The sequence below is a fragment of the Mobula birostris genome, chromosome 23 (assembly GCF_030028105.1).
Source record: "Mobula birostris isolate sMobBir1 chromosome 23, sMobBir1.hap1, whole genome shotgun sequence".
Classification (NCBI taxonomy): Eukaryota; Metazoa; Chordata; class Chondrichthyes; order Myliobatiformes; family Myliobatidae; genus Mobula; species Mobula birostris.
Window position 1 is genome coordinate 54,171,207 of NC_092392.1, and position 72,089 is coordinate 54,243,295.

Here is a 72,089-nt window from a genome sequence, read left to right on the forward strand (position 1 = left end):
TGAATACCTCTCGTCTGGATGCTTTGACATCCTGAACAGTGCATAGCAAGATGCTCGATCTGCTGATTTGTAGCGGGCCACCAGACAAAGCTTCAAGCCAGCTCTTCCATTATGACCATGCCTAGATGATTGGCATGTATCTCCTCAAACACTTTTGCTCTCAGCTTGGATAGTACACAACTCTAAGTCCCCACATAAGGCAACCCCCATTAAGAGCAAGTTCATCCTGATGCTAGTAAAAGTGGCAGAGCTGGGATTTCTGTTCTATATTCCAGACATTTTGCGTTAGCAAGTAGACCTGAGACAGTGTAGGGGTCTTTTTTTTTTGTTTCCCTTTGGATCATCTCTGCCATAACCGGGAGACTTTCGATTTGCATTAGGGAGCACACATCAAGAGGCTGTTGTAAATTTGTCAGGTACTTCCTTTTCCAAGGGTGTCCTCCAAGAAACTCAGCTCATCTCTGCTTTCAATCCGCTGCTGTTAGTGGTACGCCATTCTGTGGATTGAAAATGGACAGCAATGGTTGATTATCGGTAATGAAGGTAAACTCTCCCCTAGAAAAGTACTGATTGAAACTTTTTACACCCCAAAGCAGGCTCAAGTCCTCCCTGTCAAGCTGTGCATAACTTTTCCTTGTAGCAGTAAGGGAACGTGATCCAAAGGCTATGGGATGTTCACCTCCATCACTCATAACATGTGACATGACTGCACCTACACCATAAGGCAAGGCATCACAGACAAGCTTCACTGGATGGTGTGGATCATAATGTGTGAGTATAGTGCCTGATATCACCACTTTTGGAAAGCCACCTCACAATGCTCTGCCCATTGCCATTTCTTCCTGATCTGGAGTAATGGGTCAAAGGGGTAGAGCACAGTTGCCAGGTTTTGCAGGAACCTGCTATAGAAATTGACAGAACCTAAAAAGGACCACAACTGTGACACGTCCCTTGGCCTTGGGATATCCAGCACGGCTGGAATTTTCTCAGCATACTCGTGTAATGCTTGTTCTGCAATAGCTTGCCCACAGTAAATGATACTTGGCTGAAAGAATTCACACTTGTTGCATAATCCTCTGAGGCCATAATCTTCTAATATTTTTAAACACTGTCCTGAGATTTTCGACATGTTCCTTGTCATCGTTACCAGTAACAATGACGTCATCCGGGTAATACTGAGAGCCTAGTCCATAGCTTTCTGCCAGAGTGTAGGTGCAGCTGCTTCTCCAAAAATAAGCCTACGATAGGGATAATAGTTTATGGTGAGACACAGTTTGTGGACTCTTCTTCCATCTTCATCATAAGTAGGTCCTCTTTGCTGATGTGTTTTCCTCTAGAAAGGTTTGAAAAGATATCCACTATCCTGGGCAGAAGACATCGATCTATTTTCATTACTGGGTTGATGGTGACCTTAAAATCACCACAGATCCTGACAGACCCATTCTTTTCGGCTACTGGGACCACTGGCATTGCCCATGGGCTCAACTGAAAACTTGGAAAGAAATCATTCAGCTTCTGTGCATTCTAGCTCACTGGCTACTTTATCACAAATGGTATAAGGATTGGGACGGAATTTGTAAAACTTGGATGTGGCATTTTCATTGAACACTATTTTACCTTTGATATGTTTGAGTTTTCCAATGCCATCCTTGAATCCTGCTGTGGCTTCATCCGATATCTTTAATTCGCTTTCAGTTTACTATAATACAGGGGATATGGCATGCAAATGCTGGATGGTTCTCCAGTCAAATTGTAGTTGTCTCAGCCATTCATGTCCCACAATGCCGGTCCTCCTGTTTTTACCACATACAAGCCCAATGTGGTTCGTTGGTTGCTGCATTTCACTGCTATGAACATCATTCCTACAGACGTTATCTTTCCTGCAGTATAAGTTTTTGGTTGCATATCTGCAGGCCTCATTTCACTATCTTTGAAATGCTGTTCAAACCCATTTTGTGGAAGGACTGAAACAGCTGAGCCAGAGTCCAGTTCTATTTCAATTAATTTGCCGTTCACTTCTGGTATAAGCCATGTTGCTTATTTCTTGTTAGTTTTCAAATTGTAAATTTCAAAGCTACTCAGTCCCTCTGTCACTCTCACCATTATCAGATTATTCATCAACAGCATGTACGTTAGTGCTCTTTTGGAAACTGCAGCTTGACTTGTTATATTTGTCTCTTCCCTGTGCAGTCTATTTACTTTTGTCTACCTAACATCTTCTTTGTATGTGTCCTACGTTGTTGCATTTTCTGCAAGTTTCATCTTTAAACCTGCTTTGGTCTGGTGTATGTGAACCCCTGGCACAATGGGATCACAATATGTTCAGACACACAGGTTTCTGTTTAGGTGTTACAATTCTGTTCTGGATCACTTTCATTCCTGACTACAACTTGACTGCCTCTCTGGCCACTGTTTCTATGGATAGACCGATTTCAATTGATCTTCCAAATATGAGCTGTGCTTCATTTCGAACCATTTTTGAATGCTTTCTTGCAAGATTTGATAAACTAAGCAATCTCTCAGTTCATCATTAAACCCATTACTGAGCAGACAATGCTCAGACAATCTCTTCAATTCAGCCATGTGCACTGAAATGGACTCCACTTCCTTTTCATTCCTCTTATGAAACTTAGAGTGTTCTGTGATCAACAATAGTTTTGGTTCTAAATGTTCCTGCATTACTTTCGTGATATTAGCAAAGTTCATTTCAGCGGATTTGTTTGGAGAGGGCAAACTTCTAAGCAAAGTGTATGCCTTTCCACCTAATGAATTCAGTAAAACTGGCACTGGCTTTTCATTGGCTATTTCATTTGCTGCAACATGCTGCTCAATTTGCACAGTATACAACATCCAGTTATTTCTTGTGCAATCGAATGTGTCTGTCTTTCCAATGCAGCTAGCTATTTCTGCTTTTTTAGTTATGATCATTATCACCCAGTACTCACTGTTTATGAACCCATGAATTTTGTGTGTTTTCTGCCTTATGTTTAACTCAACCGTCGCCCTTCTCTCCCGAAGAAACCACATGCTGTGCCTTTTTTTTACTTGTCCATTTCTCTCTCCTTGTGAAGAAATGTGTTGCACATTCTTTTGTACTCAAATGCCTTGACGTGCTTCAGGTGGATAGTCATCTCAAGTTCTTTTTAAAACTTACTCATCACCATGATTATGTATTACAACTCCAAAACAGAAAACTAATTGAAAGAAAAACGCAGAGCTGGAGGATAAAACGTGCACTTTGTTTTTACTTTAGTAAGATGCTCACTTATAGCGTGGTGGTGTGATAACCTATGCCATTCACATACTTTTACATATAACCAAGAATGAATTATTTTTAACAAAGAATGCTTAATCAAACAATATATTTACAATATTACTCAAATATTACTGAAATATTAAATACACAAGACTTCCAACTGATGCCCCTTCTCTCCATCCATATTTCTATGATATTTTTCTTGCATTCGGTGTTGGCTGTGCTCAGCTGCTTCCAAGGCATCAGCAGTTGTCGGTGCCTTGGAGGTTTATGGCTGGGAGTTTCTCCCTTTTGCTGCCTGCTATCGGGGACTCGGGAGTCGATCGACTCGGGGACTTTGAGACTTTTTTTTTACTGTGTCCATGGTCTGTTCTTTATCAAATTATGGTATTGTTTTGCACTGCTGTAACTATATGTTATAATTATGTGGTTCTGTCAATGTTAATCTTTGGTTTGTCCTGTTTTCTGTGATATGACTCTGGAGGAACACTGTATCATTTCTTAATGCATGTATGCATTTCTAAATGACAATAAAAGAGGACTGAGTGTTCTCATAATCTAAATCTAAATCTAAATTCTTCATCAGAACCAGGAATAATTTTTACCTGCAGTCCATAGAACAACTAAGGCAATTGGTTAAGTAAGAAAAATTTGTCGCAAATACATTTGTGAGTGGTGGAATCAGTGGGAGTGAGTGGAAATATGGGGAGAATAAAATGCAACGAGTGTAGATGGTAGCTTGATGGTTAAGATGCACCAGGCTCCACAATCATAAGACCATTAAGACATAGGAGCAGAATTAGGCCTTTTGGCCGATTGAGTCTGCTCTGCCATTTGATCATGACTGATTTATATTCCCTTTCAACCCCATTCTCCTCCCTTCTCCCCATAACATTTGACACTTTTGCTAATTAAGTAGGCTATCAACCTCTGCTTTAAATATACCCAAAAACTCAGCCTTCACAGCTGTGAAGGCTTCACAGCAATGAATTCCACAGATTCATCACCCTCTGGCTTAAGAAATTCCTCCTCATTTCTGTTCTAAAGGAACATACTACTATTCTGCGACTGCGCTGTTTGGTCCTAGACTCCCGCGCTATTGAAAACATCCTTTGCACATCCACTCTTTTGAGGCCTTTCAATATATGGTAAGCTTCAATGAGATCCCCACTCATTCTTCTAAACTCCAGGGAGTACAGACCCAGGGCCATCAAACACTCTTCACGTTGTTACATGCTCAAGAAGATCTGTTTTTTTTTGTGAGAATGATGTAATGGCCTTCTGGAGGTCACCTGATGTGATTTTCCCGCCGATGTGAGGTCACGTGATGACATGTGCCCCGTGACTATATAAGGGTCGACCCAGGTGAGGCAGTTAGTTTTTGAGTTTGTAGATTTCCAGGTAGATCGTGTTGTACCTCCGTTTCTGTTGCGTGTTTGCTTTTGTGACGCAGTTTCATTCTTAAAACGGAAGGTGCGTTCTCTTACAAGATATTGTATTTGGACTGGGAATTTGTGGCTGGAAGCGCCAATTTGCTCAATTCCGACAGTTTTGAAGGGAGAGTGAAGTGAAGGATCGAAAGAAGTTGGCATCGTTTGGCAGTTTAATAAAGAATCGACCTTATTGAGTCTTCGTTGGAGAGAACCTGCATTGAGATAACTCTTGCAATAGGGCAATGAGTTCATGCAAAAAGCTGCTCTCTCTGTAAAGGAATTTAAGGTCAGTCGATTTAAACTGTTTATTTTCGGCATCGTGAATCCTGTGGACAGAACCAGCGGTAAAGGTGCATCTGTGAAGAAATCCTTCTCCAGAGAAGTCTCTCCCAATTGAATGTGTAAAACTGTTGGACTTTCGAAGTTATCGTTTTAAGAACTACATCTGACTGTATCGCTTTAAGAACTGTTTGCGCATTTAACGCTTTAAGAACCAGAGCTGAGTGGCGAGTTGAAGAACAGCTGTGTACCTGTTAACCACCGATTAAAGTTTTCCTTATCGTTTATACGTGTTTAATAAATGTTTGGTTGTTTTTATATAACCTGTCTTGATTAATATTCATTGTTGCCGGTTACATAACATAATTTGTGGGGACTCGGCCAGGAAATGTTCTGATTTTGAGTTTAAGTGCTGGTAATTGCCATTTTGATTTGGAAAAGGGGAATACCCGATTTTTTTTTGGTTTGATTGGTGTGTGCTGTATTCGGCAACAATGGATATTGACGGTTTTTTGAAGGCGCCTGACTTGGGATTTTTAGAGACTGTGAGAAAACCTGTTGTATTGGAGATTGCTAAGAGTTTGGATATTAAAGGGATTACGAGAAATTCTACCAAGGCTTTCATACAAAGAAAAATTGCTGAACATTATATTAATTTGGAATTGTTTGATCAGGAGGTGTTAGATAAGTTTCCACTGAGTAATCTGGAAATGCAGTTGCATCTGGAACAGTTAAAGCTTGAAACATTTAAAATGGAAATGGCCGAAAGAGAGGCTAATAAAAAAAGGGAATTTGAAGAAAGAGAAGCCCTCAGAGAAAGGGAGTTTGCAGAAAGAGAAGCTGAAAACCAGAGGAAATTCGAGCTAGAGATGCAGAAATTAAAGTTCGGGAGTCATTCTTCTGGTTCTACGAAACAATTTCTTGCTAGTCGTGAGGTTGTTTTGGCTCCTCCATTTAATGAAGCTGATGTGGATGCATATTTCCAACATTTCGAAACAGTTGCTCTGAGTTTAAAGTGGCTGAAGGACCAATGGCCAGTGATGTTACAAGGTGTAATTAAAGGCAAGGCACAACAAGTTTATACAGCTTTAAATGCTGAGCAAGCACTGGATTATGATATTGTTAAACAGCAAATATTAAAGGCATACGAGATGGTTCCGGAAGCGTATAGAGAAAGATTTAGAAGTTTAAAGAGATCAGTGGAAAAAACTTATGTGGAATTTGCCTATGAGAAATCTGTATGTTTTGAGAGATGGATTTCCTCTAAAATTGTGAATGGGGAGTATAATAAATTGAAAGAGCTGATTTTGTAGGAGGAACTTAAAAGAAGCATTCCTGTTGAAGTGAGAACATACTTAAATGAACAGGACACTGCTACATTGCAGGAGATTGCTAAATTGGCTGATAAGTATGTTTTAATTCACAAGAATAAATTTTCTCCAGGTAAAACTTTTAAAAAGAAAACTAGCATGGAGAGTCAAGGTAAATCAGAAATTAAATTTGAAGTTATTGAGAAAAGTAAGGATGAAGGGAGACATGTGAAGGAAAGACATTTTGGTATTATTTGTAATTATTGTAAGAAACCTGGACATGTAGTGGCTAATTGCTTCCGATTGAAACGGAAAGAGAAAGAAGTGGTCCCAGATGCCTGTGTGCAGCATATTGGAAGACCTGTAAAACCACAGGGTTTAGAAAATATTAATGAAGATGTGTCAGAGTCTGACCAAGTTAAGAAGGGTTATGAGGCTTTTATAACAGAAGGATTTGTATCCTTGAAAGAAGGATCCAATGCAGTACCGATAAGGATACTTAGAGATACTGGAGCTTCACCATCACTAATATTTGACAGTGTGCTAAGGTTTAGTGATAAGTCTGACACCGATGCCAGTACACTTACATAGAGTAAATTTAAAGTCAGGATTAGTTACAGGGGTTGTTAAAGTAGGACTACAATTCAGTTTACCTGTGAATGATGTTTCTCTTTTGTTAGGGAATGATTTAGCAAGTGGACAAGTTTTTCCTGAAATGCATTTGACAATAAATTCAAATTCTGAGCAACCACAGAGGGATTTTAACGTAGGTTCTTCCTGTGTTGTAACAAGAGCTATGGCTAAAAAGACTGATGTAAAGGATGTGGTTGTTACCCATGACAGTTCAAATCAAGATTCGTATTTTGAGGATGTATCAGAAACTTTCTTACCTACCTTATTTGATCAGGATTTTGATGGTAAGTCTGATCCGGAAGATTTGTCTCTATCTCAGGAGGAGGTGATAGCAGAGCAGGGTAGGGATCATGAGATAGTTAAATTAAAAGAACAAGCTCTTCCAGATAGTGAAATTGGAAAAGTACCAGTTGGATATTATTTTGAAAAGCGGGTATTAATGAGAACGTGTAGATCGCCTACAATTCCTGCTAGTGAGGATTGGGAAGTTAATCATCAGTTTGTTGTTCCTAAAATTTACCGGAATGAGATTTTGACTATGGCTCATAGTATTCCTTTGAGTGGTCATTTAGGGGTAAAGAAAACTATGAACAAAGTTTCTAAACATTTTTATTGGCCTAGTTTAAGACAAGATGTGGCGACATTTTGTAGAACGTGTCATACATGTCAAATTGTTGGTAAACCTAATCAAGTTACTCCAGTGGCCCCACTGCAACCAATTCCAGTATTTGGTGAGCCGTTTTCAAAAATCATCGTAGACTGTGTAGGCCCTTTGCCAAAAACTAAAACTGGACATCAATATTTATTAACTATTATGTGCACAGCGTCTAGGTTTCCAGAAGCAGTACCTCTTAGGAATATAACAGCCAAAACTGTGACAAAGGCTCTTATAAAATTCTTCACTTATTTTGGGTTGCCTAAGGAAATACAATCAGATCAAGGAAGTAATTTTATGCCTGGGTTGTTTCAGCAGATAGTTTATAAACTGGGAGCAAAGCAGATTATTTCCTCAGCCTATCATCCAGAATCACAAGGAGCCTTGGAGAGGTTTCATTCTACATTAAAAACTATGATTAGGACATATTGTGTAGAAAATGAAAAGGACTGGGATGAAGGTATACATTTACTACTTTTTGCAGTAAGGGAGGAAGTACAGGAATCATTAGGTTTTAGTCCTTTTGAACTTGTGTTTGGACATAGAGTTCGAGGACCTTTGGCTTTGTGGAAAGAACAGTGGATTAATAAAGAAGTACACACTAGTTTGTTAGATTATGTTTTAAAATTTAAAGACAGATTGTACAAAGTTTGTAGTTTGGCCAAGGAAAAATTAAAGTTACCTCAAGAGAAGATGAAGACGTGGTATGATAAGGAAGCTAGGATGAGGTCATTTAAGCCTGGAGATAAGGTGTTGGTTCTTTTCCCAGTGCAAACAAACCCATTACAAGCCAAATTCCATGGTCCTTATGAGATTGAATCTAAAGTAAATGAGGTGGATTATGTGGTAAAAACTCCAGATAGGAGAAAGGCAACACAGCTGTGTCATATAAATATGATAAAACCGTATTATGAAAGAGAAGTTGCTACTATGACTGTTGTGATTAATAATGAGTCTGATCTTGATGAAAACTTACTAGAGGATTCATCTGAAACTCGTTTTAAACCCAACATTATTTCAGTCAGGTTGCCAAATTCAAAAATTCTGGAAAACATTGATAAAAAAGTAGCTATTTACAGCCAGAACAGAGAGAGCAGATGAAAAAGTTAATTTTTAAGTATAGAGATTTATTTCCAGACGTCCTTAGAAGAACCACCATGATGTAGATGTGGGAGATGCAAAACCCATAAAACAACATCCATATCGAATGAACAGGGAAAAATGTGAACTTGCTGAACAGGAAATTAAGTACATGTTAGAAAATGATATTATTAGACATTCTAATTCCAGTTGGAGTTCACCGTGTGTTATGGTGCCTAAGCCAGACAATAGTATTAGGTTTTGTACGGATTACAGAAAGGTGAATGCTGTGACAAAGACCAATACAGATCCAATCTCTAGAGTAGATGATTGTGTGAATAAAGTTGGACAAGCCAAATTCCTTACAAAAATTGATTTGTTAAAAGGTTATTGGTGTGTTCCATTGACGGATAGAGGTAGAGAGATTTCAGCATTTGTAACCCCATCTGGGTTATATGAATATAATGTTCTTCCATTTGGGATGAAGAATACTTTTCAGAGGATGATTAATAGCGTGATTCAGGGATTAAGAGATACGGATGCCTGTATTGATGATCTAGTTACAGGGACTAATACGTGGAAAGCACATATTGCGACGGTGGAGAAATTATTTGAGAGACTTTCAAAAGCTAACAACTATTAACTTAGCTAAGAGTGAATTTGGTCATGCCACAGTGACTTACCATGGTTATGTTGTGGGTCAGGGGAAATTAGCACCTGTTCAAGCAAAAGTTCAGGCAATTTTGGAAGTACCCACTCCCACTGGTAGAAAAACCCTCAGAAGATTCTTGGGTATGGTGGGATATTACAGAAAATTTTGTAAGGATTTTGCAAACATTGCTCTTCCATTAACTAAGCTCTTGAAGAAAAATGAGAAGTTTGTTTGGACAGAGTCTTGTCAGGAGGCATTTGATAAATTGAAAGCTATAATATGTAGTCAACCTGTACTTAAATCTCCTGACTTTGAAAAACCATTTTCGTTAGCTGTAGATGTAGTGATGAAGCTACAGGAGCAGTGTTGCTTCAAAAAGATGATGGTGATGAAGTTGATCGTCCAGTAGCTTATTTTTCTAAGAAATTTAATGCCCATCAAAGAAATTATTCAACGATAGAAAAAGAATTATTATCTCTTGTTTTAGCTTTGCAACATTTTGAAGTGTATGCTGGTTCTACACATAAACTGCTCACAGTTTATACCGATCACAATCCATTAGTGTTTTTAAGTAAGATGAAAAACAAAAATAGAAGGTTATTAAATTGGAGTTTAATGTTACAGGAGTACAATATTTTGATCATTCATATTAAGGGTAAAGACAATGTGATCGCTGATTGTCTAGATGTTAGATGTATAATGAAAATTTGTTTTTTTTTAGAGTGATATTTTATCATTTGTAATGCTCCTACTGTACATTAGTTTGTAAAGGGCTGAAAGATAAGATTGTATATATTGTGTGTTTTGTAAATTTTATACCTTTGTATTTTTTTGTATAAACTGTTAAAATTTTGTTCTTCAAGAGACCAAAATTTTTTTTGGAGGGAGGTGTTACATGCTCAAGCAGATCTGTTTTTTTGTGAGAATGATGTAATGGTCTTTTGGAGGTCACCTGATGTGATTTTCCCGCCGATGTGAGGTCACGTGATGACATGTGCCCCGTGACTATATAAGGGTCGACCCAGATGAGGCAGTTAGTTTTTGAGTTTGTAGATTTCCAGGTAGAACGTGTTGTATCGCCGTTTCTGTTGCGTGTTTGTTTTTGTGACGCAGTTTCATTCTTAAAACGGAAGGTGCGTTCTCTTACAAGATATTGTATTTGGACTGGGAATTTGTGGCTGGAAGCGCCAATTTGCTCAATTCCGACAGTTTTGAAGGGAGAGTGAAGAATTCATCGGTGAAGGATCGAGAGAAGTCGGCATCGTTTGGCAGTTTAATAAAGAATCGACCTTATTGAGTCTTTGTTGGAGAGAACCTGCATTGAGATAACTCTTGCAGTAGGGCAATGAGTTCATGCAAAAAGCTGCTCTCTCTGTAAAGGAATTTAAGGTCAGTCGATTTAAACTGTTTATTTTCGGCATCGTGAATCCTGTGGACAGAACCAGCAGTAAAGGTGCGTCGGTGAAGAAATCCTTCTCTAGGGAAGTTTCTCTCAATTGAATGTGTAAAACTGTTGGACTTTCGAAGTTATCACTTTAAGAAATACATCTGACTGTATCGCTTTAAGAACTGTTTTCGCATCTAACGCTTTAAGAACCAGAGCTGAGTGGCGAGTTGATGAACAGCTGCGTACCTGTTAATCTCCGGTTAAAGTTTTCCTTTGTTTTTTTTTCCTTATCGTTTATACGTGTTTAATAAATGTTTGGTTGTTTTTATATAACCTGTCTTGATTAATATTCATTGTTGCCAGTTACGTAGCAACATTAACCCCTTCATTTCAGGGATCATTCTCTAAAACATCCTCCAGACCCTCTCAGACGCCAGCACATCCTTTCTTAGATACGGATGACTCATTGCCAACATTTTGATGAACAATTTGAAGCAGTGTATCCATTTTTTCTTCACTGGTATTACTGTGCATCTTAAACATGGCCATTCGTCATGCATATTTTTAGCCATTTCCGAATTCCAGGTGCAACACTAAAACTGGTTGTTTCTCAAATGACACCCTGAATCTGCAGAGGGTAACAAACTGCAGAACATTAGCTGTAAAGTCCTGTAGAAAAAAACAGTTAACACACAGGGATAAATCCATTGTCAGTAATTATAGCTTCTTTTTTCATTTGAAGGTCAATCATATTAGCCTTTTCTGTTTCTTCGTTCGCTCTGATCAATGTAGAAGATGCACCTGCCATTAACACTTCAGAGTTTCATATATGGAAAATATAACCCCTCACAGTAAAATTCCATATCTCCTTTCAATCTTTATTTATTGCTCTTCGTTCTTAATACAGTATCTGGTAACAATAGCTGTATTCACAGAACCTTCTTATCACAATGTCACGATGAAGCAATTAAAGGTGCTTGGGCCTTGGGGCACTGTGCAGATTATCTCCAGTGGGCCAGATATGAATAAGCACAACCACCTTCCTTTGTTCAATTCCAGCCACTGAAGTGTTTTTCCTTTGATTTCCACCAGCTTGAATCTTAATATTGCCTTCAGTCAGCTGGTTCTTTGATATGACTCTCACATCGTCCCTGGTCTTGAGAGAGGCCACCACGCTCCTCTTGGGTACCAGTGTACAGATGCCTATTCGAAGCAGGAGGAAACCTCAGATCACAGAAGCAAGAAGATGAGTATGTCTGTAAATACTCCAGGCTGCTGAACAACATTGATCTTTAGTAATTGGCCAGGTATGCTGCCTAGACCAGATACCTTTCTTGGCTTCACCCTCTGAGGAATGTGCAGATGTCAGCTTCAGAAACTGAGATTACAGTGTCACCGAGAGATGTGAGGGTTCATGAGGGTCATAAGTATATCTGCTCATTGAGTTTGGACTACCATCAACAGCTACTCCTGGAGTTGATCGGAGATCTGGAGGTTGAAGACTGATGACTGGGGACTGGAGACCCAGAGACCTGTCCCTGTGTGAATGTCAGTGGGTGGGAGGGAGGATAGGGGCTTGTTTTGCCATTGTAATTTCATTACTTGTTGTGGTCTGCGTTGTTCTGCTGACCATTGTGGACATACTATGCTGGTGCCAGCATGTGTGGTGACACTTCTGGGCTGCTCCCAGTACATCCTTGGTTGTGTTGGACACATTTCACTGTATGTTTCGATGTGCATATAATAAATAAATCTAAACCTTTTGCAGCCATAAAATCATCACCAACATTATAATGCACAGCCAACTCCTGCTATTTATTTTTGAGATACTGGGAGGGAAATGATGAATTGGGAGGAAATGTCAGGACTTGTGGAGAAATTTGAAAAGAAAGTTACAAAAATTTTCAGTCTGTCAAGATTGCAAAAGTTATATTTTTTAAAAATACTGGTGGTTTGTGGGTGGGGACTTGAACAAGACTGGCATAAAGAATGTCCAACGTATCCACTATCTGGTACAAGGAAATTGGTAGGTGCTTGCATTTGTTTTGTTTTTCTCTAGTTGGGAGTCAAAGGAGAAAATGCTTCAGATTGCCAACTTGTATTTCAATAGGTATGACCTGGATGGCAAGGATTTTTCATTGATGGATGCCACCTTCTTGAAGCACCACCTCTTAGAGATGACCTCAGTTGTGGGGAGGGTTGTGCCCAGGATGGAGTTGGCAAAGTCTACGGTCTTCTGCAGCCTCTTGCAAAGCTGTGCATTGGAGCCTCCATACCAGGCAGAGATGCAGCCTGGTATGTACCGAATGCATATAGAAATTTGCAAGCCTTTGATAACATTGGACTGAAAGGGAGCCACCTCTTTTTCCCTTATTAGGGAGAGAGAGGGAGCCTGTAGTATGTCGAATTACCGGGTGAATGAGTGGTCTTTGGAGTACTACAAGTCTGTGCCTTTATTGATGTTTTGCTGCACACTTGAGTGCTCGGTGTGGGGCGCTGATGCTTTTTTTGCTGGTGGGGGAGGGGGATTATTGCTTTGCTGTTGCTTATGCATGGGAGGGGGAGCTGGAAGGGGGGCTTTGGGGTTCTAACATTTTAACTGTCATTCATTCTTTGGGACACTCTGTTTTCCTGGATGGTTGTGAAGAAAAAGAATTTCAGGATGTATATTGTATACATTTCTCTGACATTAAATGTACCTTTGAAAGGGTCTGTTACCGTGGTGTATCTCTCAATAAATAATAACTAAATACCAAACCTCACTTGAACTGAGCTGCTAGTGTGCCAATGCATTAAATGGATCTTAACAGAGAGGGTTTGCTGTAGATCTCTTTCATGACAACTGTCTTCTACTGGGCATGGGGTGGAGGATAATAAAGCAAGATTTAAGTTATTTATTCTTTTCCCTGAGGCCTTGCCCAGAGGTTTGAGGCATTCCTATTTGTGACACAGCTGGAGATGCACCTGAACAAGGTGCAGTTTCAGTGACATCATTGTAAGAAGCTGGAACAGGATTTTCTGGACGAGCTTCTCCTTTGCCTTGAAATTGGTCAAAATGATGTCAAAGCACTCAGGTTGTCTGTGTTACTACTTTGACTGAGACATCAAAGACCAGAGCTGTGGTTATAAAAAAAACTTTATTCATTTTTTAAAAAAATGTCTTTTCCATTTGTTTTTGGTCTTGAATGTGATTCTGGAACGGATGGAGCTTATGATTTGGAATTTGGACATCAGTTGGGTGTCTCGGGTACTCTGCAGTCTTCGAGGGGATTCCGGGAACCTTGAGGTGAGGAGTCTGTGTCCTGCAAGCAGATGCTTTGACTCCATTTTGATGATTAAAGCTTCCATTGTCCACCAATTGAAGCAACAGGGAAGACTGAAACATGGAGTTAGATGCGTACGGTGAGCGCTGACTGCGTGCTTTTTGATCACTGGTGGGATCGCTCTGCTACAGAGAGGGAAAGGCCTGCCGCTCAGACCAGAGAATGTTACCCACGTTTTCTGCACTTTGGACATAGAATTGGTGCTAAAGATTTTTTCCCCCAGTCTTATAGCTTTATATATTTTTGTGCTTTTACCCAATCTTTGTTATTGTTTTGTGTGTGCAGGGGAACCTTTGAACTGGCATGAGCAGATATGCTGAACAAATATTGTTGAACTCGGCTTGCATTATGATTTCATGTTCTTTAAGCAAAAAGTAACAGCAGGTGATTAAGTATTTCCAGTGGTCACCATTACATAGTTTACTTCAAGCACAGATCCTCCACTAGCTTCCTGTGGTTTAATTAGTTGCGCTTGTACTTTACATTTGAGGACAGCTTGAAACTGGTTTTTATCTGTATTACAGACTATTACCCCCATAGCTTGTGAATTCAAATTACTTTCTAACAATTTGCCCATTCTCACATTGCTGCTTGTGGGAGTTTGCTACCTGGAAATACACTCTAGTGTTTTTACTTTTCAAACGCGATTACTTTTCAAGTACATTATTAACAATGCCAAATAGGTACGGGCAGGGTCTGGAGGGGTGTGTACAGGTGAGAGTAAGGCTGCTGAAATGGATATAAAGCAAAATTGTGGCAATTACAGAGGATTACTCATGGCTGTTGGCACTACTGTCTCTGAAATTGTTGGTTGCTATTGTGTTGCTGTTACGGTATGGTCCTGCGTTTAGTGCTTGGCACCAAACCACAATCAATCCTGGCAGTAAAGTGATTCTGATTCTGAACACGAATTGGTGCCGGAGAGAGGTGACATTTTCCTGGCAGCTAACAGCAACATATCTGCATACTCAATGTGACCTTTAAAACCTAAAAACTACATTGGAACCATTGCAGTAAATCAGCGGTCCCCAACCACCGGGCCGCAAAGCATGTGCTACCGGGCCATGAGGAAACGATATGAGCCAGCTGCACCTTTCCTCATTCCCTGTCACGCACTATTGAGCTTGAACAGAGGGTTGCCAACTGTCCCGTATTTGCCGGGACATCCCGTATATTGGGCTAAATTGGCTTGTCCCATACAGCAGGGGTCCCCAACCTTTTTCGCACTGCGAACTGGTTTCACGGTTTCATATTGACAATATTCTTGCGGACCGGCCGACCAGGGGCGGGGAGGAGCTGGGGGGGGTAGGGTTGCCAATGGACAAGAGTAGCAGTTAAATAGGTTGGGTTTACCCCGAGAAAGACTACAACCACCATGAAGCCTTGCGCGGGCACCAGTGCGCATGCGTGTACGATTTTTTTCTACAAACCGTTTTTGGCAATTCTGTTCGGCCGGGGGGTGGGGGGGGCGTTGTTAATCACGACCGGAATATTGGTGATAAGTGGCTAATACACTCAATTTCCTTTCTAAAAGGGTTTATCTAACGAATTTAATATTAAGCACACAGCGCATATTTTCCTCGCAGTCAATTAAGGACAGGGGAGCTTGAAGTAAGTGTTGAACGAACTTCCTGTAGAAGTGGTAGAGGCAGGTTCGATATTATCATTTAATGAAAAATTGGATAGGTATATGGACAGGAAAGGAATGGAGGGTTATGGGCTGAGTGCAGGTCGGCGGGACTAGGTGAGAGTAGCGTTCAGCACAGACTAGAAGGGCAGAGATGGCCTGTTTCCGTGCTGTAACTGTTATATAGTTATATAAGTCAATAGCATCATAACATTTTAAGTAACGTTTGGATATTAAACACGCAACACATATTTTCCCTGTATGAACATATAAAATCATTGCAACACACCAATATCACTGAATCAGTGGGAGCCCTGGGCTTGTTTTCCTGCAACAAAGCAAAGAGCAGAGCTCCGTCAATATTCAAACCATATGAAGCTTGAATGTAAAATCTACTGCCAAGGAGGCTGCCTTTGGACGCGAACAAGGTGAAATGAGGAGAGGCAAATCATTAACAAGATTCTGCAGGTGCTGTAAATCCAGAGCAACACACACACAAGATGCTGGAGGAACTCAGCGGGCCAGGCAGCATTTCTGGTGAGGAATAAGCAGTCGACATTTTGAACTGAGACACATCATCGGGGCTGGAGAGGAAGGGTGAAAGAAGCCAGAGTAAGGGGGTAGGGGGAGGGGAAGAATTCTATAGATGCCAAAAATCTTGAGCAACAAGCAAGAAGGAAATCAGCAAGTCAGAAAGCATCTATGGAGAAGAATAAACATACAACATTTTGGGCTTGAAACATCAACTGTTTATTCTCCTCCATAGATTGTGCCTAAATTGCTAAGTTCCTCTAGCCTTTTGTGTACATTGAAATGAAGAGTTGTACTAGGACAGTGAGATGTAATAAAAATGTTAGTATGTTCACAAGAAAGGTGATGAGGCTGTGCTGAATATACTTGTGGCAGGCAAGAGTAAACAAAGCAGATTGGTATAGTTGAAAGATCAGGTACAGAGAGATCAAATGCAGCAAAAAAGATTCACATTAAAGGCACAACCAGGAGCAGGTGTCACTTATGAATGAGCCAACAATAACGTGCTAGAGCAGTAGAAGACAGAGGAAATTTGACCAGGGTGCTGCAGAGAAACAAATCTACAGTTGAAAAACCACAGTACCATAAAGGACAGACAGGACATTTTAAGGAGGGGCAACGAGTGAAAGTGTGCATCTTTTCATAGGGAAACCAAATTCAATGTCGGCAGCACATGAAGAAGACACCCAAATGTTAAGGAATTTGGTGACAGAAAGAATTAAAAAAGGATGGTACAGAATGATGAAAAGCTTAGTGTTGTGGAAACTGTGGGCCAAGGGCCTATATCCTCACATTTCAAGTTACAGACTTGCATATAAAGTGATCTTGAACATATAGGTATAGGTTTGAGGTATGGACGGTAACACAATTTAACAGAGAAGATCAGATGTGTCCCAGATCTCTGTTCTTCAGGTATTTGATGTCATGGATAGCAACTGTTTCAGGGGATGTTTACAAACTTGGCAGAAATGGGCTCTAGAGATATTATGGGTCAGCAGCAGTGGGAATATGGTATCAGAGACTAGGGCCATGGAAGATACACTTGCAGTGAAATTGAATATATGATCATTCTCTAAGTATGAAATGATGACATCACCAAATTGAAACAAGTCAGACATTTATCTAACTTCAGATTATGCAAAAAATCTACATACTTCTGGCAATTCTCATATGAAATTAAATTTGTTTGATCAATGATGTATTCCATATTAATAGTGAGCAGATGAGGGTGGCAAGATTTGAGTATTTTTAGTCCAGTTTCTTTCTTCACATTCTCAGTTTTAAGGAATCTTCACAAATTGTAGCATTGTACGGCAGTCAGAATTCTGGAAAACCTTGTGGAAGCATCAGTTATTTCCACATTTTACTCTGCATATCAAGCTCACTGAAAATTACTGTGCAAGAAGCCACACAACAAAGGAGACCTGCTTTGGGAGTACCAGGCATTTGCTTTTATTACAGGTAGACAATGGAAACAGGCTTTCAGCACCCCAGTCCATACCAACTCTCAAGCACCAATCTTTAACCTCACCTCAACCCATTTTATTCTCTCCACATGCCCAATAGTTCTACCACACACCCACACACTAGCAACAATTTATTTAATTTACCTTATGGCAAAATAAATTCAAATGCATTTAGTATAAAAATACTCATCCGCATCTTTTAACAGTTATTGTAAATGGAAAACATTTTTTCAGAAAGATTAAAAAACATCATTGAGATAAAAGCCTTAGCGAATTCAGGGAGCATAACTAGTCATCAGAAAAAGGCCTATATCAGTTCCCAAAAATTATCACATTCTCCCACTTATATTCCGGTACATAAAAACATTTTTATAAGATTAAGGCAAGTTAAGGCAAATTTAGTGGTCAATAACTGATCAGCACATTTTTGTGATGTGGTAGGGAATCAAAAGGCACAATGCAGAAAGCACCAGAAACCAGAACCTGGATGGCAAGGCAGCAGTACTGACTATGGTATCACCTTGCTATATCCAGTCCTGCGTTCGTGCACAATTTTGCATGCTTCCACACATGCACATAAAAGACCCTGGCTGCAACTCGAATCAGTCTTGAATGCCAACAGCATCTGCTGAATGCTTGAACCTAAGTCATTAAAAACATAATGCAGATGCTAGAAATTCAAAGCAGCTCACACTAAATGCTGGGGGAACTCTGGCATTGATGGAGAGGAATAGACTGATGGTTTTTGGCCGAGGCCCTTCATCAGGACTGGCATGGAAGGGGGAAAGAAGCCAGCATAAAAAGGTGTGGGGAGGGGAAGGAGAACAAGCTGCCCGGTGATAGATGAAACCAGATGAGGGGAAGGTGAGGGGGTGGGGGAGGTGGGGATGAAATATGAAGCAAGGAGGTGACAGGTTGAAACGGTAAAGGGCAGAAAAATTAATCTGGTGAGAGAAAGGTGGACGTGGGAGAACGAGAAGGAAGGAGGGCACCAGAGGGAGATGATGGGCAGGTGAGTAGGAAGAGGAAGGGGGGAGCAGAATGACAATGAAAGAAGTGGAAGGGGAGAAATTTCTAAGGGGCCTGGATTTCCACTATTCTAAATGCCTAATTTCTTAGCCTGTCGATGAAAATGATTGAAGTGGGGGGAGGGGGGGTAGTAGAGTAGGGATAAGAGAAGAAACCCAACATATGCAAGGGTGAGAGGAGGGGTAGCAAATTTAAATGAATATGAAATGCTGTCATAGAGGTGTGTATATGATATCTATGTATAATAAAAAGATGGGATTAATTGGACAAGTACTTTGTGGCCAGTATGGACACTATGAGTCAAATTGCTAGTTACTGCATTTAGAATGATGGCCATAGACCTATCCTACCCTGCCTCTGCTATTGTCTCAGCATCTCCCCTCCTACACCCTTCCCCGCTTCCTCTGGTTCTTAAAATTCACATTTTTACTTTTTTTGGCTTTCAGATATTCTTCAGTACATTGAATGTCAGTGTTTTCAGATGCTCTGCTCTCTTCCTGGATCTCGGCTCTGTATTTTTCCATCAACACTGTCACGTAGTCAACAAATTCCTCCACGTCACGGATTCCATCCGAGCTGCTGCAGATGTAGTTTGCCACGTCCCGAACTTGCGCTGCTGCATTATTTGAAACACCTCCAACGAAGGCATTCTTCAGGCACTCGCGATCAGAGACAGCATTTCCTTTTGTGGGAAACCAAAGATTTGTCAGTGTTGGTATCTGCACCACACTGTCCTGTGAATTGAACATTTTAATCATAGCATAGTCTTCTTTGAGAGGACACATTCCTAGCATGGATCATCTTTCTCATTACATTTCTCTAGCCTCCAGATACACTTCTCTGGGAGCTGAGGTAGGTACTATATGTCTATGCAACACACACAAAATGCTGGAGGAACTCAGCAGGCCAGGCAGCATCTATGGAAAAAAGTACAGACGACGTTTTGGGCCGAAATCCTTATCCAGTCCTGCTGAGTTCCTCCAGCATTTTGTGTGTGTTGATCAGATTTCCAGCGCAGATTTTCTCTTGTTACCGTATGTCTATTTTTGATTGAGATTCCACCAGCATGAGCTTTCTTTCCTCCTCTCATATCCTCTGCACCCCATGCCCCAACTCCAAGGTCACTGGGTATATTGGCAATGCCTTCTAATGGAGCACGTGCTGCAGACACAGGTAATTGATTTTACTTATTTTTATACAGCAACACAGGACAGATGGGCCCTTCCAGCCACAGCGCCCCAGCAACCCCTGACAAACCCAACTAGCCCAAACCTCATCATGGAACGATTTACAATGACTAGTTAGCCTACCAGGTACGTCTTTGGTCTGTGGGAGGAAACTGGATGGGAGGATGTACAGAGATCCCGTATTCCAGAATTCAAATCCAAACTCCGGAATGCCCCAAGCTGTAATAGTGTCATGCTAACAGCTACTCTACCATGGCACCCAGCTCAGCCAATCCAAAGCTGATGCTAATGCTCTACTCAATCTGTCTCCTACCCTTCCTCAATTTCCATCAGCATTTCTCCTGCACCTTCTTACCCAGCCTCCCATGAAATATGTTGCACCCTTCCAAACTTATTAACTATTGGGACTTCATTACTGTCTCCCCTGGAAGGATCAAGCTCCTGTCTAATACAAATACAATATGGCTTTTTAATACTTCAAGTGTGAATGTGATTCATTCAAAATCCCAATACTTATTCCTCAAGCACAATTTCCAGTGACAATCTAGCACACTTGTACGACTTTTACTAAAGACAGTGAGCTCAGTCATGTGGTAAAATCTGCTCAGTTCAAACATGCCCCAAGTAACCTCAGTAGACTTTAATACATCAATAGCTTGGAAAACGTTACAACCTATAATATAACCTGTGATACTATGACATTGATAAACCAGTTGGTATTTATACGAGGACAAAAACTTTCAACAAACCTATTAGCTTTTCTTTTGAGTCTAAAACTTGGTAAGATAAATAAGAGAACAAGTTAAGATGGTATATTTGTAGGAAAAACTATTGTGACATTTTACTTAATGCCAGGAGACTGCAAAATGAATTAAGCTGCCCTTATGGACAACATCCACTAAAAGCAGACACACAGGAGCGACATAGGACACTTGGCTGACCAGGGCCACAGGAAACTGCTACTCAACATCAGTAAAACTAAAGAATGGATTGCTGTTTCCAGGAAGCGGGAGGAAGGTCTGCCTGCACCAGTTTTCATTGGGAGATCAGTAGCTTTAAATTCCTGGGCACTAACAAAATTGGACGACCTGTCCTGGGCCCAGCACATAGATGCAATCACAAGGAAGGACTGCTGATCTTTTCTTTCTAGGATCAAGTAAGTCTGGCACATCACCAGAAAGTCCAAACTCCATTAGATACAGAGTTGAAAGTATTCTGACTGGCTCCATCATGGCCTATTACAGCAATATGAATGTGCAGTGATGCAGAAAGCTGCAGAGAGGAGTGGACTCAGCCCTAATCACAGGTATATCACTACTCACCAATCTAAGAGGCACTGCCTCAAACAGACAGCATCTATCAAAGAATCCCATGATCTGGGCAAATCCATCTTTTTGCAGCTCCCATCGGGCCAGAGGTTCAGTACTCTGAAATTCCACACCGCCAAGTTCAAGAATTCCCTTCAATCATTTGGTTCTTGAACCAAATGGCAGGTTCGTAATCACAACCTCAGTATAGTAACGCCATTGCACCATTACGGAGTTTTGTTCTGATTGTGATTACTTTGCATAGTTTATAGAATAACTTATGTTCAACTTGAGGTTTTTCTTCTGAATGTTGTGTATCTAGTGCTATGTGTCCATGATGCTGATGCAAGTAAGTTTCTCTGTGCATCTGTGCATTCATGTACTTGGGCGTATGATAATAAACTCAATATGACTTAATCAAGCACTAACAGGGATGTTTTACTCCCATTATAAAATGCCTTTGTGATACTTCACATGGCGTCTTGATCTCCTTACCCAAGAAAGGATTAAACTGCCATGGAACAAATGCATTAAACATTCACTGGACTGATTCCAGGAAAGGCTGTAGAATTTTATGAGAGAGATTGTGTTGACTTGACCTGTAATCTCTGGAGTTCAGAAGAAAGAGACAGGAACTCAATGAAGGATGCTTTAACTGGCTGTGGGTTACAGTAGGGTGGTCTTAAAAAATGGGGGGGGGGGGGGGGCGGGTCACAGTCCCAAGAAACAGAGTAAGACATCCAGAACCGAGATGGAACAGAAATTTCTTCACTTTGATGCTGAATCGAATGAATTCACATCACAGAAGACAATGGAGACTCACGTACTAAATATATTTACAAAAGTAGGTGGAACGATTTCTGAACAGAAAAAGGTGGGGACTGAATATATATCATCGAGACTGGGAAACAGCTGTAATCACATTGAATGACAAAGCAGGCTCTATGTGTTAAATGACAATCTCCTGCTATTTTTTAACATTTAATCGAGATAGACAAACCATTTACACTGGCTTTACAGTGTTTTAGGAAAGAAACACTTACCGAAGTAAGCCACATTCTCCCAACCAATGCCCATTTTCTTTATCCATTCTCCCACTGTCTTTTCCTTCAATTGTTTAGAATCAGCAATCAGTTCTACCTGTCATCCACAGAACAAAGAACTACATCACATCTCATGAAACAAGGTAAGTTGCTCTTAATGTGTAGGGAAGTGGTGAATATGTGGGGGAATGAAAGGAAATGTGGGGAAAATAAAATAAAACTAGTATAAATGGTTGTCACCATGGACCAAGGAGTCTGTTTTCAATAAGGACAACTAACCAACAGTTCGATGAGCACTGCAACTTGAAGCAGTGCATCCATTTATTAGCGTAGCCAAACATTTTGGACATGGCCATTTTTCTTGCATTTTCTCACCTAATTCCAGGCACAACATTAAAAGTGATCACGTTTCTGAATTGACACCCTGAATCTGCATAGGTTTACAATTTGGGGAAAGTGAACTTTAAAGACCTGTAGAACACACAAATACAAAGTTGTCATTTTCACTGGGAGACCACAGTCAGTGCAGATAGGAATTAACATCTCCTCACTGAAAACCAACACCTTGAGGACGTGTACTTAGCCCATTGCTCTACTCTCTCTATACTCATGGCTGTGTGGCTAGGAACAGCTCAAATGCCATTGTAAATTTCCTAATGACACAACTGTTGTTGGCAGAATCACAGATGATGAGGAGACATACAGGAGAGAGAAGGATCAGCTGGTTGAGTTGTGTCACAACAACCTTGTACTTGATATCAATAAGACCAAGGAATTGATTATGGATTTGAGAAAGGGGAAGTTGGGAGAACACATAGCGGTCTTCACTGAAGGATCAGCAATGGAAAGGGTGAGCAGATTCAGGTTCCTGTCAACATCTATCCTGGACCCAACGTATTGATGCAATTACAAAGGCATGCCAGCTGCTATGCTTCTTTGGGAGGTTGGGGATTTTTGAGATGTCACCGAAGACTCCAGCAAATTTGTACAGATGTATTGCGACTGGCTGCATCACTATCTCCTATGGAGGCACCAAAGCACAGGATCAGAAAAAGATGCAGAGGATTGGAAACTCTGCCAGTCCAACATGAGCACTAACCTCCCCACCACTGGAGACATCTTGGAAAGGCAATGCCTTATGGCAGCATCCATCATGAAGAACACTCATAATTTGGGACTTACCCTCTTCTCATTACTACCATCGGAAGGGAGGTACAGGATGCAGAAGACCTTACACTATCAGAATTCTGGACACTATATGGCTGTCATTTTGCACTGTTTAGTTTTTTATATATGCTTATTGCAACTTATAGTAATCTTTAATGGATTGCACTACACTGCTTCCACAAAACAACAAATTTCACTATATGCAGTGATAATAAACTTAATTTTGATTCAGCATTACAGCTTTTTGTTCATGTGGGAACCAATATATAACAAACCCCTTTATCCTTTTTCTTTCATTCTACTGAATTACATTTTGAGTCCATAATCAAAATTTTAATTTATCAAATGTACAAAGTAAAAAGATCCCCCGAGTATTCTAACTCTTCCACTCAATTGGTTACAATTGCTTTACCCACAGATCCCTCCTATCACAAGATAAATACTCCCAGATTGTGTACATGAGCAAAACCTGTTTCTATTTGCGGTCAAATGCCTTCTGGAATCTTATCCATTAAGCATCAGAGTTTTTCATAGAACAGTCCAATTAAAAAAAACTTACACATATGCCACTTTGCTTCATTTTTTTGATTTGTGGCATGTTTTTCAACTCATATCCACGAACTTGGCATTCACGCTTGAGCTCTGAGTCCAGAGAACAAACTACAAGTTTTACTTCATTCACTTTGCCAAAGTAACCATGCCTATCCAGAAAAGAAAAATAATATTCAGCTTACTAACAAAAACTTGGGTAGACAACCGGCAGAAATATTAAATATTATTAAGAGAACGTGATTCCTAATTCATAAGACCATAAGACAAGGGAGCAGAATTAGGCCATTTGGCCCACCAAGTCTGCTCTGCCATTCAGTCACGGCTGATGCTTTTTTCCCCTCCTTCTCCCCACTCTCCAGCCTTCTCCCCATAACCTTTGATACTGTGTCCTATCAAAAACCCATCAAGCTCTACCTTCAATACATCCAATGACCTGGCTTCCACAGGTGCCTGTAGTAACAAATTCCACAAATACACCACCCTCTGTATTTGTGGAATTTGTTACCAATTCTGGCTAAAGAAATTTCTCCACACCCCTGTTTTAAATAGACACCCCTCTATTTTAAGGCTGTGCCCTCTTGTACTAGACTCCCCTACCATGGGAAACATCCTTTCCACATCTAATCTGTCTAGGCCTTTCAACATTCGAAACGTTTCAACGAGATCCCCCCTCGTCCTTCTAAATTCCAGCGTGTACAGACCCAGAGCCATCAAATGTTCCTCGTATGATAACCCTTTCATTCCTGGAATCATCCTTGTGAACCTCCTCTGAACCCCCTCCAAAGCCAGCACATCTTTTCTTAGATGAGGAGCCCAAAACCGTTCACAATACTCAAGACAAGACCTCACCAGTGCCTTACAAAGCCTCAGCATCACATCACTGCTCTTGTATTCTAGACCTCTTGAACTGAATGCTAACATTGCATTTGCCTTCCTCACCACCAGCTCTACCGGCAAGTTAACCATTAGCGTGTCTGCATAAGGACTTCCAAGTCCCTTCTCAGATTGTTGGATTTTCTTCCCATTTAGAAAATAGTCTGCACACTTACTTCTACTACCAAAGTGCATGACCAGCATTGCCCAACATTTTATTTCATTTACCACTTTCTTGCCCATTTTCCTAATCTAAGTCCTTCTGCATCCTACCTATTTCCTCAACACTACCTGCCCCTCCACCAAGCTTCATACCATCTGCACCTTGGCAATAAAGTCATCTATTTTATCATGTAAATCACTGATATACAGCATAAGTAAAAAGAAGTGGCCCCAACACTGACCCCTGTGGAACACTACTAGTCACTGGCAGCTAATTAGACAAGGATCTTTCCGCTCCCACTTGCTGCCTTGTAACAATCAGCCAATTCTCTTACCGTGCTAGTATTTTCCTGTAATACCATGGGCTCTTAACTTGGTAAGCAGCCTCATGTGTGGCAACTTGTCAAAGGCCTTCTGAAAGTCCAAATATACAACATCCACTGCATTCCTTTACCTATCCTACATGTAATCTCCTCAAAGAATTCCAACAGGTTCATCAGGTAAGATTCTCCCTTAAGGAAACCATGCTGACTTTGTCCCATCTTGTCCTGTGTCACCCAGTTCTCCATAACCTCATCCTTAACAACTGACTCCAACATCTTCCCAATCACTGAGGTCAGGCTACCTGGTCTATAATTTCCTTTCTGCTACCTTCCTTCTTTCTTAAAGAGTGGAGTGATATTTTCAATTTTCCAGTCCTCTGGCACCATGCCTGAGTTCAATGCTTTTTGAAATATCACTACTAATGCCTAAACAATCTCTAATGCTACCTCTTTCAGAATCCTAGGGTGAAGTTCATCTGATCCGGATGACTTATGTACACTTAAGTCTGTCGGCTTTTTGAGCACCTTCTCCCTTGTAATAGTAACTGCACTCACTTTTCTTCCCTCACACCCTTCAACATCTGGCACACTGCTAGTGTCTTCTATAGTAAAAACTGATGTAAGATATTCATTCAGTTCATCTGCCATCTCCTTGTTGCTGTTATTACTTCTTCGGCCTCATTTTCTGGCAGTCCTACATCCACTCTCAGCTCTCTTTTCTTTTACATACTTGAAAAAGCTTTTACTTTCCACTTTAATATTGATTGCCAGCTTGCATTAATATTTCATATTTTCCCTCCTAACAATTCTTTATTTGCTCTCTGTAGGTTTTTAAAAGCTTCCCAATCCTCTATCTTCTTATTATTCTTTTCTTTGTTGTATGCCCTCTGTCTTGCTTTTACATTAGCTTTGAATTTCTTTGCCGGCCATGGTTGTACTATTACACCACTTGAGTATTTCTTTGTTTTTGGAGTACATCTATCCTGCACCTCCCTCATTTTTCCCAGAAAATCACACCATTGCTGCTCTGCTGTCATCCCTGCCAGCATATTCTTCCAATTTACTTTGGCCAACTCCTCACTCATACCACTGTAATTTCCTTTACTCCACCGAAATACTACTATGTCAGACTTTACTTTATCCCTATCAAATTTCAAGTCGAACTCTCACTGCCTCCGAACGGTTCTTTTACCTTAAGCTCCCTAATCACCCTCAGCTCATTACATAACACCCAGTCCAGTATCGTTGATACCCTAGTAGGCTCAACAACAAACTGCTCGAAAAAGCCATCTCGTAAGCATTCAACAAACTCACTCTCTTGAGATCCAATACCAACCTGCATGACTAAATCTCCCACAACAATCATAACATTGCCCTTTTTTCATGCTTTTTCTATTTTCCATTGTAACCTGTGGTCCACATCTCAGCCACTGTTGGGAGGCCTGTATATAACTGCCATCAGGGTCCTTTTACCCTTGCAGTTTTTTAACTCAACCCACAAGGATTCAACATCTTCCAATCCTATGTCAGATCTTTCTACTGATTTGATGCCATTCTTTACCAGCAGAGCCACGCCACATCCCGCCCAACTTCCCATCCCTCCGATACAATGTGTAACTTCTCTATCTACAAACAGAAGATTGCTCCTTCCCCAAAGGCATCTCAAAGCAGTTCAGTAACATCTGTAACAGGAATTAAATACTTCACTTAACTACTTAAAATATTCATAGTGCACAAAGATGCAGTGTACTGCTGCTGTATGTGTTAAATTTACCTTCTCATTCTTTGCTCAGCAACGGGCCAGTCGAGGTCTACATCAATATCCACACAGTGCTCTGGCTTCATCACATAGTACGCCATTTTACCACCCTGGGTAGAAAGAAGGGGGAAATGTTATCACAAAATCAATGTTGTAAAGCATTTTCCTAAAGTAACTGTCTTTTTCTTGTTACACTTAGCCAGCCGGTGGTCTAGTGTCATCAGCACTGGACTTTATGGCAAATCGTCCAGAGTTTGAATACGGCTGGCTCCTTGCACGCTTTCTATCTGTGCTGGGTTGAGCATCAAGCGATCTAGTAAAAAAACAGTCAATTGCTATGGGAACGGCAAAAATGCCGCCTGATAAGCCACAATGCACAAAAAGGAACAACAACTTGCTGTGTTAAGACAAAATTCTTCACAGCAAATTCCCTTAAAAAGAAAATCACTTCAAAATCCATCTTAGGAAGTAAATTTCCCTTGATTAGTGAAAGGGACTTTTCAGTGATCTCATGTCTTTCATTCCGCCTTCTGCAAGCTAGTTTTATGCTGATTTCCAAAGGCCTTTGTCTCAGCTATCCACATCCCTCCAGACCAAGGGTTCTCAACCTGGGGTTCACAGACCCCTTGCTTAATGGCATTGGTCCATAGCATAAAAAAGGCCGGGAACCCCTGCTCCAGACCCCGCACGACTCAGAATTTTGAACAATTAATCATGTAGCGGGAATGAAATTTTCCCTTGCAAAGGAAAAGTGTAGCAGCTCATTTCTACACATCAAGCTTCCACAAGTTGAAATGTGATAGTGACCAAATTGTTGGAGGGAAAGCAACTTTAAGATCAGAGATTACAGGAGTAGCAGCCGGTAATATTAAGCATCAGGTTCAAATAATCTTTAGCAGTAAGGAACACACAATACTTCACTTTGAAATTACAAGAACAGGCGAGTAAACCACAAAATTCTCTGCAAAAAGAGCAGGCTCACAGCTGGAGCCTGATCGGCATTTTGGAATTTTCGAAACTTTTGTTCTCACTTCAATAGAGGTACTGAGTTAAGTAATATGACACCCAACAATACTGTAATCAGCCAATAGCCCTAGAACATCCCTGACTCTTGCGCCATTATAAACCACACTGAGAAACAGACAAATATCTGTTAACTAGGCTACATTGAAAGCCCCAGCACATGTTCAGGAGAGGGTCATCACCCTCCATCTTGCCACTCAACAGACTGTTGTAGGCATACTTGTTTTGTCAATCAATGCCTGTCATCTACAGAGCCATCCATCTACAATATAGTAAAGAAAAGCTCTATTAGGTATCTGAATTCTCAACTGAAATATTTCAGAGATAGTTAATTGAGATATGCTCCTCATGTAAATACACAGTACTATAGGAACACCTCCAAAAATATTGAAATAAAGAATGTTATTGGTGTGTTTAATGAGCATTAAACATTAATGCCCATTGAGTTTAAAGCTTTACCATATCTCAGCATATCTGCAGGTTGTGCTGAATAATATTCTTTTATTTTAAATCTTTTTTATTAATTATTATTGAAAATCAACAACAGAGAAAAATACATCAAAATAATCAAGACAACATATCCATATGTAGAATAAGAGTTAAACTATCAACCAAACTGAACAGTACATCAATAATAATAAAAAAACAAAATGTTAAAGCTTTTTTTTGGAAAAAAGAAAGAAAGAAAAAAGAGCCCCTACTAACTAAAACAAAAAAAAAACTATTAACAAAAAAAACAGGGAAAAAAACCATTTGGAGCACAAACCCGGAGCTATACGCCATACAAGTTTCCATAAAAAAAAGACATCAATCCACCAACCAAATCCATATATCCAAGCATCGGAAAAGGACCACCTTTATTAACTCAAATCAAATGATAATAACGGGCAAAAGAACCCCACCTTTTCTCAAAGTCAAATCTAAGATCAAAAGTTCGACTTCTAACTTTTTCCAAACTAAGACATAACATCACCTGAGAGAACCATTGTATCAAAGTGGGAGCAGAGGCATCTTTCCATTTCAATAAAATAGCCCTTCTAGCCAATAATGTGACAAATGCAATTATGTATTGGTCTGATGAAGAAATACCATGAATATGTTGAGGAATTATACCAAACAAAACTGTCAATTTATTAGGTTGTAAATTGATTTTTAAAGCTTTAGAAATGGTAGAAAAAATAGATTTCTAAAATTGTTTCAATACAGAACACCACCAAAACATATGTGTCAATGTAGCTATCTCAGTTTTGCATCTATCACACTGACTATTTACATTAGGAAATATTTTACACAATCTCTCCTTTGTCAAATAATAACGATGTACAATTTTAAATTGAATTAGAGAATGACTGGCACAAATCAAAGAAGAGTTAATCAGCTTCAAAATTCACAACCAATCCTCTGTTATCAAGGTCATGTTAAGCTCTCTTTCCCAATCTTGCTTAACCTTAAGTAAAGGATAATTATACTGTTGTAATAGTAAATTATAAATTTTCCCAATAAAACCTTTCACTAAAGGATTCATTTTTAAAATAATGTCTAACAGGTCAGAATCTTGTATATATGGAAAATTACTTAAATATTCTTGTAAAGATATTGCAAGAAATGTGAGTGCGAGGGAGAATATTTAGTTACTAATTTCTCAAAAGACATCAATCAAATTTCTTGAAACAGATCCATGAAGGAATAAACTCCTTTATTCCTCCAAAGAAAAAAGGTAGGATGACTAAGTCAAGGTTTAAATAAATAGTATCCATAAATTAAACTAAAAAGCTTAAATTTTTTAAGATTAAAAAACTTACAAAACTGGTACCAGATTCGTAATGATTGATTAATCATAGGATTTATATTTAGAATAGAAATTTTGGCTAATTGTACAGGTAAAGGAGCTCCTAATAACGAAGTGAAATGAAATTGTTTCACAATTTTCAATTCCAGATCAATCCAAGGTGTTGTTCCTTTTTATCAGTCCAATATAACCAAGAACACACATAACATATATTAACCGCCCAATAATACATTCTTAAATTAGGCAAAGTAAGACCTCCATCCTTTCTTAATTTTTGTAAATGACATTTTCCAATTCTTGGTCTTTTATTACTCCAAACAAAAGATGAAATAATAGAGTCAACCTGATTAAAAAACTTCTTAGTTAGAAAAATAGGAATATTTTGAAGTACATATAAAAATTTTGGTAAAATCATCATTTTAACTGCATGAATTCGACCTGCTAACGAAAGTGTAAGTGGATTCCATCTAGAAAAAAATTGCTTCATAAAATCCACTAAGGGAACTAAATTAGCTCTATAAAGGTCTCCATAATTTTTAGTGATGATAATACCTAAATATTTAAACGAATCTGTAACTTTTAAAGGAATGTCATCATATATAGAAGCAGAATCATTTAAAGGAAATAATTCACTTTTATGCAGGTTTAATTTATATCCTGAAAACAATCCAAATTCATTTAATAATTTCAATAAACTAGGAATAGATTCTTCGGGATTCGAAACATAAACCAAAAGATCATCCGCATAAAGGGAGATCTTATGAATAGTCCCATTTATAGAAATTCCTTGAATATTTTTAGCTTCACAAAGTGCAATAGCCTCAGGTTCCAACATCTTTTTCTTTTATATTCTTTTATATTTACAGCTCGTCTCCACATAGCTCACTTGAAATCATGGATGCAAGCTGATTTTTTTCCCTTAACATCTTCACTTCCAGTTTCAAGGTAAAGGAGAGGAGAGTCCAGACAGCACATCACACCGAAGCTGCACCTTTTCCAAGTGCACATCCAACTATATCACAAACAGAAAGCATTCAAACCTTTGAGCAGTACAACAGCGTGGAGGATAACAAAGCTGTACTTCAATATCCTTTGTCTTGTGCCCAAAGAAAATCAGTTGCCATGAAATAGTTCAAAGGTCAAATTGTTCCTAGTAAAGTTCATTCATGGATATTTTATACATGTCACAAACCTGGTGCAATCCTTTCCTAAGTAATTCTGTAGTAGTAAAATAAAACGATCCATTTTCACAGAGCTCTCCAGGCCAGTCTCTTCTTCGTGGTTTCTTATTTGGATCAAAGTTCAAAGGTCTTGTCATCTCATTTCCTGCAAGATAACCAAGTTAGCAGTTTGAAGGAATTTCTCCTTTGACTGTACTTCAATAGGGGGAAAAAAAACAAAACAAAGTAATTAATGCAGGCATACATGCACATCCTTACACTATCTAACTACTAATGTGAGACACAAGACATTCTTTCTTCCAATACTGTTCAGCCTACACACACAACTCCCTGGTACTTTTACATCTGTAAAGATGAACTCCTAGTGAATGATGAAGAGAAACTCAATCTCTCAATCTTTCTTGTCCACCCGCACTGCCCTTCTTCTGTAACTGCACCATTCCTTGCATTATTGCCTCAACTGGTTTAATATTGCTACATGTATCAACTGTCACTTTAAAACGCCGAGAGAATGAGACTGACTTTTGGATTTCTACTGACCGCAAAATTGCTTGGTTACTATGGTGAGAGAGGTGGGGTTATTTGATGGACAATGAATGTTTACAGCTTCTCATGGTTTGTTTTGAATAAGCAAGGTCAGATTTTACAGACACACATAGGGAGACACATGCTCAGAGTCAAGACGGATTCGGTCAATGGAAGACACCAGTAAGCCAGTTGCTGGTTTAAACTTTCAGTAACCCAAAAGGGGTGAGTTGAGATTGATCCAGAGTATTGATAAATGACTCTCATAAGTTGCTGCATCTGGAAGCAGTTGCAGAGAGGAGAGAGAAAGGTTTGAAACAGAAGAAACCTAGTGACAAAAAGGTCGCTGTTTGGACTCTCTCCAGGCAGCCCATGAGGGGTGAGTTTGATTGCATTTGAATATGAAAGTGTGATTGTCACATAGTTAATCCACAGGAGTGGGTGCCCTGGTGAGGGGAAAACCTTTGTGAATACCACATGTGTGTTTACCCTTGTCTGGGTGTGGTAGTTCACTGAAAAAGGCACCCCTGTGGCAAATCACTGTTGGAGTTATTTCGTATGTCGTGGAACTGGATAAGTGGCTATCACGTTGAGTGGTTGGGGTAACCTTGTGGAATCTACCGGTGTGTCTACCCTTGCCTGGGTGGTAGTTTTCCCTGGAAGAGGGTCCCCTTTGTGATAGGCTACTGTTGGTGATAATCCATACATGGATTCAGTTTGAGTATCCTGTGGCCACCACTTTGGGATGACCCGTAGCTGAATTCAGGTTTGGTACCACTTGTGTTGAAAGGATATTCGTTGAAGATCACTGTTGGTGATACTTCGTGTGTGGAGTGGAACAACTTCGGAGATAAAACCTATTGCTATTGTTATTTTGTATTGCCGTCGTGGAATCTGTGGAATATCGACGTAATTGCCTTCTCAAAACATTCGCCTTTGGATTACAAATATCTCGCATTAATTAACCTGAGGATTGAACTGAACTTTCTTACATACCATCGTAAGACTGTAACTCTTGCCACCTGAGCTTGAATAAGTTTGGGAACTTTATCTATACACCTATCTATGCATAACACTGCTAACTTTTGATCACCTGGTTAAGTTACTGTATTTAGTAGTTACTAATAACGATAATGGATTTTAACGTCAAAACCAGACTCCAGGTGTGTTCTATTGCTGCTGATACTTTTACAGGGTTGCGTGTACGTGACACAAGGCACAATGAAAAATTTTGTTTTGCATGTTATCCATACAGATCATTCCACAAGAACAATATATAAAGGAGTACAAAGAAAAGTCTAATAACAGTGGGATGAAAGATGTGGAAGTCTGGTGGAATGTGATTTCAGGCTTTTCTTTGTATCTTCTGTCTGACAGGAGAGAAGGGAGAATGTCTGGGGTGGGAGAGGTCCTAGATTATTTTGGAATGGTCTGTCTGAAAGGCATGCAAAACAAAGGTTTGCCACTGTATCTCAGTACATCTGACAATGATAAATCAATTGTTCTTCTCTGGAATCTTCCATCAATTTTCTTCATGCATTCCTCCACAAGTTCTTAGCTTCCCAAATTCATCCTCTTCCTACTAATATCCTGAGAACAAACACATGCAGCAGTTAGCTCTGCAGCTCCTGGAGTCGCAACTACCTTAGTTCAACATTCTTCCTTTCAGTTCTCAGAAAAGGTTCCATTTCATTTCCTCAGCGTCACCACCTTCTCCACAATAACTGCTTCCACACCGGTGCTCCTGTTGTTTTCTATTATTCTTCACCGAGGATTCTGTACCCCTGAAGCCGGACGAATCTTTAACTGACACCATACCATTTCAATCATGTCTGCTCTCACTTTCAGAAATCTTCAAATAGACATTAAGATGAAGACCTAGAAGTGAAATGGCATCTCCAGTGGGAATGTGTTCAAGCAAGCAAGGTATAAATGTCACAGACAAGATAAGGATAATAGATGAGAAACCAGAGAAAGAGAAGATTCACCCCAGCTCTACCTATCGACTCTTAGGTTTAGACCCAAGGGGCATGAGTGCAGCTCCAATAAACCGCAGGAGACCACACTCTATCTTAGATGTAGCAGTTCACTTAAGTAGTATCCCACTCATCAATCCCTCTTTCTACCACTGATGGGCTATGGTTTTCAAGCATAATCCTCTTAAAAGTGCACTGCAAGTAATTGCCTATTCTACTCAAGTGATGTAAAGAAAAAACTAAAAAATTGATTCCTCCTTGGTATATACAAAAACGTGTAACACAAAATGGAAGTTTGTAAGACAAAATGCTGTGAGGGAATGTGGGAATGTTTTGAGAAAGTAAAAGACCACAGCAAGTGCTTTGAGAACTAACATAAATACTAGTCTACAGCTCAGAGTTGCTGATAAAAAATACGTTTGCCTGGGAAGGAAAAATTATTGTGCAGTACCACCAGGTATCGGTCCATGGGGAAGTACTAGGGAAAGGGGTTTTTGAAGGGTATTAAAAAAAAGGGACAATTTCTTTGTGCAAGGGAGAACCTTCTCTTAGGTTGGGTCAAGAATATTGCTAAGAGACAGAGACAGATAAAAAGACATCAAGAAGGGGAGGGTGTATAGCTTGGCTCAGTGACTGATTTACAAGTATTACCTTGTTTCTTTTACTAACTCATTAATCATTTTTCTTTCTGTATTTTATTCTTTATATTGCTCTAATAAAGTAATTGCTTATAACTTTGAATATGCATACAGTACCTCTTTGCTTATGGTCACCTCTTGCTGCTGAATCAGAAAGAAGAACAAAGGATGAATTTCAGAATATTTTCAATGCAGATAGCACACCCAAATCTATAAACACCATCAGCAAAGTAAAACTTAGACCAACAAAAAAACATCCTGAGGTACATTTTTGGTTTAACACCACCCCACCCCACCCCTGGGAAAGCAACATTTTAATGTATCTGAACAGTTTTATTGTTTTAGATCACTAATTGCAGTGATTTTGTGATTTCCGTTCAACACTAACACTTAATTACCCAATTCACTCCTGACAAAAACATATTTATGCACCCATTTGCTTACAGAACTTCATCTGCTAATTTGCCCTTCCTTTCTACAAGTACACTGCAGCAAGATGATAAGGTGTTTCTTTACAGTCCCTCAAGACAGTTTACTTGTCTTTAATTAGAGATTACTAAAATTGTAACTTTGCCAGTGATATTTGCGTCCCATGAAGCACTAAGAATAAAGTTACCCGTTAAGCCTGTGGACCAGAGTGACCATGGCATCAAATTGCTACCTGGTAAGAGGGCAAATGGCATTCAATTCAGACTAGTGTGAGGTGTTTCATTTTGGGAAGTCAATCCAGGGTAGGACTTTCACAGTGGACAATAGGACCCTGGGGAATTTGAAAATAATGGCACCCAGGTGTACAAGTACTAAGCCCCCTAAAAGTGGCTTCATGGGTGGACAGTGGTGAAGTGAGCTATTACACGCTGGAGTTAATCAGTAAGGGCAGAGAATAAGAGATGGGATGTTACGTTCCAGTTACTCAAGACATTGGTGAGGTTTCACCTGGAGTATACTATACCATTTTCATTACCTTGTTATAGAAATGACATTATTAAGCTGGAAAAAAAAGGCAAAGGTTTACAAGTGTTGTTAGGCCTGAGTTTTACTGAGTATGGACACTCTCAGACTTTATTCCCTGAAGTGTAAGAGACTGAGTGGTCACTTTCTAGAGGGACATTTTTTTATCCACCCACCACCCAAAATGTTAAAGAAAAACCAATCAACCTGCACTTTTCTATCTGTAACTATAAGCATGAACATACTAATCAAGAGAAAGCACAACCTGTTTGGCAGGACCCTGTTAGCTGGTTGGGATGGTCATGTCATGTGAGTGAATGATCAAGAATAACAACTCTCAGTCTCCTTCTGCCAGTCTCTTAAATTTACATACAGAGAACATAGAAATTTACAGCACGTTACAGGCCCTTTGGCCCACGATGTTGTGCTGCCTAGAATTTCCCGAGCGCATAGCCCTTTATTATCCTAAGCTCCATGTATCTATCTGAGAGTCTCTTAAAAGACCCTATTGTATCCACCCACTTCCATTGCCGCCACCGACAGTGCATTCCACACACCCACCACCCTCTGTGTGTGAAAAGCTTACCCCTGACATCTCCTCGGTACCTATTTCCAAGCACTTTAAAACTGTGCCCCCTCGTGTTAGTCAATTCAGCCCTAAGAAAAAGCCTCTGACTATCCACACGATCAATACCCCTCATCACCTTACACACCTCTATCAATTCACCTCTCATCCTCCGTTGCTCCAAGGAGAAAAGGCCAAGTACATTCAATCTACTCTCTTAATGTATGCCCTCCAATCCAGGCAACATCCTTGTAAGTCTCCTCTGCACTCTCTCTTTAGTATCCACATCCTTCCGGTAGTGAGGTGACCAGAACAGAGCACAGTACTCCATGTGGGGTCTGACCAAGGTCTTGTATAGCTGTAACATTACCTCACGACTCTTGAACTCAATCCTACGGTTGATGAAGGCCAGCACACCATATGCCTTAAACCTGCACTGCAGCTTTGAGTGTCCTATCAACACGGAACCCAAGATCTCTCAGATCCTCCACACCGCCAAGTGTCTTACCATTTATATTATATTCTGCCTTCAAGTTGGACCTACCAAAATGAACCATTTCACACTTATCTGGGTTGAATTCCATCTGCCACTTCTCAGCCCAGTTCTGCATCGTATCGATGTCCCGCTGTAAACTCAGTCAACCCTCCAAGTCTATCCACAACACCCACAGCCCCCAAAATTTAAACAAACCTCCTCAAAAGATATTGGCAGGTCAGCTTTTTTGAATAATGCCCCTAAACTGTGGAACTTAATATCTGAAACTATAAGGAATGCACTCAGTTGACACTTTTAAACACCAGCTCAAAGCCAATTTAATCTTGCTTTTAACTAAAACCATTTTATCTTTTATTTTCATGTTTGCACTTTAGCCCATTGTAAAGCACTTTGAACTACGGTGCTCGTATGAAAAGTACTCTAGAAATACGTTACTATTATTATGAAACAGCTGAGATAGGACCCAGTAGATTCCAAAGTCGTACTGGTTTGAGTTGAAACTCTCGAAACCTTACAGAGTCCAGCCACACAGCACAGCAGGGCCACTGCTGAGATAGGCAGAAAATGTTGGCCATCCATTTTCACACAGGAGACCTAAATCTGCTGGCACCATTGGTGAAAAATGCCAGAGGGTCCACCAAGTATGTTTCAGTGCATTCCAACCCAATGCCAAATACTCAGCATTTCTTGACCACATTCACCTAATTTCGAATTCATTAATATTGGCAAGTTCAGTTTATATTAACTAATGCATTTTGGCAGAAAGTTAATTGAAAGCTCACTCTGTGGTGGAAGGGTTAAAAATATGCCTGCAGGTAAAACAGAGCTGTCAGTTGTCAAAAAAGTAATGAAATCAAGAGGCCTTGAAGCGTACAACTGCAAGGACATCATCGGTTCTCAAACCACGGAACTGTAGGGACATGCAGTGTGGGAATAGTACATGCAGTACTTGTTTCTTTTTCCCCCAGAGGAACTAACTCTGCCATCCCATTGTAATGAAACTGATCATTTGATGTGCAGTTTAAAATGGAGCTGATAATTATGGTTAAGTGTTCGTTCATTGACTACTGTATGTAAGGACAAGCTTATAAATGAGCTCATTGGACCTTTCCCTGGACTGGGATCACCATCATTTAAGATCTCTGAGCCAGCCATCGGCCGGTTCTATGGAATCACCGGCAGGCAACACGGTGTGAGGCTCATTACTTAGTTAACATTCCAAGGTTAAGTTGAATTATCATTTAACCATACATGAATATAGCCAACAAAACAGCATCCCTCTGGGACCTAGGTGCAAAATACATTACTAACAGCACACTGTAAATGGCACATATGTTTAAGATTTTAGAAACCCATAAAAAACACACACACAGGAAAAAATAATATCGCCCAAATCCGAGTGGCATAACTGTAGATTGCGGCTAATCCAGCTTGTTCTTCCACCGCGTGAACACTGGAGGGCAGCACCAACAAAAGGGACCAGGCCCCAACCCAGCACGATTCCAGCAAAGGCCTCTGCTCTCTCCCCTGGAGGTCTGTGACAGACCGCTACGTTCACAGCAATCCCTTGGCCAAGACCAAGTCCTTGCCACTGCAAGGAAACATAGCTCCCTCACCATCAGTCTCACCAATGAATGGACTGGAAATATTCTATGCTACCAATGTCTAACAGGGCCTTGCAATCCCAATAAAAACGTCCAAGATAATCACTAGGTGGAAAGTCACTCCAGTGACTTGTTACTTTGTTAATACCTTGCAACTATTTTAATATTTGTAATGTCCATCATTGATCTGAGTCCTCGAAATCTACTGGGAAAGATCCCACTACATTTTGCTGTATACAGCAAGATGTACAGGCAGTATTTTGTGGATTCCAAAGCCAAGATTCACCAGCTGCGGGCGTACCCTTTTTGCAAAAACAGCAACTATTAGGGCAGGCATTGGACGTTCATAGCAGAGGTTATAGAGTTTACAGTGTTGGCGTGTGGCCAAGTGGTTAAGGCGTTTATCTAGTGATTTGAAGGTCGCTAGTTTGAGCCTTGGCTGAGGCAGCATGTTGTACCCTTGAGCAAGGCACTTAACCACACATTGCTCTGTGACGACACCGGTGCCAAGTTATATGGGTCCTAATGCCCTTCCCTTGGACAACATCAGTGGCGTGGAGAGGGGAGACTTGCAGCATGGGCAGCTGCTGGTCTTCCATACAACCTTGCCCAGGCCTGCGCCCTGGAAACCTTCCAAGGCGCAAATCCATGGTCTCACGAGACTAACGGATGCCTGCTTATAGAGTTCATGGAGTGTGAACATACCTTCACAACCAGAAGAGATAGGAGAATAGGTTAAACCTAAATTTTTCACAATAAATCCCTGACAAAGCAAGACCAAAGCGAAGGAAAGAACTTGAATACAAATAAAATTACCATGAGAAAATGTTTCATGCTCTGTTGAAGGCCAGGAGCTGACAAAAATTTGAAGGCGTTCTGACTGAGACCATGTTTGCTCATTGGAAACAACTTGGCAGTGCCTCACAGGCAGAGGCCAGTAAAGTACGAGCTCAGCCAGGTACCAGGACGGGCACTAGGAAAGGAGTGGACCTTGCTAATTAATAAAATCAGGCTTGCCAATGGCTTTCTTTATCACCCTATCAACCTGTGCATCCACTTTCAAAGAGCTATGGACCTGTGATAAAGTTTAAGGGAATGGGGGATTCTCCGATCCCTGTAAACAATGAATTCAGTACTATGTCTTTGACTGCAGTGTGTTTGAATAATGTCTCACAGCTGCCTTCTTTGGAGCAAGATGATTAACGTTCACCCAGATCTACATAGGTGTCTCTGGGCTTTTCACACCTTTTGATTTTGACAAAAAGCAATACCTGATGGAAATTAATTTCTTAGTTAAAGCATAAATTTGACGGACGTTCCTATCTTCGTAATTAAGTTGTGGCTCCAGCAAACCAGGTTAGGACATCCTTTTCTTTAATTAAAATGGCTGGGGTGTCTAACAAATTGATTGTTCTCTGTATCAATAGTCCGTTGACTTGGCCGGAATGGTTAACAAAACTGATTGTTCTCTGTATCAATAGTCCATTGACTTGGCCTGAATGGTTAACAAAACTGATTGTTCTCTGTATCAATAGTCCATTGACTTGGCTGGAATGGTTAACAAAACTAATTGTTCTCTGTATCAATAGTCCATTAACTTGGCCTGATTAGTTATCAAACCGATTGTTCTTTTGTATCAGTGGCCTTATAACTTCTGACATTTCTGACATCGGGCAGTGAACTTGTAGAACCGCCGGGGAGATGAGAAAGGTTCTTTCCCTGATGTCGGGTCCAAGTTCACTCACCTGCTGAGCTCAAAGAAATAAACGGGTGGAAAGATAAGTAATGATCTTTTTGTGCTGTCGTTATTTGATCTAGCAAAGTTACGTTTACACCTGGGCCCCAAGATTCTTCTGTACGTCAATATTATTAAGGATCCTAATATTAACTATACACTGCCCTTTTAGATATGATCTCCCAAAATGCAATACCTCACACATGGCTGGATACTTCAACTCTGTCCATATCTACAACTGATCTATATCCTTCTGTATTCTTTGGCAATCTTCCACACTAACCACAATGCCAATCTTTGTATCATCTGCAAAACTTTGTCTATAATGTTCCTGTTCTATTCCAGCAAGTGTATCAAATGATTGAACCAAAAAAAGACCTGACTAAAGGTAGCAGAAAATATATGACAAATTTAAGTATTTGTAACCTCATACCGTTCGTGTTGTTTCTCCAGCCAAATCCCTGAAACCTGCTTAGATACATTCCATTACATTGTGTGGTCAGAAGGATTTGGTAAAAGAGTTGGGCAAGACTAAAGGGCCAGAATCCAAGACCCTTCGGGTCCTGGGGTGGACAGACAATTCAGCAGAATTGGCATGTTGCTACATGAGGACCATCTCAGTGCTGGGATTGAGAGATGAAAGCTTAGGCAGAAAAGTTACCATGTTCAATTATTAATTACATGGAGACAACAAGCTTCCCCAAAAAAAGAGGCTCCTGTAATTGGGATCTCCCACATAATGCCACTGCCCTAAGACAGCAGTGTGCTTAAAACAGAAAATTGGTTTTATTAATTACACTAGGATGACAGAGCTAGTCCTGGTGACACTTTTCTTATCCCACTATTGTATGTTCCTGGTTTGAGGCCACATTGTGTCCTTGCACAGTTGCATGCTTCAAAGCCTATACAAGAGAGAATGCAGACGCTGGAAATCCGAGCAACCAACACACACACACACACACACACACACACACACACACACACAAAATGCTGGAGGAACTCAGCAGGCCAGGCAGCATCTATAGAATTAAGTACAGTTGAGATTTTGTGCCAAAACCCTTCAGCAGGACTGGAGAAAAAAAAGCTGAGGAGTAGATTTGAAAGGTGGGTGGAGGGGAGAGAGAAACGCCAGGCAATAGTTGAAACTTGGAGTGGGGGAGATGAAGCAAAGAGCTAGAAGGTTGATTGGTGAAAGAGACAGAAGGCCACGGAAGAAAGAAGAAAGGGAGGAGAGAGAAGCACCACCAGAGGGAGGCGATGGGCAGGCAAGGAGAAAACATGAGAGAGGGACCAGGGGATGGGAAATGGTGGGGGGCAGGGGTAGTGGAAGCATCACTGGAAGTTTGAGAAATCGACATTCATGCCATCAGGTTGGAGGCTACCCAAAGGGAATATAAGGTGTTGTTCCTCCCACCGAAGTGTGGCCTTATCCCGACAGTGGAGGCGGCCACAGATGGATGGACATATTGGAATGGGAAGTGGAATTAAAATGGGTGGCCACTGGAAGATCCCACTTGTTCCGGCGGAGTGTAGATGCTCGGTGAAGTGGTCTCCCAATGTACTTCAGGTCTCACCGATATACAAGAGGCCACACCGGGAGCACCGAACATAGTATATGACCCCAACAGACTGACAGGTGAAGTCCCTGTCTGCCAGTGGCCACCCATTTTAATTCCACTTCCCATTCCCATTCCTTCATGTCTATCCATGGCCTCCTCCATAAGGTGGAGCAGCTACACCTTATATTCCATTTGGGTAGCCTCCAACCTGATGGCATGAATACCATCAATTTCTCAAACTTCCAGTAATGCCTCTAGCCCCCCCCCCCACCTTCCATTTCCCAAACCCTCATCCCTCCCTCGTGTTATCTCCTTCCCCGCCCATTGCCTCCCTCTGGTGATCCTCCCCACCCCCCACCCTTAATGTACCTTTTTCCATAGATGCTACCTGGCCTGCTGAATTCCTCCAGCATTTTGTGTGTGTGTTGCTTGAAAGCCACATGATTTACTCTTTTTTTTAAATGAGCTTGCTTGTTCAGCATAGATGCTCTTTGTTGACAGTTCCATTTTAACTGCAGACATGTTTTTAAACCTCTACACTGTATCCATTACAACTTCCTGAAATGAGAGAATACAGGCTACAGTTGTGAAAAGAATGTTTGTTAACAATGAAAGAGTGATCACAGGGACAAGGACATGTTGCCTGACCTTGCAGTGCTAGTTTTCAAAAGTTCAACAAATGAGTAGGCATGCGCAATCTGCTAGCATTTTGGGATTACAAGTGAGGCAGGGCAGCAATGAATGGATTGTCGAATGCTTCCTCTATGAGTTTAAGGCAAAGAGGGAACACAGAAGTCACTTAACTGAGGTTATGGGCATCTTCCATAGAATCAGAAAAACACGCTGAATCATGGAATCAAATTTCTCAGCATACATAATTATCAGGAAGCTCATTTGCAATTTTAATTAACAAACTCTCTAAACTTACATTTTTTTTGGTTTAACGTCATTTTAAGAAAGTACAGCCTTAAATACACAAACTGTAGATTACAAAATCCATATTTTACTGTTGAGCTAATAATAAACTGTTCTACCTTCTGGTATCTCCTGCCACAGGAAAAGAGGACGTCTTATAACAGAAAACACCGAATCGTATCCCTTTTTCTTCATCATCTCTATGACTTCGATGAGATGGCGTGGATGGAGACAGGGAGAAGTGCACTGTATATGAGCGATCACATCAACCTCTGTCATGGAAGTTAACACGAGAATGGTTATTCTTTGTGAAGTGCAAGGAGCAATGAGGACTGCAAGCTGATCATCAGTTTGGCACGTGAAGCTTGCAGGTCACATTGCACTGGAGCTTTGAGTGAACAGTATTGCTGTATGAATAACACAGTAAATCAGCATACAGAGCACTACTTACCAATTGTACCAAGAGAAATACAGAGAGAGATTTTGTGCTGTGAAGAAATCAAATCTAAGACCCATGCATAATACAAACAACAAATCCAACAAGAAGGTCACTTGAGTCATCTTTACAATACAGGAACTTTGAATGTAGAACTGCCAAGTATTATGTGCTAAATTTATAATCAGCAATATTATCAATTACTGTACCTTTGTGGTGTTCAAGGAATTCGCAGATAGTGTCTAAAGAACTTGCAGTATCAGTTGATACTTCTGCACTTCTACGGTGCACTTGAGCTCCATACTTTCTTGCTGCTTTTTCAATCTCATCATGGTCTGTGGAAACCCATACACTATTTAGCAAAAAGAAACAAGAGGTTAGTTGAAGAACATTTCATTATCAACTACCATGATGCTACAGTTTTAGAGATTTGTACTGCATCTCAGGTCCATGCAAAGCTACCCAAAATTAAATACTCCACACAAAAAAAATTGCACTCCTACCCCCAGTCACCCCTAAACTTTAGACACTGATTCCTAAAACTCCCCTTGGGACACCTGTAATTCATTATCTAAGGATGTTCATGGAACTAGGACATAATTTGAAAACAGTGTCAGAGGTAGACAAGGAGGTGAGAAAAATATAGGATACTAACCTTTATCAATCAGGCCACTGAGTAGAGAAGTTGGAATGTTATGTTGCTGTTGTACAAGTCGTTGGTGAGGCTAAATTTGGTGCATTGTGTACAGTTTGGTTACCCTATTATACAAAGGGCATGGTTAAACTGAAAGATGCAGAGAAGTCTTTTAAGCATGCTGCCACGACGAGGGGGCCTGAGTTATGGAGAGAAGCTGGCTAGGTCTTTATACCTTGGAACATAGGGGAATGAGGGGCGATCTTATAAAAGTGTTTTAGATTATGAGAGGCATTGATAAAGTGGATGGCAGGTCTTTTTCCCCAGGGTAAGCAAGTTCAAAACTAAGGGGCATAAATTTAGAATAAAAGGAAAAAGTTTTGGAAAGGATGCAATGGGGTAATTTCTTCATGCAGCAGGCAGTGACTGTATAAAACGAGCTACCAGAAGTAAAATTAAGAGTGATACGATAGTATCATTAAGTATTTTAATAGGTACAGAGAGGGACTGAGCTGAGAAGGATATGAGCAGAATGCAGGAAACTGGGACTAACTGGGTGAGCACAGGGGTTAGAATTGATAGGATGGGCCAAAGGGCCTGTATCTTGCTGTATTAGCCCATAAGATACAGAAACGGAATCAGCCCATTGAGTCTGCTTTGCCCATTTCATGACTGATTCAACCTTCCCCTCAGCCCCAATTTCCTCCCTTCACCCTGGATCCATTCATGCCCTGGCCAACCAAGAATCTACCAACCTCTGCCTTAAATATATCCAATGACGTGGCCTCCACAGGTGCCTGTGGCAAAGAATTCCACAGATTCACCACTCCCTGGTTAGAAAAAGTCCTCCTCAACTCCATTCTAAAAAACGCCCCGCTATTCTGACACTCTGGTCTTAAACTCTCCCACCATAGGAAACATTCTCTCCATGTCCACTGTATCAAGGCCTTTCACCATTCAATAGGTTTCAATGTCACCCCTCATTATTCTGAATTCCATTGAATATAGGCCAGAGCCATCAAACACTCTTCATACAACAAGCCATTCAATCCTTTGAACCCTCTCTAATTTCAGCACATTCTTTCTAAGACAAAGGGCCCAAATCTGCTGACAATGCTCTAAGTGAGGCTTCACCAATGCTTTATAAAGTGTCAACATTACATCTTGTTTTTATATTCTAGTCCTCTCGCAATGAATGCTAACATTGCATTTGTCTTCTTCACCACAGACTCAACTTGCAAATTAACCTTTAGGGAATCCTGCACAAGGACTCCCAAGTCCCTTTGTACCTCAGTTTTTTTGTGTTTTCTCTTCATTTAGAAAATAGTCTAACCTTTCAGTTCTTCTACCAAAGTGCATGACCATACACTTCCCAACACTGTTCCATCTGTAACTTTGCCGGTTCTCCTAACCTGTCTCAGTCCTTCTGTAGCCTCACTACTTCCTCAAAAGTACCTCCTCCTCCACCTATCTTCATATCGTATGCAAATTTTGCAACAAAGCTTTCAATTCCATCATCCAAATCATTGACATATAACGTAAAAAGAATCAGTCCCAACACAGACCCCTGTGGAACACTAGTCACCGGCAGACGACCAGGACAGGATCAGTAATGATCTTTCAAGAATCACTAGATTCTGGAATGGTTCCAGAGGACTGGAAAGTTACAAGTTAGTTTGACCTCAGTGGTTGGGAAGATGTTATCATTAAGGATGATGTCCCATGGTACGTCGAGGCACATGATAAAATAGGCCGTAATCAGCATAGTTTTCTCAAAGGTAAATCTTTTCATGGGAGAATCGGTTGGTGTTGTATACAGTACTTGGATTTTCACAAAGCTTTTGACAATGTGCTACATATGAGGCTGTTTAACAAGCTACCAGCCGTTGATATTATAGTAAAGATTCTAGCATGTATAAACTTGTGGTTGATTGGCAGGAAGCAACGAATAGTAATAAAAGGAAACTTTTCTGCTGGTTGCCCTGTGACTTGTGGTGTTCGACAGGGGTCTGTGTTGGGACCGATTCCTTTTACGATCCCTCCAGCATCGTTTTCCAGCGGTCCGATATCCACTCTCGCCTCTCTTTTACACTTTGTGTACTTGAAAAATTCTCTGGTATTCTCTTTAGTGTTATTGACTAGCTTCCTTTCGTATTGTTCTATGGTCGTCCCGGCTTCGCTCACCTGTCGAAATGCCCGCAATCCACAGCGGCCATCAGCACCCAAGCCAGGAGCGGCCGGCCGAGGAGCAGCTTGATGTTCTTCAGCCGGATCCCCTTGCTCCCTCCCCGGGCCAGCACCAGGGCGGCGAAGTGTCGCTTGCCAGCCGGTGTCACCGGGCCGCCCGGCTCCGGCAGTCTCTTGCGGGGCCGTAACTGTCTCGGCTGCCAGATCCGCCAGTCCGGACCCTGGCGGGGCTGCCACGGCCGTGCTTCCTCCTGCAGGCGCTCTGAGCTCATCCTCGGCTCCAGGTTTTACCCCTCTCGCCGGCACAAGAGGCAACCGTCAGCCGGGAAAGGCCGGAGCGACGATCACTCTCACTCTCGCCCTCGGCCGAGCCCAGCGGGGAGCAACGCCCGCCGGAAGCAGCGGGAGCACAGAACAGGATAAGATCGGCAGAGCGTCCACCGGCAAACATAGCTCCTCAGATCGGCGGAAGGAGGATCCGTCCCCGGTCCAGGCCTCCTCCGGCGCCCATTGGCTGAACAGCCAATTAACTGACTCGTACTTAGTCCAATCCCGGCCTCAGCCCGGTCCCAGTCCCTCCCGCCCCTCCGCTCCTACGTCATCGGTCTCCTCCCCAATGAATCCGCCCTCTCAGCTGTCCCAAGTTTTCATTGCGCTCTTCCGAACGAAGAGATTCAGGAGCAGTATCCCCTTAGACTTCCATATACGTGGAGAAATGAGCTGTATTTTTATGCGACCGCAGTGCAATGCACTAATATAGAAAGATGTACATCACATGAAATTCCTTATCAGAATCAGGATCAAGTCAGGGTTAATTTCACAGGCATCTGTGGAGAAAAATATTATTTTCCGGCAGAAGTGAATTGCAATACATAATAAAACACTATAAATTATAATAAGAAATATATTATAGTGTTTTATTATGTGTATATATATTCAAAAAGAGAGGGAAAATTAAACTGAGCTGGTGATCATGGGTCTATTGTCCATTCAGAAATATGATGGTGGAGAGGAAGAAGCTGTTGCTGACATTTTGAGGGCGTGTCTTCGGGTTTCTCTCCCTCGCCCCTTCCCCCTGATGGCAGCAATGAGAAGGGGCATGCCCTGGGTGATGGATGCCGCCCTTCTGAGGCATCGCCTTTCGAAGGCGTGTGTCCAAGATGCTGGGGAGGCCAGTGCCCACGATGGAGCTGGCTGAATTTATAACTTGCTGCAGCTTTTCCCGATCCTGTGCAGTGGCCTCTCCATACCAGACGGTGATGCAACCAGTTCGAATGCTCTCCACATCTGTAGACATTTGCAAATTTTGCGATCTTACAATGTATGACCTGGTAAAAGGTGCGTGAGGTGACAGATAAACCGGACGCACTTGCTCCGCAGTTTTTTAAAAAAAATCTGTTATCTTATTCACCTTTGTAGCTACGGAAGTCTAATGAAACTATCACACGTTTATTAAGCTTACTAGTTTCATTGAGTTCTCACAATAAACAGGTGCTCACGTAAAGTTGTCTTCTTAATCCCGACTACCATATCTCAAAAGTATTCACAAAATTACTAGTTTTAGCTAAATCAGATATAACGAAATGCTATCCACTCACGCTGCCATTTCCTCTAAACGTTTACAGAAGCTATTAGGGCCAAATCTTCACCTTCTAAAGCCCATGTCAGATGTTTAGGTACTAAATTAATTATGTACAAATATGATTACCGATGTTTCCAAAAATCGGTTCCATTACTTTCCAAAAGTTCTGAGTAGCAATGCAGTTAAATAGGCCGTTTGGTTCTTTTCCTTCAAATTCAGGACTTCATTGGGTGTTAGTTTGTAATCATGTTGCAGAGACTCGCTCTTGATCTTTTATGATTTTTATATATTTATTTAGTTTTGCAGTTTTCACATTTCTGCTGTTGCAGAATCTTCAGATGATTGGAGACCTACCTGGTGAAGCACCCAGTTGCAATGGTCACATATTCAATCACACAGGTAGCACGGGCACGGTCGGAAGATGGCGGCGCGCCCAGACACAGCAGCCTCCCTGGGTTTAATCAACAGTGAGATTCCTTCTCCCGTTCATCTTTTCTATGATCCGAAAAACACTGCTGATCATTAAGACCACTAAAATCTGCAGGTCTAGCTCAATAGTGATCAGGATGATGACGGTATTCTGCAGTTATGACCCAACGTGCGGAGCAGACCCTCGCTCCTCGGATACTACGGACACTCGGAGAAGCAGACATTGAAGGTGTTAGCGAGGATGCAGAAGCGCAGTAGGCATGCCGGTAAAAGAATTGAATTGAACTGAATTGACTTTATTTCTTACATCCTTCACACACATGAGGAGTAAAAATATTTACGTTACGTCTCCGTCTGAATGTGCAATTTATAGTAATTTGTAATAAATAGTATGTACAACACAACAGTCAATATAGCTTAGAAATACAATTGTGTCAGCGTGAATTAATCCGTCTGAAGGCCTGCTGGAAGAAGCTGACCCGGAGCCTGCTTGTCCTGGCTTTAATTCTGCGGTAGCATTTCCCGGAGTGAGACTTAAATTTGTTCATTCGTTCCCCCCCCCCCCGCCCCACCCCCACACATCCCTCTCCACTGATCTCCCTCCTGGCACTTACCCTTGTACGTGGAACAAGTGCTACACATGCCTTTACACTTCCTCCCTCACTACCATTCAGGGCCCCAGACAGTCCTTCCAGGTGAGGCGACACTTCACCCTGTGAGTTGGCTGGGGTGATATACTGCGTCCGCTGCTCCTGATGCGGCCTTCTATATATTGGCGAGACCCGACGCAGACTGGGAGATCATTTCGCTGAACACCTACGCTCTGTCCATTAGAGAAAGCAGGATCTCCCAGTGGCCACACATTTTAGTTCCATGTCCCATTCCCATTCTGATATGTCTATCAACGGCCTCCTCTACTGTAAAGATGAAGCCACACTCAGGTTGGAGGAACACCACCTTATATTCTGTCTGGGTAGCCTCCAACCTGATGGCATGAACATTGACTTCTCAAACTTCTGCTAATGCCCCACCTCCCCTTCGCACCCCATCCGTTATTTATTTATTTATATACACACATCCTGTGTCTCTCTCCTTTTTCTCCCTCTGTCCTTCTCACTATACCCCTTGACCATCCTCTGGGCTCCCCCCCCCCACCCCGCCCTTTTCTTTCTCCCTAGGCCTCCCGTCCCATGATACTCTCATATCCCTTTTGCCAATCAACTGTCCAGCTCTTGGCTCCATCCCTACCCCTCCTGTCTTCTCCTATCATTTCGGATCTGCCCCTCCCCCTCCCACTTTCAAATCTCTTACTAGCTCTTCCTCCAGTTAGTCCTGACGAAGGGTCTTGGCCTGAAACGTCGACTGTACCTCTTCTTGGAGATGTTGCCTGGCCTGCTGCATTCACCAGCAACTTTGATGTGTGTTGCATGACTTAAAGCAGATGCCTACATTTCTACTCGCTAACGTCTGATCGCTAAAAAAAAAACTTGATGGATTTCTTGCGTCTGTGTTTGAAGCAGTAAGAGATGAGGAACTGCTACACACTCGTCCTTTCAGAAACATGGCTCCAGGACACCACTGCAGATTCGGCTATGCAGTCCTATTCTCCTTTCGGGTGGATGGAGATGCTGCGATCTCTGGTAAGACCCATGGAGGAGAGCTGTGAGTCTGTATCAATCAGATGTGCTGCGTGAATGCCTCAATTGTAATAGCTCTGCCAAAGCTCTACCAGCATGTCAAATTCATAACCAGACCTGGTTTAGACCAACACCTGTGGAGCCTAAAAGTCTGCCCCCCACCCGATTCTCATTATATACTCAGACCACGTACCATGCACAGAGACCACTGTTTAAATGAATCAAATCAGTTTACAGAGGGATCTGGACTTGTCCAGAAAGTGCCACTTCAGCGCTGAAGGACTGTCTTGAAAGTACAGACTGGAGTGTACCGAGGGAGGCAGCTACCTACGATCATCACGGCAACTTTGATGAATATGTGGGATTGGTGAATGGCTAGGTGGAAAATTTATTTGTCTGTCTAATATTCTTTACTTGTGAGTTGTTGTTTGTGTTTGTTTGTTATGTATATTACAAAGTGCTGTGCAGTTTTCAGGCTGTGCAAAAATTTCCTGCTCAGAGCAATGATTGGTCCACCCAGCTGTAAAAAACAATTGGAAAGAATTTTGGTCAGGAGACAGATACAAGAGCATCAGGACTGGGACTGACAGACTGGGTATCAGCTTCTTCCCTCAGGCTGTGAGACGAATCAGTACCCTATCTCCACCCAGATCTCTTCACTAGGACATCGAGCTCTTTGATGTTTATTGTTTCCCTGTGCTGCACACTACATGCACTTCGAATTATTTCGGGAAGGAGAAGTTGAGAGAATAGACACCAATCCTCATTGGGGGATTAGTGATAGAAAGGGAAAGCAGCTTCAAGTTCCTGGATGTCAACATCTTAGAGGATCTAACTTGGGGCCAACGACATTCGTGAAGATTGTATCAGTCTTCAGTGCTCGACTGATGGCACGTCAGCAGCTCTGCTTTTTTTGGAATTTGCATCCATTGTCAAGGACTCCTTTGAACATTGAATTTTTTTATCACTGATTTTTTTATTGCAACACTAACAAATTACATTCAATACAACCAGTTGCCGATTACATTTTGACTGTTTAACCCAGCCACCTCCCCCAACCTTCATCACCATTCCCCCCTCCGCCCCTCATCCCCTTCCTCATTGAACATTGAATTTTGAGGAGTTTGAGGTGATCTGGTATGTCGCTGAAGTCTGGCAAATTTCTACAGATATATGATAGAGGGCATTCTGACTGGTTTCATCAAAGCCTGGGATGGAACCTCCCGTGCACAAGATCACAACGGGGTTGTAAACTCAGCCAGCTCCATCACAGGCATAACCTTGACAACCATCAAGGACAGCTTTAACACGAGGTGCTTCAGGAAAGTGGCATCCATCACCAAGGACCCTTACCATCCAGGGAATGCCCTCTTTTACTTACTGCCATTGGGGAGGAGGTACAGGAGTCTGTAAACTCACACGCAATGACTCAGAAACAGCTTCTTCCCCTCCAACATCAGATTTCTGAACAGTCCATGAACCATTGAACACCACCACCTCACTATTCCTTTGTTTTACATTATTTATTTATTTTCATCATTTATAGTAATCATATGTCTTTGCATTGTACTGCTGCTACAAAACGAGAAAACTCATTTCATATAAATTAATGATAATAAGTCTGATTCTGATTCTACATGTGACAATAATAAATCAATTACTCATTGCCTCTGTCAAATCACACCTTCCATCTGACCATTCTCCCTGCTGGTTCACCGGAACCACTGCATGAGCACCCGCAGCAAAAAGGTAATAAGTGGAGAGAGAACCCTTTGTTGATCGGGGTCAACCATGGATCCTGCATCCTGGCTGCCTATGCAAAGCTGGGAAGGATGATATGGAGAGAAAGATGCTGACTGTGCAGCAAGCTCCCCCTCTCCACATGGCTGATGAATCCAAAGGAATAGCTGAGACTGATACGGTTTGGCAGCATCAGCATCACAGGAGTTGCCAGTCAGAGTTAAACTCCAGGTAGTCTTAGGGACTCCAGATCAGGATATTTCCTTAGGGTTTACTCCTGAAGCATTCCCCATGAAAAGGTATAGACGCAAGGCAATGGAGGTTTGAGATCAGAGTTTTCCCTCTCCTAAGTGAGCTGCCAACCATGGCTGATGAGCCCCATCTGTCAGAAGCGGCTGGTTTTAAGAGAGAACCCTAAACCACTTATAAAATGACTTGAAAGGCTTGGACTTTAATTCCATCTTCCTTATAAATCTCAGACTCCTATCCAACATACTGTACAAAGGGCAAAGTAGCTTTGTAGCACTGTAAATATGAATAGATATTATGTGATAAATAATCGTTCTTACTTAAGGAAAATCCCATTTCAGTGAGGTGAACATGCATTGTGCAATCACTCACTGTGTGCACTGGGACACATACTGCGTGAAGTCCCAGGAACAAGCCGTGCCCTGTAGAACAATGATCTTAATACGTTTGCACAGTATGGGCAGAAAGGCATTGAAAAGAAAGACTTTAGCAAGGCTTTTGTCAAGGTCCTCATGGCAGGCTAGGCTGGAAGTTTAGACTGTATGGAATCTGGGAGGGGAAGTTGTGGATTAGATTCATAATTGGCTCAGTGGTAGGAATCAGAGGGCGATGGTCAAGGGTTATTTCTCAAACTGGAGACCTGTGTCTAGTGGTATGCAACAGGAATCAACATGGTTTGTAATTCACATAAACCATGTAAAAGTGAAGGTACAAGGTATGGTTAGTAAGTTTGTAGATGATACTAACATAGGAAGTGCTGCAGACAGTGTAGAAGGTTATGAAAAATTACAGGTGGTTTTTGATCAACTAAGGATTGGCAAATGGTTTTCAATCCTGATAAATGTGAGATATTGCATTTTAGGAGGTCAAACTAAGCTAGGTTTGTCATACTAAGGCAATCCAGTTCAGTGAAGAAAATAGCTGTGCTTACCTTATCTAGCTTGTATGTGTCTTTAGAGACACAGCAATGTGATTGATTCTGAAATAGCCTCATGAGCTATTGCACTGAGGAGTAATTAGGACGGGGTAACAAATACTGGTCTGGCCAGCAATGCCTGCATCCCAAAACAACAAGTAAAATTAAAAAGACATGTTCAATTTATCACACAAAGAGTTTCCAATTTCAGGTGACTCATAAACCCTGTGTTCCCCCACACACACTCACCTCTTCACCTAGCGTTCTTCTCCTTTTGCCCCCATTTCCCTCCTCCACTTTGCGTCACGATGGGCTTTGTCCTTTGTTCTGTTCTGAGTGTGTTTTCTTGTAAAGATTATGTATAATTTATGTATTTTTATAATTTATGTTTATTGAACACAGAAAAATACAGCACAATACAGGTCCTTTAGCCCATAATGTTGTGCAAAACTTTTAATCTACTGTAAGATCAATCTAACCCTTCCCTCTTACATAGCTTATCATCTTCCTGAGTGGTGGCATCTGTTAGTCTCGTGAGACCATGGATCTGTGCCTGGAAAGTCTTGTTTCAGTCTCTGTTGGTAGAGCAGCATCTGTTGTGGCTGGAGAGGCCCACATGAGAGTGACAGTCTCAGCTGCAGTGACAACTGGTAGACTGCTGCTTTCTGTGTTGTGCCGTCACGGTGAGGCGACGCTGGAGTGTCCTCTCCAGGGCGCAGGCCTGGGCAAGGTTGTATGGAAGACCGCCAGTTGCCCATGCAGCAAGTCTCCCCTCTCCATGATACCGATGTTGTCCAAGGGAAGGGCAAGGGCTGATACAGCTTGGCACCAGAGTCGTCGCAGGAGTTGCCAGAGCGAGTTCGAAGGCAACATCGGGCTGCCTTAGGGACTCCAGCTCCAGATTAGTCCTCAGGGTTTACTCCCGAAGCCTTTCCCATGAGTGGCAAGGCAGCGGAGGTTTGTAATCAGAGTTTTCCCTCTGTTAAGTACTGTAACGTTTAGAAATAAACCAGTAGCAAGAGATTTCACACTGAGTCAGGTTTTAATGTTAAAACCACTATCTTTTTTAGTATCTACTTATAATATTGCATCTTAACCAAGATAAACAAATGTTAACAGTGTTATGTGTATACATGTGTGTAATATAGCTCCCAAACTAAGTTAAGCTTGCAGAAACAAACCTTAGAGTCTTGAGATGGTAAAGAGGGAAAGTTCAGTTCATCCACAGAATGTATGATAGGAGAGAGATATTTGTAATCCAGGGTGAAATGTAGAGAAAAGGTGGTTACGTCGAATTCCACAGGTAAACGAAAGTATTCCACAGATTCCATGATGGTAAAATGAGTTAACAGTCGCTGTACATCTTGTCCGTTGTGTTGTTCCAAATCCACGTATGAGTTACCACCGAAAGTGATCTGTCACAGAGATATTGTCTTCAAGGGATTACCACATGACATACCCAGGCAAGGGTTAACACATAAGTGGTCTCCACAGGATATCCCAAACAAAATCCACTCCTTTGGATTATACGAAGTGACAGACACCCATTCGTAGTGCACCATGTGCAGGTATTTAACTCACCCTTGTGGGCATAAAAGAGTTTCGAACCATCGCCGTGACCAGCTGAAGTTTCATCAGCTGCTCTCCTTCTCTCTCTCTCTCTCTCTCTCTGTCCTTGTTTTAAAGTTAAACAAGCTGCAAGTCAGTCAGTGAACAACATCATAGTCCCACCTCATTTAGACGCTCTTAAAGTGACAGTCCACAGTAAACGAAACCTGTGGGTTCGTAACACTTCCCCCCAAAAAGGAAAATTTTGATCTGCAAGAGCAAAATTTTAACTGCAAACTACACAATGTGAAACAATATATGTATGATGATCATAAAACATATTGCAGAAGCGTTTACAAATACCAGATTCTACTTTACTATTAAAAATGCATTGCAAGCTTCACATCTGGAAAGACAATCAGCAATTACATTATCTTTGCCTTTAATGTGAGTTATTATAAGATCATATTCCTGCATAGTCAGACTCCAATTTAACAATCTTCTGTTTTTGTCCTTCATTTTACTCAAAAAAAAACAATGGATTATGATCGATATAAACCACTAGTGGTTTCTGAGCTGGGCAAATATAAACATCAAAATGCTGTAAAGCTAAAATAAGTGACAATAGCTCTTTCTCTATGGTGGAATAATTTCTTTGATGCTCATTGAATTTTCTTAAAAAGTAATCTAAAGGATGTTCAACCCCATCACACTCATCCTTTTATAGTAACACTGCCCCTGCAGCTTCGTCACTGGCATCCACAGCTAAGGAGAATGGCTTTGTAAAATCAGGTGCTTGGAGCACAGGTTGATGACATAAAATGGCTTTTACCTGATCAAGTGCCTTCTGACAAGGTTCTGTCCAAAGAAACTTTTCCCCCTTCTTCAGGAGGTTAGTCAAAGGAAGAGCAATGTCAACAAAGTTCTTACAAAACTTACGCTAGCATCCAACCATTCCCAGAAACCTTCTAAGAGCATTTTTACCAGCTGGAATGGGAACTTCAGAAATTGCCTAAACTTTTGCTTGAACAGGAGCTAACTCACCTTGACCTACCACATAATCAAGCTAGGTCACTGTGGCATGGCCAAATTCACTCTTAGCTAAGTTAACTGTAAGGTTGGCCTTCGAAAGCCTTTCAAACAACTCTTCCATTGCCGAGATATGTGCTTCCCACGTATCATTTCCTGTGACTAAATCATCAATATAGGCATCTGTATGTTTTAACTCTTGAATTACGGAATTAATCATTCTCTGAAATGTTCCTGGAGCATTTGTCATTCCAAGCAGTAGGACATTGTATTCACACAACCCAGAAGGTGTCACAAATGCAGAAATTTCTCTACCTCTATCTGTCAATGGAACACACCAATATCCTTTTAACAGATCAATCTTTGTAAGAAACTTAGCTTTTCTAACTTTGTCTATGCAATCATCCACCCTAGGGATGGGATAAGCATCTGTTTTTGTTACAACATTCACCTTTCTATAGTCAGTGCAAAACCTAATACTACCATCTGGCTTAGGCACAATAACGCAAGGTGAAATCTGAATTAGAAGGCTGAATAATTCCATTCTTCAGCATATATTCAATTTCTTGTTCAGCTAATCTACATTTTTCCACATTCATGCAATAGGGGTGTTGCTTAATCGGCTTGGCATTCCCCACATCTACATCATGTGATGCAACTGTGGTTCAGATTGGAACATCAGGAAATAAATTTTTAAACTTCAAAATTAATTCTTTCATTTGCTGTTTTTGCTGTGGCTGCAAATGGGCTAACTTATTATCTGTCATGGTCCGGGCCGTGAAATCCACATTCCGGTTCACCGATCCTTATTCTGGGTTTTCCTGTTTTCCCTTGTTCCATTGGGTGCCTTAATTGAGGCACCTGATTCTCATTTTGGGCTGGCACATAAATACCTCTCAAACTAAGGATTCCCTGCTGGACTGTTCCCTTCCCCTTCTTTCTGAAGCCTTGCCTGTATCCTTGGCAAGTTCAGCTGCTGGAATGAGACAGGAGCCTTGCCACGCCAAGATAAGGAACAATCTATTATTGAGTTTGGAACTATCTCTTTGTGTCCCTGTGTTTCATGTCTGCATCAAAGAGGAGTCCTGGCCCTAGGTCCTGTTCCCAAGGAGGAGTCCCGGCTCTGTGTTCTATGTTTCTGTGTTCCAAGTTCCAAGCGCTGTGTTCCAGTCCTGTCCAAGTCAAGGCTTCTTGGATCTCGTCCAGTCCAGGAGTCCCTTGTCCAGTCCAGGAACCCCTTGGCAGTTTATGTCGGCAAGTGTCCTCAGCAGTCATCCTGACCCTGCGTCCTGAAAAGGGTCCCGACCCTGCACTCCAAAGAGGAGCCCGAACTCCGTACCCAAGAGCCTAACCAAGCCAAGTCCAAGAGCTGAGCCAAATCTAGTTCAAGAGCCACGTCCTGCCCTGGAGGTTCCTCGCCCAGCCCTGGAGGTTCCCTCGCCCAGCCCATTACTGGAGTTCCCTCACCCAGCCCTGGAGTTCCCTCGTAAGAATGAAAAACAGACAGTTGTTGACATTGCTACTGGTATACACCAGCTTAATATTGCTTCTACAAAAGAGTTGTGTAAATGCGACAAACTCAAGATGTGAATGATGCACAAGATACATCTCTGGGAAACAATAACAATGTCCTTCTTAATCCACATTGGAATGGAATTAGCTTATTATTGTCATGTGTACCAAGATGCAGAGAAAGCTTGACTTGCATTCTGTTTATACAGATCAATTCATCCTTCAATGCATTGAGGTCGAACAAAGTAAAACTACAACAACGCAGAACAAAGTGTAACAGCTACAGAGAAAGTGCAGTGCAGGTAAATAATGAAGTACAAGATTATAATGAGGTAGATTGTGACGTCAAGATTGCAATTTTTCATACGAGAGATCTGTTCAAGTGTCTATTAACAGCAAGAAAAAAATCTATCTTTGAGCCTGGTGCTATGTACTTTCAGGTTTTAGTATCTTCTGCTCAATAGGAGACAAGAGAAGAAAGAATGTCTAGGGTAGGTGAAGTCTTTGATTATGCTGGCTACTTGACTGTGGCAGTGAGAAATACAGAAAGTGGGCTGGTTTCTGTGATATTCTGAACTGTGTCCACAACAGTGTTTTTTGCAGTCACATACAGGAGAATTACTACTGTTATGCATCCAGATAGAATGTTTTTTATGCTGCATTAATAAAAATTGGTCAAGCACAATGGGAAATGCCAAATTTCTTTAGCCTCCTGTGGAAGTAGATTTTTTGGTAAGCTCTCTTGGCCATAGTGGCTATATATTTGGACCAGGACAGACTATTGGTGATATCCACTCCTAGAAGGTTGAAGCTCTCAACTCTCTCAACATCCTGAGCTCCACTCATTGAATGGGCCCAGAAATATTTGTAGATTTCCTGAAGAATGGGATGGAATTCAACTTGATTTTCAACATAGTTGAGAAATTTGCACTGAGTTATGCACAATAGGCCCCAAAACTAAAGCTGGCTGTTTAATGCAACAAGGACAATGAAGAAGGTTTGAAGGTAAGGACTCTTCATCAGCTGAGAGTGAACCAGAATTAGGCAAAGGGCTTTCTACAGGAGGTACAGGTTTGCAGGTGCAGCAGGCTTTCAAGAAGGAAAATGGAAGGTTGGCCTTCATTTCTAGAGGGATTGAATTTAAGAGCAGGGAGATAATGCTGCAACTGTATAGGATACTGGTGAGACTGCATACAGTTCTGGTCTCCTTACTTGATATACTGGCTTTGGAGGAGGTGCAGAGGAGGTTCACCGGGTTGATTCCACAAATGAGAGGGTTAGACTATGAGGAGAGATTGAGTTATCTGGGACTATACTCCCTGGAATTCAGAAGGATGAGAGGGGATCTTATAGAAACATATAAAATTATGGAAGGGATAGATAAGATAGAGGCAGGAAAGTTGGTTTCACTGGTAGGTGAGACTAGAACTAGGGGACATAGCCTGAAGATTCAGGGGACAAAATTTAGGATGGAGATGAGGAGGAGCTGACTTTCCCAAAGAGTGGTGAATCTGTAGAATTCTCTGCCCAATGAAGCAGTGGAGGCTACCTCAGTAGGTACAGTTGAGACAGGGTTGGATAGATTTTTCCATAAGGCAGGTAGGTGGAGATAAGTTCATGATCAGATCAGCTATGATCTTATTGAATGGTGGAGCAGGCTCAACGGGCCAGATGGCCTACTCCTACAATTTGAGAGGGAGAAGGGAAAATTGGAAGTATCAGTATTACAGTTGAACAAAAGGGACTATGGAGCCATGTGGGAGGAGTTGGGCAAAGTTGACTGGAAAGGTACCCTAGCAGGGATGACAGTGGAACAACAATGGCAGGTATTTCTGGGAATAATACAAAAGGTGCAGGATCAGTTCATTCCAAAGAGGAAGAAAGATTCTAAGGGGAGTAAGGGGCGACCGTGGATGACAAGGGAAGTCAAGGGCAGTATAAAAATAAAAGGGAGGAAGTATAATATAGCAAAGATGAGCGGGAAGCCAGAGGATTGGGAAACTTTTAAAGAGCAACAGAAGATAACTAAAAAGGCAATACAGGGAGTAAAGATGAGAATGTAAGCTAGCCAAGAATGTAAAGGAGGATAGTGTTACGTACCCCGTAACTGGGTTGCCAAACCAGCAGAAATGGATCACTCAGTTGGAGTCTGGATTACTAGAACTAAGAAAGTTTTATTAAAGAAACAAGCAACACAGTACTCTAATCAAAAGGATAATGAATGCAACAGTTCAGCAATGATAAACATACATGTACACAGAATTCAGATAACAAGATCAATCAAGCTCTATCGTTGTCTTGGGGTAAATGACCAGTTTCAAAGTGACGCAAAGTTCAGTTCAATTTAGTTCAGTTCAGTTCGCAGTAATCGCTGCTGTGGCGATGGACAGTGGCGGGGGGGGGAGAGAGCGAGCAAAAACGAATGAATATTCAAATGGCTTCCACACACAGACCTTCGCAGTCAGCTGTCAGGCGAGTCCTTTGTGATGTCACCTGAGGTCACCGACCGTGACCCCTCCGTTTCCAGATACGATCGTTTCTCTGCGGTGAACCCAGCACCCAGGCAAAGGTGGACACACACCAGGTTCCCGCCGACCGTGCCTTTCCACACTGTGGGTCTATGGCCCGGTACTTCCCACCGACTTGTGAGAGACGCACCGCTTCCAGGGTCTTGTTACCTCGGGTGTTGTGTGTGTGTCCTGCCTTAGCGAACCTGTCCCTTTTTATCCCTCTGCTGGGGTATCGCCTGTCTATCACTTCAAACAGTTCAGGATTCAAAGGGGGAGCCGCTCTTGACAGCTCTCTCCTTCTGTTACTCTCTCTCCCGTCCCTTCATTAACATCTCCAAGTGCTGCTCCATTGTTTTCCTTATCTCTCTCTCTCCTGAAGACAGGTGGCAGACCAACTGCTGATTCCACTGGTGCCAGCCCAGGACAGCTACATCGCAATCTATGTGTATTCTTGTCACACTTCCCCCCTTTAAGGATTTTTACCGGGGGTAAAAATTACGAACATGAATATATTATTTGATACACACAAATCTTTATCAGCTACCTGGCTAGTACAGCGAGTTTGAAGTTGTCAACACCTGACAGACAGTCAGCCATCACATTTTCTGTTCCTTTTATATGTGTTATTAATAATCCCTTAGACCAGGCTCCAACTTAGCAAACTTCATAGTGGCCAAAAACACTGATGAATTGCGATCAGTGTAACTTCTCATTGGGTTTCGCCCCAGACCACAATAACAATGGTCGTCCCATTCCGACTTAGTTTTCTCTCGCAAGGGCTTAGTAGGAGGGGGAGGGGTGGTAACCACAGAGTTATTGCAAAACTTCCTACAGTACCCCACCATCTCCAAGAGCCTTCTGAGGGCCCTCTTGTCTGTCGGGGTTGGGATGTCAGCGATAGCCTGCACTGTAGCTTGCATCACTGCCAGCTGCCCCTGTGTCACCACAATTCCCAGGTAAGTGACCTTCGTGTGGCCGAACTCATTTTTTTCAAGGTTCACTATCAAGCTGGCTTCAGACAGCCGTATTACATCACCAATACACACCTCTGTGTTCGTCAGCCCTTTAGTCACTGAATTACTCATTCTATATGAATGTTGCTCGCTAGGCTAACCTATCGTCACAGACACCACCCAATGTCCCAGTTCTCTGCATCGCCTCGAGACAATCAAACACACATGTGTGAGTCGTTTAATTAATTCTCCTAAAGAGTCGCTTTGTTCGGGGATTAAGGGAGAGACCTTATCAGCAGAGCTGGCCAAAACAATAGCCTTCTCCCATCTGGTCGGTACCATACTCATCTTTTCAAAATGGTTTTTTTCTCTTATCAGGGGGACTCTAGCTTCATTGATTTCCGCGCTAACACCGACTAGGTTTGTTAGCATATCAAAAGCCTGTGACCGTCTCAGTTCGCGTCGGCCATAATCAATAACATCCTTCCTTCGGTGCAGCCGGTAAACCTCTTTCATGATTCCACCAACTGTTTTCTCCAGCACCGCAAGATGTCCACCGAGGGGTACCTTGTGGGCCAGGTTAAAAATCTCATCCCCATAACTCTTTTGCACCACCCCCCATTCCTCATCTGTGGGCACGGTACTTGGTCTCCCTTGCTTCCTTAGCACTTCCTCCTCCACACAGTAGCCTACTAGTTCCCTTGTTAAGTCTGTGTCAGAGAGAGCTGTCTCTGCCAAAACCAACAGCCCCTCGTCTCACTCCTGCGTCTGCACAAATTCTTTCCTGGCTAATGCTACGTCTGTCCCAGCTCCCTCACTACCTCTTGTCTCACTACACTCCTTTTCACTTTCTATCCCCTTCTCGTACAAGGCTGGCAGAAACGTCTCAGCTAAATTTACTACCGCAGTCCCGTGATGAACCTGTGAGTCCATGGGCGGGGCCTCAATGTTGGCAGGCTGACCTGTCAATCTCACGACTGGGAACACGATTCCCCCGGCGACGTCATTACCGAGCAAGACTTCCACGCCTTTCATCGGTAATTCGGACCTCACCCCGATCGTGACTAGTCCAGAGACCAGGTTTCTTTGTAAGTGTACCTGGTGCAAAGGAACTGTCTCTGTCCCTTCTCCAATACCTTTGACCTTGACCTCCCCAGTCTGGGTCTCTGAGCTAAACTCTAATATACTCTTCAGTATTAGTGACTGACACGCTCCCGTGTCTCTCCAGATCCGCACTGGAACTGGTTTTAACCCCTCCTTTACTGACACCAATCCGGCCGAGATAAACTTCTCGCGCCCTTCCTTAACTTTGGCAGACCTGTCCTTCCCTAGCGGTTCATTTACCAGCTCAATACAGCCAGTCAAAATCGCCATTTTTCCTTTTCCCGTCTCCTTCTTTGGGGCAAAGCACCTGGACGCAAAGTGTCCGACTTTCCCGCAATTATAACAGATGACCCCAGGAGACTTCCTACCAGACTGCTCCCGGTCTACCTTATCCTTCTCACTAGTCCCCGGCTTACTTTCTGACTTTTCCGGCGGACTCTCCCCGCCGTCCTGACTACCCTTCTGGTAGCCTTTACTCGGGGCAAACTTCATTTTATGCGTCAACGCATACTCATCCGCTAACTTAGCAGTTGCGGCTAATGTGGCTGCCTCTTTCTCATCTAGGTAGGGTTTCATACCCTCAGGGACACAACCTTTAAACTGCTCAATCAGGATCAGCTGTAGCAGTCTGTCATAATCCCCCCTACCCCCTTCAAGGCGCACCAACGCTCACAATATGTCTGCATCTCACGGGCAAACTCTAAATACGTGCGGTCCCACTGCTTCCTCGCATTCCGGAACCTCTGCCGGAATGCTTCCGGGACCAACTCATAAATCCTGAGGATGGCCTCTTTCACCACCTCATACCTCTGGGCATCTTCCGCGGACAAGGCTGAGTAAGCTTGTTGGGCTTTCCCTTTCAGTACACTCTGAAGCAAAACAACCCACTTATCCCTCGGCCAGTCCTGACTTATAGCCACTTTTTCGAAATGGAGAAAGTACCGATCCACGTCGGTATCGTCAAATGGGGGAACCAGCCTAACCTCCTGGGTCGCCCGGAACCCTCCACCTTGGTTCGGCACGGGCCCCTGCTCTGCCCTTATCTTTAACCTCTCCAGCTCGAATTCCCTTTCCCTCTGTTTCTCCTCTTGCTCCAGCTGTCTCTCTCTCTCTCTCTCTCTCTCTCTCTCTCTCTCTCTCTCTCTCTCTCTCTCTCTCTCTCTCTCTCTCTCTCTCTCTCTCTCTTCTCGCTCCAACTGTCTGTCCCTCTCTTTCTCTTCTCGCTCCAACTGCCGTACCCGGAACTCGTGCTCGAGTCTCAGTTTTTCAAGCTGCACCTGTACCGCGTCTCCAGCAGGTTTTTCAATAGACACCACCTCCAGCTCGCCTTGGGGAAACACACCTTTAGATACATAGTGCTCTACGATAGCTCTGTGTGTCTCCTCTCTCCTCATTGTCGACTTCCCCTTAGCAAGATTCAACCGTTTAGCCGCAGCTACCAATTCCGATTTCCTGGCATCCTCTAATGCCTCCAAGGTTGGCGCCTTTATAATTTCCTCAGCCTCCATTTCTGCTGTTTGTCTTTTCTTTCTTTCGGGAATTTTGACCCAATCAATTTACTCCGTCCCAAATTTATCGTTCAAAATCGCGGACGAGAACCCCATTTATGTTACGTACCCCGTAACTGGGTTGCCAAACCAGCAGAAATGGATCACTCAGTTGGAGTCTGGATTACTAGAACTAAGAAAGTTTTATTAAAGAAACAAGCAACACAGTACTCTAATCAAAAGGATAATAAATGCAACAGTTCAGCAATGATAAACATACATGTACACAGAATTCAGATAACAGGATCAATCAAGCTCTATCGTTGTCTAGGGGTAAATGACCAGTTTCAAAGTGACGCAAAGTTCAGTTCAGTTCAGTTGGCAGTAATCGCTGCCGTGGCGATGGACAGTGGGGGGAGAGGAGAGAGAGAGCAAAACAAATGAATATTCAAACGGCTTCCACACACAGACCTTCGCAGTCAGCTGTCGGGCGAGTCCTTTGTGATGTCATCTGAGGTCACCGACCGTGACCCCTCCGTTTCCAGATACGATCATTTCTCTGCGGTGAACCCGGCACCCAGGCAAAGGTGGACACACACCAGGTTCCCGCCGACCGTGCCTTTCCACCCTGTGCGTCTATGGCCCGGTACTTCCCACCGACTTGTGAGAGACGCACCGCTTCCAGGGTCTTGTTACCTCGGGTGTCGTGCATGTGTCCTGCCTTAGCGAACCTGTCCCTTTTTATCCCTCTGCTGGGGTATCGCCTGTCCATCACTTCAAACAGTTCAGGGTTCAAAGGGGGAGCCGCTCTTGACAGCTCTCTCCTTCTGTTACTCTCTCTCCCGTCCCTTCATTAACATCTCCAAGTGCTGCTCCATTGTTTTCCTTATCTCTCTCTCTCCTGAAGACAGGTGGCAGATCAACTGCTGATTCCACTGGTGCCAGCCCAGGACAGCTACATCGTAATCTATGTGTATTCTTGTCACAATAGTAAAAGCTTCTTCAGGTATGTGGAGGAAAAAATTGGTTAAGACCAAAGTTGGGCCCTTGAAGACAGAAACAGGTGAATTTATTATGGGGAACAAGGAAATGGCAGACGAGCCGAACAGGTACTTCAGATCTGTCTTCACTAGGGAAGACACAAACAATCTCCCAGATGTAATAGTGGCCGGAGGACCTAGGGTAACGGAGGAACTGAAGGAGATTCACATTAGGCAGAAAATGGTATTGGATAGACTGATGGGACTGAAGGCTGATAAATCCCCAGGACCTGATAGTCTGCATCCCAGGGTACTTAAAGAGGTCGCTCCAGAAATTGCGGACGCATTGGTAATCATTTTCCAATGTTTTATAGACTCAGGATCAGTTCCTGAGGACTGGAAGGTAACTAATGTTATCCCACTTTTTAAGAAAAGAGGGAGAGAGAAAACAGGGAATTATAGACCAGTTAGACTGACATCAGTGGTGGGGAAGATGCTGGAGTCAATTATAAAAGATGAAATAGCAGCACATTTGGATAGCAGTAACAGGATCGGTCTGAGTCAGCATGGATTTACGAAGGGGAAATCATGCTTGACTAATCTTCTGGAAATTTTTGAGAATGTAACTATGAAAATGGACAAGGGAGAGCCAGTGGATGTAGTGTACCTGGACTTTCAGAAAGCCTTTGATAAGATCCCACAGAGGAGATTAGCGGGCAAAATTAGAGCACATGGTATTGGGGGTAGGGTACTGACATGGATAGAAAATTAGTTGGCAGACAAGAAACAAAGAGTAGAGATTAACAGGTCCCTTTCAGAATGGCAAGCAGTGACTAGTGGGGTACCGCAAGGCTCGATGCTGGGACCGCAGCTATTTACAATATACATTAATGATTTAGATGAAAGGATTAAAAGTAACATTAGCAAATTTGCAGATGACACAAATCTGGGTGACAGTGTGAAATGTGAGGAGGATGTTATGAGAATGCAGGGTGACTTGGACAGGTTGGGTGAGTGGGCAGATGCATGGCAGATGCAGTTTAATGTGGTTAAATGTGAGGTTATCCACTTTGGTGGCAAGAACAAGAAGGCAGATTACTATCTGAAAGGTGTCAAGTTAGGAAAAGGGGAAGTACACTGAGATCTAGGTGTTCTTGTTCATTAGTCACTGAAAGTACAGCAGGCAGTGAAGAAAGCTCATGGTATGTTGGCCTTCATAACAAGAGGAGTTCAGTATAAAAGCAAAGAGGTCCTTCTGCAGCTGTACAGGGCCATGGTGAGACCACACCTGGAGTATTGTGTGCAGTTTTGGTCTCCAAATTTGAGGAAGGACATTCTTGCTATGGAGGAAGTGCAGCGTAGGTTCACTGGGTTAATTCCAGGGATGGCGGGAATGTCTTATGTTGCAAGATTGGAGCGACTGGGCTTGTATACACTAGAATTTAGAAGGATGAGAGGGGATCTGATTGAAACATATAAGATTATTAAGGGATTGAACACGCTAGAGGCAGGAAACATGTTCCTGATGTTGGGGGAGTCCAGAACCAGAGGCCACAGTTTAAGAATAAGGGATAGGCCATTTAGAACGGAGTTGAGGAAAATCTTTTTCGCCCAGAGATTTGTGGATCTGTGGAATGCTCTGCCTCAGAAGGTAGTGAGGGCCAATTCTCTGGATTCTTTCAAGATAGAGTTAGATAGAGCTCTTAATGATAGCGGAGTCAAGGGAGATGGGGAGAAGCCATGATCACAGTGAATGGCGGTGCTGGCTCGAAGGGCTGAATGGTCTACTCCTGCACCTATTGTCTATTACTCCTATTTCTTACGTTCTTATGTTTGACCTATCCTCGAAGACAGCAACTACCTCATAGAGCAGCAACATACTGGTGGCTGAGTTGCCCCAAGAAGGAAGTTACTGAGAAAGTGATGTCTTTTACAGGCCGTGCTTAGCCCTGGACTGTGATCGGATCACGCTGCTCTACATCTGCTTATGTTGATTAAGGGCAACATGGTGACACAGCTTGTGTAGTCGCTGCCTCTCAGCACAGAGGCCCAGATTTCTCAGAATCAGAATCAGGTTTATTATCACTGGCATGTGTTGTGAAATTTGTAACTTTGCAGCAGCAGCTCAATGCAATTCATAATATAAAAGAAATTAATCTTAAAAATCAATCAATTGCAATATATGTATGTTGAATAGATTAAAAATTGTGCAAAAACAAAAATAGCATATGTTAAAAAAGTGAGGTAGAATTCATGGGTTCAATGTCCATCTATGAATTGGATGGCAGAGGGGAAGAAGCTGTTCCTGAATCGCTGAGTGTGTGCCTTCAGGCTTCTGTATCTCCTACCTGATGGTAACAGTGAGAAAGAAGCATGCCCTGGGTGCTGGAAGTCCTTAATAATGAATGCTACCTTTCTGACACACCGCTCCTTGAAGATATCCTGGGTACTTTGTAGGCTAGTACCCAAGATGGAGCCAACTAAATTTACAATCCTCCGCAGCTTCTTTCGGTCCTGTGCAGTAGCCCCACTTCCCCCATACCAGACAGTGATGCAGCCTGTCAGAATGCTCTCCACGATACATCTATAGAAGTTTTTGAGTGTATTTGTTGACATACCAAATCTCTTCAAACTCCTAATGAAGTATGGTCACTATCTTACGTTCTTTATAGCTGCATCCATATGTTGGGACCAAGTTAGGTCCTCAGTGATCTTGACACCCAGGAACTCTCTCCACTTCTGATCCCTCTATGAGGATTGGTATGTGTTCCCTCGTCTTACCCTCCCTGAAGCCCACAATCAGCTCTTTAGTCTTATTGACGTTGACGTTGAGTGCAAGGTTGTTGCTGTAACAGCACTCCACTAGTTGGTATATCTCATTCCTGTACACCCTCTCTTCTCTATCTGAGATTCTACCAACAATGGTGTGATCATCAGCAAATCTATAGATTGTATTTGAGCTGTTCCTGACCACCCAGTCATGGGTATAGAGAGAGTAGAGCAGTGGGCTAAGCACACACCCCTGAGGTGCACCAGTGTTGATCATCAGTGAGGAGGGGATATTATCACCAATCCGCATAGATTGTGATCTTCCAGTTAGGAAGTCAAGGATCCAATTGCAGAGGGAGGTACAGAGACTGTAGAGTATTCTCTCCTCATAGATTTTGCTCTGCTTCCCTATGACTGTGTGGACTTCCTTCAAGTGCTCTGGATTCTTCATGGCATTGCAGCGCCTCTACTTTCTTAGAAGTCTGAGAAGATTCGGCATGTCATCTGAAACTTTGACAAACTTATATAGATACATGGTGGAGAGTATACTGACCAGCTGGACAATGGCCGGGTGTGAAAATACCAATATCCTTGAATGGAATAGCTTACAGAAAGTGATGGATACAGCCCAGAACATCATAGATAAAGCCCTCCCTACCACTGAGTACATCTACAAGAAACACTATCACAGAAAAGCATCATCCATCATTAAGGACCTTCACCATCTAGGCCATGCTTTCTTCTCACTGCTGTCATCAGAAAGGAGGTACAGGAGCCTCAGGTCCCACACCACCAGGTTCAGGAATGGTTACTACCCCTGAACCATCAGGCTCTTGAAACAACTTCACTCAACCCAACTCTGAGCAGATTCTACAATCTATGGACTCACTTTCAAAGAACAGACCACCACAGCCATGCTGGAAAGAATGGGCTCAGTTCTCTTGCTCCTTGACGATGAGATGCACCACTCCGAAGGCAATGTTTGCAAAGGCGTGCCTGACTAAAGTCCATTTCTGAGTTTGTGTGCAGCCTTAACTTCAAGGGAGATGTCTTCTATGTTGTCTTACAGGCCGCTTGCCCCCAGTACTACACCGCGTGTGGATCCTGCCTCTGAGGTATCACCTAAATAATGAGCAGTGCTGGTAACTGTGCTGATGCCTGAAATGAAATGATAGTGGATCCTTATCATCACTGACACCTTGTCATTCCTCCATGTCTGGCCTGTTTGTATTTCATCTGTAATTTGCATTACATATAGATAAGAACATGCTTTGGAATGTGAAGGGAAAAGTGAAAGGTCCGCCTTTATCACACATGCATTCAGAAGGAGATGTGGGTTGAAGAACAAGGTAGGTGGAATGTGGATAGAGAGAAAGGGAGAAAAGGTCCTGGCAGGTATCTGCATTATCTTTAGCCCCAGTTGAAGTATTGGAAGACTGGATGGTGGCTAATGTTGTTACTTTAATTAAGAAGGTCTGCTAGGTTGAGCAGGGAACATGAGGTCAGTAAGCCTTATAGTGGTGGGAAAATCACTAGAGGGGATTCTGAAGGATGGGATCTTCCAACACTTGAAAATGAAAGGACTGATTAAGAATAATCAGCATGAGATTGTGAGTGGAGATCGTGTTTAACAAATTTGACTGATTTGTTTTTTAATGAGGTGACCAAATGGATAAATGAGGGAAGGATGGTTGATGTTGTCTACATGGACTTTAGCAAAGTATTTGCTAAAGTCCTATATTGTATGCTGGTCTGGAAGGTTAGATCACCATGGTGAACAAGCCAACTGGACACAATTTTGGTTTTGTGGAAGATGTCAGAGAGGGGATTGTGGAGGGCTGCTTTACAGGTTGGCGGACTATGGCTAGTGTGTGCCACAGAGATCTACTTAGTGTACTTTTGTTTGTCATCTATATTACTGACCTGGATGGCAAAGTTCATGGATGGCATCAAAATTGTTGGTATAGTAGTCAGTGAAGAGGATTATCTAAAATTACAAAGGGTTTTAGATGAATTGCTAAAGTAGGCCAAGGAATGGCAGGTAGAATTTAATTCAAACAAGTTTGGTAAGTTAAACCAAGGCAGTAAATTGAAGAGCCCTGGAGAATATTGTAGAACAGAGTGGCCTAGGGAACACATACATGGCTCCCTGAAGTAGCTATGCAGATAGACAGGGTGGTGAAAATGTCTGATATACTTGCCTGCTCAGACAGGGCATTGAGTAATGGAGACATCATATGACAGTTGCACAAGTTATTTGAGGGATTGGACTGGGGAGTCTTGTGTGCAGTTCTGGTTGCTCAGTTATAGGAAGTTTGGTCTATGATTGCAACATAAAGCAAGGTACAGTGGAAAACTCAGTTCAGCATGGCAAACATACAACATTGAGGTAGTACAAGGGAAAACACCAACAGAATGCAGAATTTGAAGCGTTACAGATGCAGAGAAGGTACAGTGCAGGGAGACAATAAGGTGTAAGCTCATAACAAGGTATGCCCACTGGTGGTGGCATGGCACCTGCACCAGACTCTGAGGCGAGTGGCCCAGGTTTGGAATCTGAACGGCTCCTCGCACGCTTTCCATCCGTGCTGGGTTGAGCATCAAGCTAGCAACTCCGCCTCATAAAGAAACAGACAAATGCTAAAGAAACGGCTGCAGGGCGTGGAAAGGAACAACACAACATAACAGGGTAGATTGTGAGGTCAAGTCTTCATTGGGAACTGTTCAGTTGTCTTATAATGGCAGGATAAAAGCTGACCTTCAGCCTTCTTCGTTGTGCTTTCAGGCTTTTGTGTCTTCTGGCCGATGGGAGAGGGAATACAGTATCCAGGGTGGGCAGAGTCTTAGATGACAGAATACTGGCTGCTTTACCGAGGCGGTGAGAAGTGCTGGTAGGCTCCCTGGAAGGGTAGCTGATTTTTGTGATGGACTTAGCTCTGTCCAGAAGGCTCTGCGATTTCTGATGGTCTTGGGCACAGCAGTTGTCAAACCAGGCTGCACTGCAACTGGAGGGGATGCTTTCTATGGGATATTGATTAAAAAAAAATGAGGGTCAAAGGGGATGTACTAAATTTCCTTCAGCTCCTGAGGAGGTAGATGTGTCGGTGTGCTTTATCGGCTGTGGTGTCTGTGTAGCTGAACCAGGACAGGCTTTTTGTAATGCTTACATCGAAGAACTTGAAGTTCTCAATCATTTTCACTGCAGTATCATTGGTGCAGAACCACGTGTCTCATCCTAGTTCCTGAAGTTAATGACCAGCTCTATTGTTTTGCTAACATTGAGGGAAATATTGTTGTCGCTAACTGTTGTCTCCAGGTGCCCAGGTTCCTCTTGCATAGGAAAAAGACATATGGTTAGGTTTAGTAAGTTGTGAGTGTACTGTGTTGGCTCCGGAAACATGTCGATGCTTGTGGGTTTCACAGCACAATCCTTGCTGAGTTGATTTTCTGCAAATGACACATTTCACTGTACAGTTGGATGTTTTGATGTACCTGGGACAAATAAACTAATCTTCATGTTTCTATGTTTCAATGTGACAAATAAAAACTAATTTTTATTTTTATCTGAACCTAGAAGGTATAAATAATCCTCATCTAGAAATAACAAAAGCTACAATGCATTGTGGAATATTGAAGAGCACACCTGCTTCATATGAAAGGATTATTATCCAAACCTAATCACCTTGCTGGGAATGGTTAGAGGTCAGAATACACCCACTTCTATTGAGTTACAATATACTGGCTTGTCTGGTTGACAGACCATGTTTAGAGCATAAAATTCCCTCTATTACTACTTGCAAATAGCTGTTAAACGAGTTCATTTTGTTATGTTTGTTCCTGATAAAAGATAAACTTTGCCTGGGTTTTCAAACGCTACCACATTTATTGACAATTATGGCTTCTAGATCCACACTTCAGCGTGCACTCCCAATTCGCCAACATTGATTGCAGTTCCCAGTGAACCATCTGTATTGCACACTGGGAATGGGCATTCTTTATTATGTACTCATATAATAACACACCATTCTCTGGCCTTTCTCTCATATTTGTAAAGCTTCCCTTTTCACAGCAAGTTAATTATGAAAATTATTATTAAGCCTGTTTTCACCGTTCTCCAAGGAACAACAGTCCAGCCTCTACTATTTTATTATCAATAATCAATATAATCAATTTTCCTTCTAATGGAATACCAAAACACTCATTATGCCAACATGCAGTATAGCTGCCTTATTCTGAGTTCTCTATTTGCATAATTGTTTATTCCTGATTCTGTTCACAGTCCATCCACCTACAGGCCAATTTCTATCTGTTCCTTGTCCACTGTCTAAACATTGCAGCGGAGGTCAAGGTTATAGTCACACTCTGTCAGCTTATTGGAAATGAACATGCTGTAGTCGTGCACAAACATGCTACTAAAGAAACACACGGAGGCAGAGAGAGCTGAACTCAGAAAGCCTTTACTGATTCAAAATTGCGCGCTTAAAAACTCCCCTCCCGTGGGCCCCTGTGACCCGCGGGGTGGACGTAATGTCAGACTGTCCCCGGAAGGTCCGCCCCGAGTGGGTAGTTCCAAACGCGCTACCGCATGTCTGCCCACAGCTCCTGATGGTGGTTCGAGTCTCACGTGTGTGAGCTGCCACACCTCCCCCCCCCCCCAAGAAACATCCATCAGGGGAGTGGAGCCCCCAGCCTGTGTGGCTTGCCTGGGTGACGGGCCTCGCTGGCGCAGTGCGGGTACCCTCACTGGTTGCTCAATGTCCAATTGTGCAGGTTTCAGGCGGTCCACTGTAAAAGTCTCTTCCCGGCCACCCACCTCCATGACACATGTGGTTCCGTTGTTGAAGGGTCCCTCGTACGGCCGCTGTAGAGGTGACCTGTGCATGCCCCTGCGAATAAAAACATACTCACAGTCTCAGAGGTCTTTAGGGCTGAAGGATGGCGTGGGACCATGCCTGGAGGTCGGGACCAGTGCCAGGGTCCCTACCTTGTCCCACAGCCTCGTTAGCACCGCTGCTAGAGTTTCTTCCGAACCTCGGGCCTCTGGTACGAACTCGCCTGGGACAGTCAGGGGGCGCCATAGACCGATTCCACAGAGGAGGTGTCCAAGTCCTCCTCGGGGGCTGTGCGGATGCCCAGTAGGACACAGGGAAGCTCATCTGTCCAGTTGGGGCCCCTGAGGCGCGCCATCAGGGCGGACTGGAGATCCCACTGGAATCGCTGTACCAAACCGTTGGACTGGGGATGGTACGCTATGGTGCGATGCAGCTGGGTGCCCAGGAGCTGCGCCAGTGCTGTCCACAAACCAGACGTGAACTGCGCCCCTCTGTCGGAGGTGATGTCCGTTGGGAGGCTGAACCAGGCGATCCGGTTTGCAGTGAGCATCCTGGCGCAGGACTCAGTGGACGTGTCTGCGAGCGGTACGGCTTCCGGAAACCTGGTGAACCTGTCTACCATGGTAAAGATATACCTGGCGCCCCGGGAGACTGGCAGGGGGCCGATGATGTCCACGTGGATGTGTTGGAACCTCCTGTGCGTCGGCTGGAACTGCTGGAGGGGAGCCTTCACGTGCCGCTGGACTTTGGCGGTCTGGTGGTGTATGCAGGTCCTGGCCCAGTGTCCGACCTGTTTGCGCAAACTGTGCCAGACGAATCCGTCCGCTACCAGCTTGATGGACGCCCGGATGGACGGGTGGGCCAGGTTGTGCAGCGTGTCGAACACCCGGCGCCTCCATGCTGCTGGTACCACGGGTCGGGGTTTGCCGGTAGACACGTTACACAGGAGTCGATCCGCTGCTGGGCTGATGGAAACGTCCTCCAACTGGAGCCCCGAAACGGTGGTGCGGTAAGCCGGGATCTCGGTGTTCAACCATTGTGCTTCCGCCAGTGCAGCGTAGTCTATTCCTGAGGACGATATGCCTACTGAGTGGAGGGAGGGACGAGACAGTGTGTCAGCGACAGCATTGTTCTTCCCTGTGATGTGGCGGACGTCCGTGGTGAATTCTGAAATAAGGGACAGGTGCCTCTGCTGCCGAGCCGACCGTGGGTCCGATACCTTGGCCAGTGCGAAGGTGAGGGGCTTGTGGTCTGTATACACGGTGAACTCCCTTCCCTCGAGGAAGTACCGGAAATGCCGGACAGCCAGGTAGAGCGCTAGCAACTCTCTGTTGAAAGCGCTGTACTTCACCTCTGGTGGCCGTAGGTGCCGGCTACAGAAGGCCAGTGGTCGCCACTGGTCCTCGACGAGCTGCTCCAGGACTCCGCCGACTGCCGTGTCGGAAGCGTTGACTGCGAGTGTCGTGGGTACATCGACTCTCCGGTGCACCAGGAGGGCCACCTTTGCCAGTGCCTCCTTGGCCTGCTCGAACGCCTCCGTGGACTCCGCGTCCCATGCCACTTC

General features: G+C 42.6%; 1 protein-coding gene across 3 annotated transcripts; it reads right to left on the reverse strand.

Annotated features, from left to right (window-relative positions):
* Window positions 1-18,773: 18,773 nt before the first annotated feature.
* Window positions 18,774-45,725, reverse strand: LOC140186660 (N-acylneuraminate cytidylyltransferase-like). Of its 3 annotated transcripts, none has more exons than XM_072241081.1 (9): window positions 45,246-45,725; window positions 42,637-42,779; window positions 42,111-42,263; window positions 34,284-34,307; window positions 31,039-31,172; window positions 27,050-27,144; window positions 23,925-24,066; window positions 22,199-22,295; window positions 18,774-19,343 (listed from the first exon to the last, which is right to left on the reverse strand). In XM_072241081.1, the coding sequence occupies exons 1-9, from the start codon at window positions 45,518-45,520 to the stop codon at window positions 19,045-19,047; spliced, it is 1,362 nt and encodes a 453-aa protein (XP_072097182.1). In that variant the 5' UTR covers window positions 45,521-45,725; the 3' UTR covers window positions 18,774-19,044. The 3 variants fall into 3 exon arrangements, with proteins under 3 accessions (XP_072097182.1, XP_072097181.1, XP_072097183.1); XM_072241080.1 differs by having other exon boundaries at window positions 34,284-34,310; XM_072241082.1 differs by lacking the exon at window positions 34,284-34,307.
* Between the last annotated feature and the right edge of the window lie 26,364 nt (window positions 45,726-72,089).

Excerpts from the sequence above, each read along its gene's own strand:
- LOC140186660 (XM_072241080.1), bottom strand. The coding sequence starts at position 45,520 with ATGAGCTCAGAGCGCCTGCAGGAGGAAGCACGGCCGTGGCAGCCCCGC. Across the intron at positions 42,264-42,636 it reads ATTCCTTGAACACCACAAAG|AGGTTGATGTGATCGCTCAT; the intron begins GTACAGTAATTG and ends CTTCCATGACAG. Across the intron at positions 19,344-22,198 it reads GGAGAATGTGGCTTACTTCG|GAAATGCTGTCTCTGATCGC; the intron begins GTAAGTGTTTCT and ends TTCCCACAAAAG.